Source organism: Ruditapes philippinarum, unplaced genomic scaffold (assembly GCF_026571515.1).
Source record: "Ruditapes philippinarum isolate M1 unplaced genomic scaffold, ASM2657151v2 ctg6624_1_1_1_1, whole genome shotgun sequence".
Classification (NCBI taxonomy): domain Eukaryota; kingdom Metazoa; phylum Mollusca; class Bivalvia; order Venerida; family Veneridae; genus Ruditapes; species Ruditapes philippinarum.
In genome coordinates, this window is record NW_026854778.1 from 1 (window position 1) to 71,624 (window position 71,624).

The window sequence follows — 71,624 nt, forward strand, 5'->3', positions numbered from 1 at the left end:
ATTTATAAAGGATTTTTTTACTTAACCCTTGTTTACTTTAAAAAACGAGCACTTTTTTAATCAACATACCCCTTACTGAAACCCCTAGCTTTACATGTACTTTTTGACTTTTATAACTTTTTTACAAAATTTAAGTCAATATTTAATTTTCATTGTTTTAGAAGCCCCTTTTTAGCGAGAAATTTTAAGAAGACAAAAAAATCAAATGGGGGCTTTATTGGGTTTTTATACCATATACAAATCACTGAGGAAAGTAGTAAGCATGTAAATATTGAAAGGGAAAATAAAAATTTGATGATTTATAGCGTAAAGAGACCTTTAAAAATTGTAAAAATGAATTCGAACTTGATACTTCAAAAGGATTTTATTAGATCTAAATTCACTCAAAAAATGAAAAATGAGGATTTATTTAAAACCCAAAAGTAATCTCAGTAGGAATTTTAAAACAAATATGGCGGATGAAATGGGGGGTAGCGGCAGGGGTCAAAAAAAAAGGGAAAAGTAAACGAATAAATCTGGTAGTTCAATTTTTAATCCTATGAAACATGACCCCTAGTAAACTGAATGTGTTTTTTAAAAATGATTAATTGAGAAGGACAAGATTCGTAAAATTTTGAAAATCAAATTTTAAAAAGGGGAAATAAAAATTAACGAAAATCGAACACAAACACCTTTTTGGGAAGCTTTTTTCATCAAGTTATCGTTTTAGAAACAAAATAGAAGAAAAAATGTGAAAAATTTTAGGGCCTGAGGAAAGATCCCGGGGGCAAGATAATATATATGATTAAAATATTTCTTTAACCGAAAATGTGTATTGCCCAATGTTTGTGTATTGACAGCTGAGCGTCTTGGGGATTAACCTTTACCGTAATAATAATACAACACGAAAAGCGTAAATCATATGGTAATATTCCCCGTTATCCCACAATGTCGAACTGTCGTAAGAAAATGACGAAATCTTGCCCCGGTACAAAATATGCTGTCGATAGAGATTAACCAAGTAAGAAACTGCTAGGAAAAACTTTGGCCTGCGACAAAGAGACCGGAAAAACCGTTTCGAATCGTGTGCAATTAAAATACCAGCACGTTATCTTGTAAATCGGACAGGGTGATTGTAGAACGGATTTCCGTGCTGGGACGAATCATGAGCACAAACACTAAAACGTTAGCCGGTTAAGGACCAATTTTTAACAACCCGGCCAACGAGTCAAGCCCCTTTTACATTTAAAGACAAAACATTAATAGGGCCAAAACATGCAAACGGATGTAGTCCTGTCAACGAACGCAGTCTACACACCCAGTGCCTTGAGTCACAATCAAAGCCTTAATAATAATATCCACAGTGCCGATTAAAAAAACCTCTTTCGCAACAAATTCAGAAGTGGAAAACAAAACCTTTAAACAGGTAAAAACCCACAGAAAAAGTAAACATAACATCACTGGTGGCAAAATCTAGGGCCGACATCATTAGCCAGCAGCGGGAAGAAGTTTCGGTCTGTCATATCGTCCATGAAACATTACGTAAAAATCAACCCAATGGAAAAAGGCATCAATCCACAAAGGCAAAGGGTGCTGGAGCGGATTTCAAGCGGTCTGTTTCATGTTAACATTCAAATGGATAATAATGTTTTGTGAGATTTCGCTTGTTTAAATGTCAGGTTTACTGGTTTCTAAACGTGTTAAAAAAAAAAAAGAATGTAGAAAAATTATTGAAATATTTTAAAAATGATATTTTTTTTACGGAAAACATGGGGGAAGTTTTGAACCATTGATTTTAATGTTAGAAAGGGCTTTCAATACTTTTTTCGTTAAATAGAGATGTAAAAAAAAAAGAAGTAACTAGGGAATTCGGGTGTCTCTGATCTATGTTAGAAACCCAAAATTGTGACACAAAATTATTTTTGTTTGAATACCGATTCACATTATGGTTAAGATTTCAATTCCATTTTAATTTTTGGGACAGAGCTTTTTCTTTGTTTATTTATGTTTTCATTAAAAATTTATCCCGGTCAAGCACCAGAAAGCGATTTTTAGGTTTTAAGAAATATCTGTACAAATACCACTAATATTACAGATTGAACACACTTTAGAATTATTGATAAATTAGGTTTTAAACGATTCTTTTGTACGGTTTGGAGGTATGGGGTTTCAACTAGAGCTCAACAAAATAGAAAGAATTTCCTCTATTTTGTAAATTCTATTTCTTTATGTTAAAACCTCTATCAGAATGATTTTATCTGTATGGGAATTTGGTATAGAACGGTCTTTATTCCAAGCGTATTTTTGAATAAATATTTAATATTGGTTAAAAATTACAAGTAGTTATCGAACGAAAAATATACAAATTGATTTACTTTGCCAAATGGTTAAGCTATTATAAGATAACAAAAAAACCAGGGTAATAAAACCGGGCATCTTCAAGTCAGAGACGGGTTTTAGGAAATTTTTAGAAATTTTTTCGAAATTTTGGTAGTCAGGGGGTGTTTAAACCCAGAAAATGTTTTTAATCAAAGCGAAACAAAGAATTTCAAATTGTTTTTATTTCAAGAATGGACAAGTCGTTTTAAAATTTATCATCAAGACAAAGTTTTATAAGAGTTGCAAAATTTTAATACAGCTCTTTTATTTTAAAAAATGTTGATATTTAAGTAAATATCTCTTGAAGGCTTTTTCAGATTTCTTAAGGATGCTGTCAGCTCATCATTTAAGTGTTATGAAAACTGGCAGATGGGGTAAACATTTCCTTAAGCGACGACAGCTAAATCACATCTTATGCCCGCGGTGTCAAAAAAAAAATTTACTGAGGACAAAATTTTTTTCCCAATTATTGTTTTGCATGTAAATTTTATTAATTTCTTTTAGGAAAGCGATATATCAACCAATTATAACGTAACAAACCCAAATTACTAGTATGTTATTTTAAAACTGCCGAACTGTTTAACTCTTCATTCAGTACAAATTGTAAGAAATTTAGCAAAATGTTTGGACTTTCTAAGTATTTCAGAATTAGAAAAGAGATATACAATGAGCATTGCCAATCTTAGAGAGGTAATAAAAATATTTAATTTATAGACTGCTTGTATGCTAAATCAACACCAGTTAAAGTTCATTTTTATTCCTGAAGCTTTCATATGGTTTCCTCTTTACATGTAAAAACATTTTCCTATTTTCACCAAACTTTATTTGAACTAACCTTTGTTAAGAGTGTTCGATATGTTACATCATGTTCGTTATTCTTTTTTTTTCTTGTTCATTTCATAGTATTTGTTAAACAATTTTTATTATAGCAAAAACTAAAGGTAAAAAAATCTTGATTATCGTTTTGTCAAATACTAAAATGCATATGTGTATGTGTGTCTAAATCTGACATATTCATATCTGACATAAAAACATGTCATGCTTTAGAGTTTTAGTAGTAAAAATAATGGTCTTGTAATTTCATTTTCGATACAAGGCATTATGTTACATATATGTTTATGTATACATTTATAAGAGGTTAGTAATACCAAACACTATAAATATTTATATATGAGCATATTATGATAAAACAAGTTAACATTTATAACCATTGATGTTTAGTAAAAAGAACACATACAGAACAAGGTAATAAACCAAATATTCAAAGAGATAAATATGTATGAAATTATAATTGATATGAATTAAAATGTAACTGACATCATATAATTTTGATAATAGATGAATGTAACAATATTTTGAAAGTGAGTAATATTATTATTCAATGTCCGCCATTGTATTGTAATGCATTGTGTAATGTATTGTATTGCTGAGAATGTTGTAATTTTATATTCTGTCAGGTCAAGGACTTATTAGCCTTAACCAGACTGTTGTTGTTTACATGTGGATTTTGAAATAAAATTCTTCTTCTTCTTCTATCATATTATTTACAATTACACAGTTACACATTTAATGCTTTAAAACCTTTGCCAATTAAGTGTTCCTGGTTAAGTGCAAAGTTGCCCGTATAATTGAAAATAGTACACAGGTAGATAAAATTATCAACTGTTTCTTATTGTTGCACATTGTAGTACCATTTTTCATTTGCACATACCCTACCTCTTCTCCTAAAAAATGCAACTTTAGTTTTTAACGTATTATATTCTAGTCCCTAACAGTTGCAGTAATTGTATAAATTATTTAGACTTGTCTAAAGATCTTCTGGTGTTTTGTTTTCTAGTATTGCCATATTGTGAGCAAATAACAATAACAATATAACTACATCATCCATTTGTAAACCTACATTATTATCATTTTCGTGATATATTTCAAGGTCATCAACAAATAATGTAAACATGAGAGGCAAACGTACCTCATCATTCCTTAGCCCCACTGCTTACGATAAGAAATCAGAATATGAACTGCAAGGACGTCACAATATTTCACCTTATCATACATATATTTAATAGTACACAATATTTTACCTTGATCATCACATTAAAATAATATTAACCATATACACTTTCTATTTATACTGTAAAAGCAAGATTTCAAGTCAATGAACCCAATAAATAATCGTTTATTATTGTTTATATAATATTGTTTAATTGCATGTAAAATGAATGACATCCTATACTATCTAATGTACGATATAATGGCCCATGTAGCATAGTACTTATTACATCATATTAAGGATCTTAATAAACAGATAATTGTCTGTTATGATATTTTCAAATGTAAGTAGTACTGTATACATGATTTGTTGAAACGCAAGAAGTAAAATAATGTTGGTTATCGTTTATATTTAACACAATCGTCACTTAATTTGTCAATAAAACAATTTTGAAATAGTTTAAATGAACTTATTAATAATCATGGAAATGCAATGCACGTTACTCATAATGAAAAAAAAAATAACCAAAAAAATAAATTATATTTCATATCGCAACAAGTGAAGATGGTGAACTGGTGAATGCAATCGGTAGTGTATAATTCTGAAAACATGCATCATTCCATGCACACCAAATTAAAGTTAAAGCCATTAATACACTTCTTTTTTTGTATGTTTATTTTATTTTTTTTTATTTAAAAAAATCCTATGCAGAAGTTACTTCTGATAATCAAAGTGAAACATATACACATTGCTTTTTTCGAAGCTATTTTGATTATGATGCAAACAAACCATGCCTTAAACGAATATTTTTTTGTACATTACTTATACACGTGACATTAAAAGTCAATTACTACGCACATTGGTACAGAAATCCTGCACCGATATAACTGACATTAATTTTTGTCGTTGCCCTATATAATAATCTCTAGTTTACGAGATAACTTGTAACACATATAACTTTAAAATAGTGTATAGCACAGAGATAAAGGCTGTTGTTGTAAAATGATTATTGCGAAAGAGTGGTTCCTAAACAAGTCCATTCGGATTTTAAACAAGAACACAAACACTTAGACTGACGATTGTATCTATGATATCTTAAACCCTCTCACACTAGTTCTCACGGCGTCCAATGAAAATTCAGAATGAAAATTCAGAACGCCGAGGTGAGCGCAGTAAAATCGCAAAGATCGCCGTAGCATCACCATAGCATCGTAGTGTCTTAGCATAGAACGCTGACCGACGTCGCGCATTTTGAGCATGTTAAAAAAAACAAACGCAGTCACTCGGCGTTGTAAAATAAGCGCAGTGGGATCGCAGCAAGGACGCCGTAGCAACTCAGTAGCATCTCCTACAACGCAACAGGAGAGCCGTGAAAGCGCAAAAGGAACGTCGAATGATCGCGGTGGTTATCCACTTGTCGGAGTTTGTGCGGCATCTGTACCGCGCTTATACTGCGTGTGCACGGCGCTTTTACGGAGCTTTACGATTTCAGCGCAATGTGAACGCCGCGAGAGCGCCGTATAAGCGCCGTAAATGCGCAGTGTAGGCGCAAAGAACGTCGTAGAAGCGCAATCCGAACGAAGACAATCACCAATTAAAACGCCATAGAAGCTCCGTACTGTCGCCAAAATCGCCGTGGGGACGCCGTGAAGACTCCATGAAGTCATCATGTCATCAAAAATATCACATTTCTATTGCGATCTCGCGGCGCTTTGTTAAATTTTACAACGATTTGATAAATTCATAATTTTCGTTTCATTAATTTCAATATGATAAGTCTTTCAATGAGTGATTCGCATGCATAAAAGAAAGAGGTCAAGTTTTGAAAAAAATGAAAAAAAAAAATCATGACAAGAAACCATATAAAAATCATTTGTTTCGAACGTACAAATAGTCATTTCGGAACTAAATGAAAGTCTTACAGCTTTTCGCCGAGGCAAGAAAGTCAAGTGTTATGCTTGTAATTCTAAGTTATACCGTTGTACATACAATACATTAAAATCGCTAAGGTTTACTTTGGAATCGGATAATTACAGACAAAGATCATTGTATATTTAATTCTTTCAGATCAATATTGCCATTACTTTGGCAAAACAAGGCAGTCTAAAGGACAGCTAAACCCCCTTCCGCATTGAATATTAGTGTGTACTTCTTGTCCTTTTACAAGCCACGGCCTTGATGTCATGACATGCATATCATAAGCACATAGTCTCATTATGGTGATTATTTGTGCCATGTTATTTGAAATCTTCCATAAAGAAAAAAACGTTATGGTGAACATATAACCTTGACCTTGGGATTAGCAACCTGGATGTTGAGCTCTGCATATTGTGTTATGGTGGTGATCATTTGTGCCAAGTAATTTAAAAACCTTTGAATTGTCAATAAGTTATAGAGCGGACAAGAAAAATATATTTTTATATAAGACCTTTGAGTGTGACCCTGACCTTCAGGGTTGTGACTTGATTATTGTGCTCTGCCAATGTTGTCATAATGGTGATCATTTCTGCCAAGTTATGTTAAAACATTGCAGCGGTTTGAATGTTATGGTCAGACACAAAGTGTGGAATTTCTAGCATTTGACCTGAAAGTGTGACATTGACCTTTGGTGAAGTTATTCAATTATTGCGCTCTGCGCATCGTCTCATAATGTTGATCACTCGTGCTAAGTAATTAATAAAACTGTTCAGCGGTTTTAAAGTTATGGAGTGGACACGAATTGTTAACCTTTAAACACTTGACCTTTAAATGTGACCTTGCCCTTGGGGATAGCAACCCAATTATTGCGCTCTGCACATTGTCTAATAATGGCGATCACTTGTGTCAAGCTACTAAAAAAAGAGTTTTAAAGTTATGGAGGGGACACGAAATGTAGACGACTTTTATACATATGACCTTTAAGTGTGACCTTGACCCTGGGGGTGGCAACCCAATTATTGCAAACTTCACATGTTCTTATTATGATGATCCATTGAGCCAAGTTATTTTAAACTTCAGCGGTTAAAAATTTATAAAGTGGACACTGTAGGCATTATACCTTAAAGTGTGACCTTGACCTTTTGGGTAGCAAGCCAATTATTGCGCTCTGCATGTCGTCTTATAATGGTGATCAGTTGTGAAAAGTTATTTAAAAAAAAATTCAGCGGTTAAAAAGTTATGAAGCGGTCACGAAATGTAGACTTTTAATATGAAATGAAGGCTTTTCAACATTTGACCTTTAAGTGTGACCTTGACCTTGGGGGTAGCAACCTAACTATTGCGCTCTGCACATCGTCTCATTATGGTGATCAATTTTGCCAAGTTATTGAAAAAAATTGTCAGCAGTTTAAAAGTTATTGAGCGGACACGAAATGTAGACTTTTTACTATGAAATTGAGACATTTTAACATTTGATGATTTTATTATGAAACGGAGACCTTAGAGTGTGACCTTGACCTTGGGATAGAAACCCATTTTTTTGCTCTGCACATCGTCTCATTAAGGTGATTACTTGTGTCAAGTTGTTTTAAGATTTTTTCCATTTTTAAGACACTTTGGCAAAAATGCCCCAACGTTAATATTTGTCATCAAAGTGTGAAATATATAGTCAATATTTAATTACATTGTATATAAAACGTTTTTGAAACGTTCATGCTTTGCAAACATATCATTCTCCTGTTAAATATAAAAAATGACAAAAAGTAAAATCTCAAAATTTAAAAGTTTCCAAGAATTTATATATGATCGTCAATAAATGTAATAGCGGACTTAATAGGATGTAATACCCATTTGATTTACTGTTGTTGTACATAACCCAATATAAGACCACCGGCTAAAATAACTCTCCGACATTCCTTGCCAATAATTATGCCTTTGCCGCTGAAAAAAAAACACATACTTTATTCATTTCTGAACGAACAGTTTAAAGATATCGTTTATGCCGAGAATCTTTGTTTAAAACTGCCTATAAAACAAGTTTCAATTTCATGTTTCACGTTTCCATGATAGAATTTACCGAGGCACTTAGTTTCAAACAAAAATAATTGCTATTCCAACAGAAAATAGAAGTTGAAGGCCGTTACATCATTTGCTCCATTTTTCCCGTAAAATAGATACAGGTATGTTAATTGCAGAGTTCAAAGTATTGTTTTATATTGTTGTTATTGGCACGAAATTTTGAATTTGCACGTATTGAAATTATATCTTTGTGTGTGCAGTTACAAAAAATATTGTTTTTACTTTATTCCTATTGCTTATTTGTGTGATATATTTTCTTCGAATCAGCGTTAGCTTATTATATGATACATTTCTTTGTTACATTAACTTGCAATGTATACAGAGTTTATAAGTTATATCTCCGCAGGCGTTACTGGTTAAGCCTTTACCGAACAACATCCACTTCCGGATAAAAACCGCTATAGAAACTAGTTCTTCATTCTGCAGTATTGTTACATTCCGCCTACACGTCATTTAAATATTGTTTGCAAAGTTGTTTTAATGCTTTGAAAGTTCCAAATCGTTCATTGCCTGTACATTCCTTTAAAGGAAACAAAAAATAACAGTCTATTGATAAAATCGTTGTGTATACATACCTACGCGTTAAACTTCGCATATACGCATGCGCTTGCTAGCATTAATGAAAACATCGTAAAGTCATCAGAATTATATAAATGGGACTAAACATCTAAGATACATATTTAATGAAATAAAATTCCCGATTTACATTCATGCAATAAAATTGCCCTAAAATGTTTTCTAAAATGAGTACGCAACTCCTTACAAAATTTACCTGCGTATATCGGAAAATGTTTTTTTAAACCTGGCAATTATCGTGGCTGCGAAAAATTAAATTTCGTCAGCTATTCTTTTGAATACCTTTTTTTTACACATGATTTTCCTTTCAATTTTGCATGCCTTAGATTTTGAAAAGAAATATGTTTCGAAATTCAGCGTATATTGCCTGATTCAGCACTCGTAAAAATAAAGATTCGAGCACTCGACCATTCGACCCATAACAATTCGTCAAACTTGGGATATTGACGATTTTGCAGGAGCAAATTTAATATAGGCATCTTTGGCCAGAGGCGACGATAATAAATAATCATTTAAACTAAATGTAAATCAGTGTAGGCATTAAGAAATAAAAACATTAAATTTATGTTCAGAAAATAGGAATTATTTTGATATGTTTATGTTTATAGGTGCATGGTATTGCCGAAAAACACCGTAAAACCGAAAAACACCGAAAAATACCGAAAAACACTTAAAATAAAAAAAAATATTAAGGCTGTTTTAAATCGATAATATATCATAAAGTACGCTGATGAAAGTGTTCGCTGAGCCTGTGTCGCACAAAGAAAAGCCGAAAAACACATGCCACAGGCAATAAGAAATGTTAATTTCCATTTTAATCACTAGAGTAATTGTTTTCACACTTCCGATCAATAAATTTATCAATTGTCAGCATTATATCGAAAAGAACGCACTATAGAAATGTTTTTGGAAACTCAACGCGTAAGCTTAAAAAAATATGGAAAAGTCGAAAAACACCTTTTACGGGCGATACAATTGGTAGAATTCCGACAAAATAATTTTTATCTACTTTTTTTCTATCCTTTAAAAGATTAAAATTTACTTTCTTTTTGCAACCAGTGTACATGTAAATAAGAGAATGATTCTATTCTGAATTTAATGTGATATGAAAGTGTTTTTCGGCAACGTAACAGTCTAGCGATAAAATAGTCGTAGTTAAAACAAGAGCCGCTATTAAATATTCTTTTCATCCTTTTAAATGAATAACTATTACATCATTTTTTGTTACCAATGGAAAATGTCAGTGATATTATTTTTGATAAATACAGTATGAAAGTGTTTTTCGGCTACGTAACGGTGTAGCGTCAAAAACATGGAAAAGCCAAACAACACATTTTACAGACGATGAAATAGACATATTTAAGAGCTATTAAATATTTTTTCAACCGTATAAATGAATGAATATAAAATAATATTTGTTAGCAATGTAAAATATCAGTAATATTTTGGAATAAACATTGTATGAAAGTGTTTTTCGGCTATGTTACTGCCTAGCGTCAAAAACGTAGAAAAGCCGAAAAACACATTTTACTTGCGATAAAATAGATATATTTAAAATAGTGCTGCTAAATACATTTTTCAACAGTTAAGATGAATAACTTTAACATAAATTTTATTTCCTTTGTAAAATGTCAGTTTTATTTTTGTAATAGATACAGTATGAAAAATTTGTGTTTTTTCGGCTATGTAACAGTCAGCGTTAAAAACATGGAAAGCCGAAAGCCACATTTGATGCGCGATAAGAAAGGTATATGAATAAAAATACCAATAAAATTAGACTTTTCAATCGTTTAAATAATCATCTTTTACTTTGTTTTGTTTATAGTAAAAAATAATCAAGCAGTCGTTTTATATTTATGCTATATGAACTTACGTAGTTTCAATAGAGTAAAGAACATATATAGAAAAGCAATAATATATTGCTGATATAAATCATTACGCAGTATTTATTTCTATTATCTTATTATTTATTCCAGTGGTGAAACTTATAGGCTGGCTCAGGGTGAGCTTTTGAAATTGTTGAATGTCGGTCATCCATCTTTTGTCAACTGTGGTCTGTCCACATTTTGCATCGTCGGATACCCACGGCCGAACCATTTACATTTATCAGGTATGTCATGTTAAATGTTAATCAACCATGTGTATCCGACGATGACATTTAGTTGTTAAAGGCCCTGTCACACTAGAATGCACTTTCACGGCGTTTGCCCGGCGTTGTTAAATTTAACAAAGCGCCGCGAGATCGCAATAATTAATGTGATATTGTTGATGTCCCTACGGCGATCATGGCGATGCCACGGAGCTTCGACGGCGTTTTACTTGGCGATTGTCTACGTCGGACTGCGCTTCTACGACGTTCATTGCGCTTTCACTGCGCATTTACGGCGCTCATACGACGCTCTCACGTTGCTCACACTGCTTTGAAAATCCCCAAACTCCGTAAAAGCGCCGTGAACATGAAGCGGCGCTTCTGTTGCGTTGTTGGAGATGCTACTGAGTTGCTTCGGCGTCCTTACTGCGATTTCACCGCGCTCATTTTAGAACGCAAGTTCAAAATGCGCGCCGTCGGTCGGCGTTCTACGCGATACTACTACGATGCTACGGCGATGCTGCTGCGATGTCTGCGATCTAACTGCGCTCACCTCGGCGTTCTGAATTTTCTTTGGACGCCGTGAGAACGCCGCCCTAGTGTGACAGGTGTTTAACATTCTACTGGTCATTTAGTTTGTTAACACTCTACTGGTCATTTAGTTTGTTAACACTCTACTGGTCACACTTTTGTCCCAATTGTCTCAAACCTTGGTAAGAATGTTTGTGACAGGTATTGTTCCGAGTTTGAACATGGGTCACGGTTGAAAAACAGAAATATGTCACAGTAGCCAAAAATAGAAAAATGTTTTAGCTCAATATTGTGAATGGTTCATCTTAAGTTAAGAAGTTGGTAACACAGCCTGATTATGGAAAAAACCTTGTAAACTTGTTGTCCAATATAAATTAATTTCTTGGAAAGGTTGTATATGAAGACTATATGTAACCATTATTGAATTATGAAAATATTACAGTACATCTGAATTGATTTGATTATAGATTTCATTTTTATTAATAAACGATAAAGTAATTCATTTGAAAATTAATGTGTACAGATGAATACAACACACCAGAATATATAATTAATGCATCAAAGTATAGTACATAGATCTGTAACATGGAAAGCTATACAAAAGGATGTACTATAATTTGGTAAATAAGTCTTGTAGGATGATTCAATTTATTGACTTTGTATATAGTTCAAGCCAGGCCATGCCTTTTATTAGATAGTATTGTTACGCTCCTGCGCTTGGTAGTGACCTGTAACTATCCCTCTCTTGTATAGCGTCGAGCTGCCCCAGGTGACTGTCAATGTCTGCTGGCCAGATCTTCTGTAGGCTGCCCTCTATTTCCCTCTACTTCCTGTCTTTGTGTTACAGCTCCTCTGTAGACTGCAACTCTAGTCAATAGATCACAGCTATCCCTTCTTACTGCCCTCTGTGACTGTGGTCCGTTCTTCTGTTGACAGCAACTACCCTTTATGACTGCTCTCCGTGACTGTGTGTTGTTCTCATGTAGACAGCAACTACGCTTTCTGACTGCCCTACGTGACTGTGTGTTGTAGCAACTATCTTTTGACTGCTCGCCGTGATTACCCTTCACGTCGTCTGCTACTGCAAGTTGACTGTCAGCTGAGCATTCACAAAGTTTGAACTTCAACGTTAAAAATAATTAAGGAGGGAAGAATTACAAATACGTTTTAAAGTTTCTAAAGTTTATTAAACAGCTTAAATATAAATTAACTGTAAGTCACAAAAAATCGTTGTGTTACATACACATACAGTTTAAAGTTACAATCTAAAATTCCCTCGCTAAAGTTTCTAATCAAAATAAGGAAAGTTTGAACTTCACAAAGATAATTGTCAGAGTCTTTAATAAAATTGTAAAACCTCAAAGAAAATTAATAAAATCGTTGTGCACCAGAATAATTTCGAATAAAAGCCAAAAGTATTGAGAATTTTAAAGAAAAAGCCAAAACGGTGCACAAAGTGAAATTTTGGATGTTGAAGCTCCTGACTGAAGGAAAGCTGGCTATTTATATGCCACAGTCCCCACACATTCCACAACTTTGTGGAAAGGACGCTCCACAGCCATTTTTGTGGGCTCCACAGTTTTTCTCGTGGAAAGACATCCCACAGATTTTCTTGTGGGAGGAACGCTCCACAGCTTTTTCTGTGGGCTCCACAATAATTTTGTGGGATATCTTCTGCACCAAAAATAGGCACCTATTCAACAAAATATATAGATCTACATCAAAACTTACAATAAGAATAATCACATTAAAATATTACATTTTCTAAGTAACAATATAAGTTAACAAATTATGGGATAAAAAACTATCCCTTGCATTCATAGTGCCTACGTAATAGCAGTAGACGTAATAGTCCAACATGTCCGACAAGGAAAAGTGCATTTCAAATAATCATAAATAAACAGTGTTAACAATTATATTCAGATGGATTTATAACGCAGATTTACATATTAAATGAGGCTGCATCATAAACAATCAAACTTTAACATCTTGAGTGTGAAATAAAGGAATTAACTTTTATGACAGAAGTCACGAAAACAGATTATAAACACAGGATTCTACCATGGATAACATTTAGGGAAAATCTTCCAGAATCAGGAAGGATTAAATGCTGGCACAATACGTAGATTTACGTTGATGTCCTGTATGTTTCATTAGGACACCACAGAATTTTACTGTGTTGTCGCCAGTAAAAGCTTCTCAAAATGAAAGTGAAAGTAGAAATAAACAAGACTGAAATCCAGTGAAATCACAAAAGGTAAAATTTCCAGGGCATTACATTACCCCCCGGTTTTCCATGGCAAAACTCCTGTTGCCATATATACATTTTTCACATATGACAATAAATATTTTTCTTAAGTTAATAAACTAATTACAATTAATGCAAACATTGATGAGTAGGTCTACCTTAAAATGTAAATTTAACAGATGCCTATGGCATAGAAATTTTACAGACTTCTTAAACAATAACAAATTAGTTTTGACTTAAGGTCTTAACAATTAAACATGCATTTAATATTTTAATAATAAATTTTGTAACCACATATGTTCGTCAACTGTCGTCTCATTCTGTTCATCGATAGTTTGCTCATCCTGCTCATAGATCGTCTGCTCATCCTGCTCATAGATCGTCTGCTCATCCTGCTCATTGATCGACTGCTCATCCTGCTCATTGATTGTCTGCTCATCCTGCTCATTGATCCTGCTCATAGATCGTCTGCTCATCCTCAGTGTTCGAAGCGCTTCGCCGCCAGGATCAAAGGTGATGTTTTCCCTCCCTACATCACAAAGCTTCCGTTTACAAGCCATGCCCAACAATTGAAAATTTGGAAGAGCATTCTTGCCACAGAAGCAATGCTTCCTGTGCATGTGTTTCAAATTCAAAATGCCCTGATTTGGGACTTTTCTAATTGGTGTAGCTTCCAAACAAGAACAATTTCTTCTAGACCTTGCTAGAAAACAAGTGTTTGATAGCTTTGCTTTGTCACTAGTAACAACAGTCTCAAGCATTAAAGTACCATTAGTGCGAGAAGATTGCTTACATCTACTTGACGTCTTCTTTGACCGTAAAACTTCGATCTCAATTGTTGGCTCTTTTTGTTTCACCTGAGCAACATTCACTTTTGAGTCTCTTCCCAGTTGAAGTTTCTGTGCCCCCTCAGTGTTGCTTAACATATTTATGTTTGAGGCAGGCGGATCAATTAAGTTAACGTTTAAATTTTCAGATGTGCTTATATCCTTTGAGAAATTGACATTTGCCTGAGTACGCAATTGATGATACTGTTCCACTGGCAATTTATCACTAGACTGTGTACCCATTTTGCAAAGACAATCAACTGTTAAATCTGCTGAATTTTCACAAATGCTTACAGTACCCTTAACTGAAAGTTTATATTTTCCACATGACCCCATAGTCTGGTCACAGGGTATTTCTGCACCACCAAGTACCATAATACCCTTACTAAGTAGCAGTTCGGCAGGACCTAACTCATCAGCAATGAGGATGTCTCGGCCAAGGATACCATCCTCTTTAATATCTGCAACGGCTATGTCCCTTACCATTTTCAGCTTCCCTAACTGAATAACAACCTTTTGCATTCTATTGTTTCCAACATTAGAGTCCCTGACTCTGCTTGGAAAACAATTTTTTTCCAAGTGAAGGCACTTATCATTACTCAATCTTTCCATCACCCTAGATGAAAGAATAGTTTTTGATATCCCAGTGCTCACTGTTAACATTAAAGGTTTTTCTTTGACATGGACATTCTTGCAGAAGCTACTATCTAGTGCTGATGGTTCCCCGCATATGCTCAAACATCTCCTTACATCTTGCATTCCCTGCAAAGATTTTCCAAAGGCCTGATTACAATCCTTTATTGGGACCCCTCTTTGGCCCCAAGAGTGGGTCCCGTGAAGTTTAAAGGCTCCCACATGTCACATTCTGTATTAATCACAGGAGTTCTTTCTTTATTCCGCCCTTTTGGACAGTCCCTTGCGTAATGTCCAGTTTCGTGACAGCAGAAGCATTGGACGTTCATATTGGTCTGTCTCTTTCGTGTTGCTGTCACATTTTGGGTGTCTTGAGCTTTCTCCAACCTTGATAACCTCTCTAAGATTTTGTCCAGTACCTTCTGCTCAAGATTTTTTTCATAGTTCCGATTGCCCTCAGTGTTTTCGCATTCAGGCACCCTCTTCACACTCTCGCATTGTAACAAATTAGGTTCTTCGCTCTGGGTTTGTCGAACGGCATGTAAGTTGTGTCTATCATGTCTGTCTAAACCTGCGGCGTCCCTCATCTGTATAAAATTAACCATGTGAAACACCGCTTCGTCAATGTTCGAAGGCTCTTTATGGTATTCTATTAAAAATTTCGCCTCTTCGTCTCTGAGCCCATCAAGGAATCTTCTTACCAGATCCTCATCTCTTGTCCTTATATCCCTGTAGCCATGCGCCTTGTCGTACAACCTCTTCAGGTCCGCCGCATACTCTTCAACTGTTTCTCCGCTCCCTTGAGTTCTGTTGCTGAATTTAGCCGCAAAGGATCGCGCAGTTTCTATCCTCCTGTATCGGCTGTTGAGCTCTGCAGTCAGGTCATCATAGCTCTGAACGACAGCTGGGGGCAGTTGAGTAAATACAAACTCGCTTGCTTGACCCTCTATTCTAGGCAGAAGCTGGTCTAGTTTCTCCTCACATTCCCATCCATACCTGAAGGCAATCGCTTCAAAGCGGGCTATCCATGTTGCCCAGTCTTCTTTGCCTGTAAAAGAAGGAATTTTTACATAAATTGCATGACTAGTATGACTATTGACATAAGGTCTTCTTACATATGCCTGATCACAGTGATCACCATACCCATAGTCTACAGGTGCTCTCCTTGGAACATCATACCTGCTTCCTACCCCATAAGACACCCCTGCTTCTTGTTCCGCACGGGATCCTCGTGCATCTTGTTGCTGTGAGCAGTCGTCGACACTTGTTTGCCTGTTAGGGGCCTGCTTCAGCTCTTGCAGTTCCTTGATCACATCTCGCAATACGCTTGTAACCCCACTCATCACAGCTGATATATCTATTGCCGCATTCACATTGGTGTTCTCTTGCTCACTTTTCTTCATCTGTATTGAAACATCACTCAACACTGAAGCCACATCAGACATTTCGTCGGCCGTCTCAAGTTCAAGCGTCCTGGCCTGCGCTCCTACTGTCTGCTGACCATCCTTGAAGCTTAGCACTCCCTCGCTGTCAACAGGTCTAGGGCTTTCCATGCTGTCGCTATCTAATAGTGATGAATGAAGCTCTCTGGTAGCACCAAGTACAGGTTCGAATCTCTGGATCTACTCTTGGAAATTAGTAGATCCCACCGCTGCCACCATAAAATGTTACGCTCCTGCGCTTGGTAGTGACCTGTAACTATCCCTCTCTTGTATAGCGTCGAGCTGCCCCAGGTGACTGTCAATGTCTGCTGGCCAGATCTTCTGTAGGCTGCCCTCTATTTCCCTCTACTTCCTGTCTTTGTGTTACAGCTCCTCTGTAGACTGCAACTCTAGTCAATAGATCACAGCTATCCCTTCTTACTGCCCTCTGTGACTGTGGTCCCGTTCTTCTGTTGACAGCAACTACCCTTTATGACTGCTCTCCGTGACTGTGTGTTGTTCTCATGTAGACAGTGAAACTACGCTTTCTGACTGCCCTACGTGACTGTGTGTTTGTAGCAACTATCTTTTGACTGCTCGCCGTGATTACCCTTCACGTCGTCTGCTACTGGCAAGTTGACTGTCAGCTGAGCATTCACAAAGTTTGAAACTTCAACGTTAAAAATAATTAAGGAGGGAAGAATTACAAATACGTTTTAAAGTTTCTAAAGTTTTATTAAACAGCTTAAATATAAATTAACTGTAAGTCACAAAAAATCGTTGTGTTACAAAATCGTTACACATACAGTTTAAAGTTACAATCTAAAATTCCCTCGCTAAAGTTTCTAATCAAAAATAAGGAAAGTTTGAACTTCACAAAGATAATTGTCAGAGTCTTTAATAAAATTGTAAAACCTCAAAGAAAATTAATAAAATCGTTGTGCACCAGAATAATTTCGAATAAAAGCCAAAAGTATTGAGAATTTTAAAGAAAAAGCCAAAACGGTGCACAAAGTGAAATTTTGGATGTTGAAGCTCCTGACTGAAGGAAAGCTGGCTATTTATATGCCACAGTCCCCACACATTCCACAACTTTGTGGAAAGGACGCTCCACAGCCATTTTTGTGGGCTCCACAGTTTTTCTCGTGGAAAGACATCCCACAGATTTTCTTGTGGGAGGAACGCTCCACAGCTTTTTCTGTGGGCTCCACAATAATTTTGTGGGATATCTTCTGCACCAAAAATAGGCACCTATTCAACAAAATATATAGATCTACATCAAAACTTACAATAAGAATAATCACATTAAAATATTACATTTTCTAAGTAACAATATAAGTTAACAAATTATGGGATAAAGAACTATCCCTTGCATTCATAGTGCCTACGTAATAGCAGTAGACGTAATAGTCCAACATGTCCGACAAGGAAAAGTGCATTTCAAATAATCATAAATAAACAGTGTTAACAATTATATTCAGATGGATTTATAACGCAGATTTACATATTAAATGAGGCTGCATCATAAACAATCAAACTTTAACATCTTTGAGTATGAAATAAAGGAATTAACTTTTATGACAGAAGTCACGAAAACAGATTTATAAACACAGGATTCTACCATGGATAACATTTAGGGAAAATCTTCCCCAGAATCAGGAAGGATTAAATGCTGGCACAATACGTAGATTTACGTTGATGTCCTGTATGTTTCATTAGGACACCACAGAATTTTACTGTGTTGTCGCCAGTAAAAGCTTCTCAAAATGAAAGTGAAAGTAGAAATAAACAAGACTGAAATCCAGTGAAATCACAAAAGGTAAAATTTCCAGGGCATTACAGTATCACTGAAGACTCAATATTACTGTTTGGTGTGAGTCACTTATTAGGGACATTGACCTTGGTCAGAAGAAGACCCCTACTATTTTTGAAGTTAGTAGGTTAAAATCAACATTGCCTTGATGACAAAAATGGATTATATTATCAAGCAATGTATACTTCAGCACTTGCAGTGCTTTGATTAGATTCTATTCGTAAAAAGGTCTACGTTTACGTGGTGAAACTATGCTTCTCCAAACTTATCATTGACATTATATTGAGATAATGTGATCAAATATAGAAACCTAAATACTCAATGTAACCTTGACCGTTTCCTATATTTAACGATGTACAATTGATAATGAAATATTATATATTACGTACAGTAATTTTAATAAACTGCTTATGATTTGATATTTCAATTATAAAATGATATCAAGAAACAAATGCTGCCATACCAGACATCAAGCAAAACTGTGCCTGATTTGAGTCGGTACTTATTTTCAGCGAGTCGCATTTTTAATGGTTATGTCACATGTCTAAATAAATGTATAGATCGTCAAAAAAAGATTTTATTGCATTTTTAAACAAACCAACTTTCGGTCTCTCTGTGTTAGTTAAATAGGAAAACTTTGTACATTTTGGTGATGACGATAGTTCTACTCAGATGCCAGATCGTGTCTTAAATAATGTACGGAGGGGCGCCTGGTGTTTTCCTCCACCAGTAAACCTGGAAAGTCGCCATATGAACTCCACCGTGTTGCCTCAACGTAAATCCTTACAGAAATATAAAGAAGACGTTGAATGATTTTTATTTCAATACTGAATTTATTGAACGAATAGAATAAAATTATATTATGCGAGCCTCTACGAGCATGTTTTTTTTTATTCAGCAACTTCAATACAGTCCGTTATGAACCTAAACAAATATGATATTCTATTTATCACATACCCAAAATAACAAGAGCGATCAGTAATCACATGTGCCGCCTCATGATGGCCAATTTTATGTTTGGACAAGTTTTGTGACAGACGGACAGACAGACGGACAGTGCACAACTAGACTTGGTACTGATCATTCCTGAAAAGTTTGGATAAAATTGCACCAGTAGTTTTTGAGGAGTAGTCCGGACAAGCTTTTGTGTATCTGGCAACACACAGAAAAAAACCCCTTTTTATCAAAAGGCCATAACTCGGCCAAAAATCATTCAACCGGAAAACCCGTGCAATATGCGCAAGGACTTGAGCTACAGATCAATCCTGTAAAGTTTCATTGAAATTGCATAAGTGGTATAAGAGAAGTAGTCCGGGCAAACTTTAAAAATAAAAATTATTAAAGGGCCATAACTCTGATAAAAATCATTGAACCGGAAAATGCTGACAATATGCACAACTAGACTTGGTACTGATCATTCCTGTAAAGTTTGGATGCAATTGCACCAGTAGTTTATGAGAAGTAGTCCGGACAAGTTTTGTGACGGACAGAGAGACAGACGGACAGACAGACAGACAGACAACGGAGAAGTGATCCCTATATGTCGCCACTTCTCCGTAGAGGCGACACAAAAATTGTTTAATGTGAGAAGGAATCTTTTTCTTTTGACGCGCCTATAGTGTAACGTTAACATTAAGTGCGTTTCACACTATGTTTTAATAACGCATCTGACTTCACGTCAAAGTATATGCATGGCCATGAATACCACTTTTATGTGGGATGTTTTTGAAAACCAATTGTCTCGGCCTAACGGCCTCGACATTATTGTTATCATATAGATCCCTCGATTGCGCCCCATTCAGTGTTATATCCTCGTACCCAACTCATTTCATATACTAAAACTGTTACATATTTGTTCACCTTGCCAAATGTCGATATCTTCAACACTTTATCTAAACTACTCCTACTGACATTGATAAGTTGGTTTTTATCAAACACTGGAACCTTGATACCTTGTCTCTGATGTGTACCGTCATAGTGTAGTCCTATATTCTAACATTGTTCAAGGTGATAGAAAAACATCCAATACTAAATCAGAGGCATTTTAAATTTAAAAATATGTTCATGTACAATTGCCAAATTTCGTGTCGCCTCTACGGAGAATCGAAATATAGGTATCAATTCTTCGTCGCCTGTCATTCCGTCTGTTAGTCCGACACAAAACTTGTCAAGACTTCTCTTCAAAACCTGCTAGTGCAAATGATCAGTACGAAATCTAGTTGTGCATATCGTCAGCATTTTCCGGTTCAATAATTTTATCAGAGATATGGCTCTTTAATGACTTTTTTTCCCAATTTTTCAAGTGTGTCCTGACTACTTCTGTAAAAGCACTGAAGCCATTTCAATGAAACTTTACGGGATTTATTTGTAGTTCGGGTACTTGCACATAACATGGGATTTATGGCTGAATAATTTTTTGCCGATATATGGTCCTTGAATAAAAAGGTGGTCTTTTGTGCGCTGTCACCTACACAGAAGATTGTCTGGACTACTCCTCAGAAACTGCTCGTGCAATTTTATTCAAACCTTACAAGAATGATTACTACCAAGTCTTGTTGCGCATAGAATTGGCTTTTTATTTCTCAGTAGTACTCTTTCAAAGTTATGGCCCTTTAATTATTTTCATTATTCAAGTTTTCTCCGGATAGCTCCCCGTATACCACTAAAGCAATTTCATTGAAACTTTACAGGATTGATTTGTTATCCAAGTACTTGCGCATATAACATCGGTTTTGTGCTTGAATGATTTTTGGCCGAGTCATCGTTGTTCAATGAAAAGTATGTTAATATGCAAAGTTTGTCCGGACTACTCCTTTTATACCACAAATGCAATTTCAATTAAACTTGTCAGGATGATTGGTAGCTCAAGTACAAATGTATTTGTATAATACATGAACGTACTTAGTTCCACTTGAATGATAAATGGTTGAGTTATGGCCATTGAAAAAAGGTGGTTTCTTGTGTTGCAAAATACACAGAAGCTTGTCTGGACTACTCCTCAGAAATTACTGGTGCAATTTAATTAAAACTGTAAAGGAATGATAAAAACCATGTCTATTTTTTGCATTTCATCGATCGACATTTCTGGCTTCATTGATATTGTTAGTGTAATGACTTTTTAATCATTTTAATGTTTTGACTCTGTCCGGACTACTCCTCTTATACCACTAGAAGAATTTGAATGTTACTTTACATAATTGATCGATAGCCAAAGATCTTGTGCATATTACACAGGTTTTTAGTTTGAATAACTTTTGGTTGAAATATGGCTATCATTAGATGACACATTTGATCACTAATCGTTCTTTTTTTTGCCAGTTAGACAGAGTCTTGCTCGGGCTACTCCTCAAAAACTATTGGTGCAATTTAATTCAAACTTTACAGGATTGATCAATACCATGTCTTGTTTTCATCTCATCAACATTTTTCGATTTCATGATTTTTGTCTTTAAATGAGTTTACTTTTATTTAAATTTGTCCGGACTAGACCTCTTATACCACTTTTGCAATTTCAATGAAATTTTATCTGATTGATAGGTAGGTCAATTACGTGATAATAATACACGGGTTTTCGGGTTGAAGTCACCGCTCTTGAATAAAAAACGCGTTTTGTCCTGTTAATGATTTTTTTGTGTTTCATACTACACATAAGCTGCAACATTGAATTGGATATCATGAGGCGACACATGTGATCGCTGATCGCCCTTGTATTAAACGAGTTCTAAGGAGTCATTGTGATTTGTGTTTTTTTAATTCTTCTTCATGTTTCTTTCTTCTTCAGATTGCTTACAAGTTTCTATAAAAGGGCATATTGTCTGAAGCCACCTAATAATCTTATTAAATCTAATCATATATCGTTTATATATGGTATCGTTTATTTAAAAGCTAAAACATTGACTTTATTCCGAGTCAATATAAAATATAAATGTTGTGCACGCTATGCAATATATGTTCAAATTAATCATTTAAAAAAAGGTAAATGTTGATGCTGTGCACCAAAGACGCCGCCAAATGATTTGAACTGTCACAGGTAATTCACACAATCAGCCTTGAAAATTGCTCTCTATTAGAGTTGAATATCATAAGCACTTATCATTTTTTGCTGGTATGTCGTATGGTTTTAGTAAGTGCCATATTTTTGTTAAAAACTAGAACCTGATGCATAAAATCAAGTAATGTCATGGCTGAAATTATTAATCAAGATGGCGATATTATTTTGTGTTTTGACTGAATGTAGAAAAAAACGGAAAATATGTTTCACGGTTGTGGAAAAAAAAATAAGCTAATTGTTTCCGTGAAGTGAAGTGCACAAAAAACATAATAACTTTTACCCTCAATATACATTTGCTAATTACACTTCGTAAGAGCATAAACATTCTAATTCATTGTTTAATGCTAAAAAAGTCTGCTTTTTCTCTGAACATTTTAATATTCTTGAATCGTGAGGTAATAATTGTAAAGTATACATTTTAAAAGATAAAACCTAGCTTATTCTTTATAAAATGTATATAATGCTGTAATCCAGTGCTTGTTCGTCTTTCACGGAAGACACGTAAAACATAAAAGCAATTTACAAATATCTTTTTTTAAATATGATAACAAGTTCAAAAATTCATAATAATATAAGTTTCGTACATAACATTCAATACAACGGGTAAACTTTAATAGTTTAAAGGGAGACCGCGATTGTTTTTATATCTTATGATATAACATACATGAGTTATCTACTGTGAAAATTTCAAAATAATAACCATCCTTATACGAATATAGCCGTATTTTACAAAAATGAAAAGGAACTCTACTAAAGTCCATGACATTTTATTTTTTTAACATAAATTACCTTAGACTGCTATGAGTGTGATCGTTATACGATGCTTAACAATTTTGGAACATTTTCTCAAATAGAGTTAATATTCTGAGAAAACGGCGAGAGCGATTAATCAGAAATTTTGCACACATTTTGCTATTTGGTGTAGATCGACATCAAATTAAACATTTCTCTCGATAAAAAATCCAGTCATGTTATGTAAAATTACCTCAGTTGAGTCCGTAAATTTGTCATTTTTTAATTTGTGTTTTACTTCATATAATAGTACATAAGATGTGGATGATGATATGGTACATATATTTGAAGTATGAAATAGATCCCTTAAGAAATAAAGTAGTAACAGTAAAAAATAATATTATTAAGGAATATTCTAAGATCAAGGGGAGGTAAATCTGAAAAAAAATTGGTGCTATTGTTATGAACCTTGTCACATAAGATGTGGATGATGATAAGGTATATATATTTGAAGTATGAAGTTGATCCCTTAAGAAATAAAGAGGTTACAGTAAAAAGTAGTCTTTTTTAGGTTTTTTTTCTAAGTTCAAGGGGAGATAAACCTGTAAATATTGGTGCTAGAGTTATGAACCTTATCTCATAAGATGTAGTTGGTGATAAGGGACATATATTTGAAGTTGATATCTTAAGAAATGACAAAGTTATAGTGAAAAATTCTTAACTGCACCAAAACTTTAATCTGAAATCTGGACGCGGACGCCGACGCCTGGGCGAGTAGGACAGCTCTCCATATACTTCGTAAAGTCGAGCTAAAAATTGAAAAAGTTCATACCGTCAAAAATCTTGACGATAGTGTTGTGATAGCAGAGATCTAATTCTGTGAGGGGAGATCACTGTGTTGGAGTCTAAGAAAATTTCAATGGATTTTCTGGGTTTTATTTATGTTTCGTTCGAAAACAAATATGAAAAAAAAAATGCATCGAATTTGCAAAAGGCGTTGTAAATATGGAAGAACATTTTCTCCATAAACTAAATCTAGATCCGTTTTATGCCCTTAACTGTTCACAATAGGAGAGAAGATGTGCAAGCGGCAGGAAGGCTCAGTCGGTTTCCCCCTTTTTACTTTGTCTTTTGTATGATCATTTGAGTATACATGTATTTGGTTCTTATAAATTTCTATTTCTATTTTATGTTTCTTTTTTATTTCATTTTTGTTCAACTCTTTAGAAACTAACTACATTTCAAGTGATTGTTTTAAATTTTGTTTAACATTTAAAATCAAACAATTTTAAACACACTACGATTACGATATATTAATAATTTGAATATATGGATCAATACATAACACACTTCATTTCATTATTTTTTTTACTTTCCTGATAAATTAATGCTTTTTCCGGATGTTTGACGTTTTCCCCAAACTTAACACAACTGCATAACTACCTATGTACAAAAATATTCTATCTCATGCATTTGTAACTATTTGAAACAAAACTTGTCAAATAAGAAAAAGATACAAAAACACTCAAATGTAATGGTACCTAACTATGATACGAGTATCTAAATGCATGAAACAACACTGACAGGAACGCTCTGCTACTGCGCTATCAAGCAACATAAAAAAACGTCATTTATAGGCTTCAGTCTGCTTTACCTATTATTTTTTTCGCATTGTTATTAATTTTTACGTAAACATAGGCTCAAGTTATCGTCCATGAACAGTTCTTCGTCAAAAATGCCCCCAGGTTAAAATGTGAAAACAACGTGTGAAAAATATCTCCAATATTTAACGTATATAAAACGTTTTTGAAACGTTCATGTTTTGCAAAATTAAAATAATTCTGTTATATACATAAAATGAGAAGAATAAACAACTTTAAATTCAAAATTTTCCAAAAAGTTATATATGATCTTTTTAAAATTTCATAGCGGACTTAAAAAGATATAAACTGATAACCCGCTTGGTTTGCGTAACTATTGTTGTATATGAACCAATTTATGACATATCTGTGAAAACTAGCCTCCTTATCAATAACGTAAGGCAAAGGCATTTTTTCAGTCTGCCCTTTAATAAAAGGGCGAACATCTCTTGTCACTATCTCGTAAGAGAAGGGGAATCCTGTGATGCGTGTATGTTGTCGCACGGTCACTTTCTTTCAAACATGCCCTCGATGCATGTATGTGGTCGCATGGTATATGATGACAACGGTAACAAAGGCGTTTTGGTACAGATTTCAAAATTATATTTAGGAGAAATAAAATATTTTAAGGAGTTGAGGTCACTCTAACCGACTCTTCTTTAGCGCAACAGTAGCCTCCCTTTTGAACCTTTACGCCATTTGCAATGTTATCAAGGGAGGCCACTCTAATCAACCTTTTTGAGCGCAACAGTTACCTTCCTTTGAACCCTTACGCCATTTGCAATATTTTCAGGGGAGGTAATTCTTACTGACTCTATTTTGATCGCAAAAGTTACCTCCCTTTAGAACCTTAAAGCCATTTGCAATTTTCAAGGTACGTCACTCTAACCGACTCTTTTTTAGCGCAACAGCTACCTCCCTTTTTAACCTTTACACCGTTTGCAATGTTATCAGGGGATGTAATTTAAATTGACTTTTTTAACGAACACAACTTTAACTTCCCTTTTGAACCCCACGCCATTTGCAATGAATACGGGAGAGGTCACTCTAACCTACTCTTTTTAAGCGCAACAGTCACGTCTCTTTTCAACCCTTACGCCATTTGCAATGTCAACAGGAGAGGTCACTCTTACTGACTCGATTTGTAGCGCCACAGTCACCTACCTGTGGAACTCTTACCAAATTGCAATGTTATCAGGGGATGTCACTCTAACCGACTCGATTTGTAACGCATCATTCACCTTCACGTGGAACCCTTACCCATTTGCAATAATATCATGGGAAGTCACTGTAACTGACTCTATTTTGAGCGCAACAGTAATCTCCCTTTTAAACCCTAACGAACCCTTACGCCATTTGCAGTGTTGTCAGGAGAGGTAACTCTAACTTCTCATTGTGTAACATAAAGATACACGCGTCTAATTTTTGATTGATCTTAAGGAGTCTGGAAACGAAATATCTACATTCATTAGTTCTTTTACTATCGATTTAAACATATATTATGCTCTAATTTATATTATTGGGAGATTCGAGGACGATTAGTTGTCGGACAACGCCAACCTGAATGAAAGCCGATATTCTAAATTCTAATCCACACCATAACATGTGCTGGGGCAAATAATAACCTTTTGACAAGTCCTGCTTTCATTCAAGCACTTCCGTTGCTCAACATCCCATCGACCTAAATATTACATAAAACTGTATGCAAGTTAACAACATTTATTCAACAAATATGCAAGCAATAGCAGATTTCCTATAATCTTCTGTCTGGATGTATTTGGGCATGGTTCCCGCGCTCATCATGTTAACCCTACTAGGTTAACCAGTCACCAAACAAATAGTCGTTAGGGGCGACGTTAAAGCAATCCGTTAACTGTCCAAAAAGCAATACACAACAATACTCCCGAATTGGGGCTTTAAACTACGCCTGAACTGAGGCTGAAAATACGCCCGAAATGGGGCTTTAAAGTGAATGTCATTAAAGGCTAATTGACTGCTCGAAAATGTTTAAATGAGTTAACTTTAGCACTGAATATATGTGCCCCAAGGGCTTTAAAACAAATCAATACTGAGCCCCAAAGGGCTTTAAACAAATCAATACAACTAAATGCACGGTTTTAAACTTTTTGCCGTAAACATTAGCGCCTGATCCTGGGAATCAGCGACCAAGTCATACGTCTATGGTAAAACCATCACTTTAAATTACTTCATTAAAAGACCTAAGTATAGTAAGTCATGTTCGGAGTTAGCTGTCTGCCAAATGGCAACGACGCTGCCAATTATAACTTTTGGACGTGACGCTTGCCACCGCCAAAAGAGAGACAATATTACACTTTTGGAAACAGCGACCATCCGAACATAAAACCCAAATTAAAAATAAAAACGGATTGCCTGATGAGAACGGGAACCAGCATTATCACACTTGTACTACTCAAAGCAATTACAACTACCAGACACAAATGCTTCTAACGCAGACGATATCTGTGCCAGAAACAAACAATTACCAAGGAAGGACAAATGCACTCCATCAGCTGTAAATATTGCTGGAGTAACTTGGCTAAGGTCAGGGTGTTTTAAGTAAAAACCACCGTTTTCAATTACTCTTTTGGCCGCATAACTATTTACCCTTTTTCGTACTAATTCCATTGCAGCATGATTATCGGAATATCGCCATGCATTGCGTGGAAGTATTTGGGACCAAATAATCTTACATTTAAAAGTAACAGAAATGAACTTGATAATGATATCAATTTGTGAACGAAATTCTTTTAGATCAATCCGTCCGAAATCATTACACCCACAGTGTAATAAAATTATGTCGGGAAGATCTCTGACTCTCTTTAAGGTCTTCAATTTACTGACAACATCCAGTATAGACATTCCGCTGTAGCCTTGCCACCAAAGATTAATACACTTCAAATCTAGGTTTGCTCCGCCAGGCCTTCGCCTTGCTACCGTAAATGCTTGCTTTATGATAGATGATCCAATCACCCAAACCTTTACCGCGCCTAAAATAACTTGGCTTGAATTAATTTCTAAGGAATGGCACATGCCGGTTAGCATAAAATTTATTGGCACATGCAGGTTAGAATAAATATTGATTGACCTTATATATTTATATATATACACTCATAAAAAATTGCTACGATGCCAAACAGGGCAATGTGTGAACATCCTCTTTTTTAAGATAAACTCGATAAGCCTCGGAACGCCAACGCCCAGCACGCTTAATTGTTTCAACATCGTAACCTAACATAGCTGCAGCCGTTGCCGCCCCTATTCTAAAAGAATGTGATGTAAACTTCCCATAATCAAGCCTTAAATTGTTCAAACATTTCTTCAAAACAGAAGTGAACTGGTATCGTGTTAAAGGTTTACCATTCAAGTGACAAAATAATGGCCCGTCTACTTGTGGGCGCCTTTTCAAGAACTCTAACATATTACTAACAACACAGATAGCAGAATTAGACCGCTTTATCTTTAAAACCGAACCTCTTCCATACTGATCTGTTTTAGAATACCGAATAGTAACTATGATATAACCTTCACTACTATCTACCAGTAAATCAGATATTGAAATTACGTTTGCAGCTGAGTCTTTGTTTGATACAGCCAATTCACTCACTCTAAGGAAGGCAAAAAATGCAAGACAATAAGCTGCTGCAATCAATGACTTTCATACAAATGAACACACCACAGGCAAAACTGACAAAATATGTTGCAATATATTTTGAGTTATTGGTAGTCTTGACTCTCTTACTCGGGCGGACCTCTTCAAACCCTCTAAAAGCTTGTCAATAATGTAATGCCTTGAAACATCACAAACATTGCTAACCTTGCAACGAAATCCAAGTGCATTAACATATAAACAGGCAGTTGAAAATGCCCTTTCTTAAAATGATAACCAAGAGATAAACATGACTATTTGCTCCAGTGTAGGTGGCCAAACTGACTGTATGCTGTAACTGTTCCTAAAACGTTCAAAACAAGTAGGCCCCGTGTTGTAAGCACTAACAGTGTTATCCGCAAACGAAGCGTTTAACAATCTTTCAGCTTCAGATTGAACATCATTGAACGAAAACGATCTGGTATCTGTACTGGTTCCTGGTTTGCCTCTGGTGCCAGCTTTCTCAATATTGAGGACCCTGCACTATCAGTAAATAACTGCAAATTACTACTATGTAACCATATGTCATCTGGGATATAACTGACACCATTGTTTGAATCCAAAAATGTGAGCCACACAGTTAAATCAAGTCTTACCGCTTCTGAAATTCGAAGCCTATAATAAGGCTGTTTAACATTTGCCATAACATCGTAGCATCTACGCAAAAATGCCCTACTTGAACGTATTACTTGACTGCAAAAAGACATTTTTCCTACTAATGACTGAAAATTTTTTAGAGTAACTTTCTTTCTCAGTAGAACCTGTTTAATAGCTTCTCGCAACTTATCCACTTTATGCAATGGAATTATGATCATATCACAGGAATCAAGCTCAAGTCCTAAAAATATCAACTTTGTGCAAGGACCCACTTATTTCTCTTCAGCAATAGGAACACCCAGCAAATAACATACCGATGAAAATGAACTAATGATATTATTACAATTGTTTGTTTTATCCGCTCCAGCCAAAATAAAGTCATCCAAATAATGGTTTAATGTATCTTTTTTGTGAAACACATTCGACAAGCCATTGCAAGAATATAGAAAATTTCTCAAATAATGCCAAGAAATTCTGCACCCCATTGGCAAAAATTTATCTATATAAATATTCCCATCATTGTCCTTTAAACCTAATAAACAGAAATCTTCTGGACAAATAATAATGAAATCAAAACATTTTTTGTGCCTTTTGCACACTAACCCCATACATACTAGCAGACGCACCTATACATAATAACCAAATCTCATAGTCAATATTGCTGAAAGATATACCAGTTGGATCAGAGGCCAGGCGCAATCTAAACTGTTGGTCATAATGTTTCCAACCTAAACCAAAATGCCTTTTCGATGCCGTCCTAATGGTGCTTATGTATTTAAACAGTTCTTGCGTTCTTTGAGGATGTGCCTCCAGAAAAATTGAGGCGTAAACCAAAAATGCATCGGACCATACTTCAACACTGCCTATTGCCTTAGAAGGTAGTGTAGACTTAACAAACAATTGGCCAGATTAACCAAACTCTAGGCTTTTAACTTCATTCTCACTCGGCTGAGCCTCGAGCAGCAAGGCTAAATCGACATACTGGCCTGAAATATTTTTCAATGCATTACTCATGATTACTGACATGAAACCCCAACTGATTGTGTACACTTGAAAATTGATAAAAGTGTTGCAATTTTCCATACTTGTGGCTACATTAGGCAATGTTGTTTGAATGCTACTGCTATCTCCAACTAAATTAAAATTACCATTTTCCATTGATGTTTCTTCTGCAGATGCAAACGTTGAATTCTGCTGCCTAGTTTCAGTCTGCGTCCCTGTCGTAATTGCAACAGATTCATTCAAGACCCTAGCGCTACCCGCTCTTTTCGTCGCCAAAGCCTACGGTAAACTTAAAGGGGTGCATGTAGACCGCCTTGCTGTTCGCTTTGTCTTTCCCATGCTCCGTGTGAAATTAAAAAAATAATTGAATTACAAACTCACGCGATTACAAATTAAATATTAATCTTATTTCTTTCTAATTGTGCCGTTAAATATTATGGATGTAAGGATGTAAATGCCTTGTCTAAAAAATTCTACTGAAATATGATAAAAAAAGATCAAGTCAATGAAGCCCTATAATAAAAATAAGAATATCACCTAAATAGCAAACTCATCTGATTTAAATAATCAAACTCGTTTCACATAAATACTTTATCTTATAAAATCAAGTTTAATTACGATGTAAATATGCACTGTTTCAATTATTTTTAACAAAATTCCCGTATCTGTTTAACACTGACCTGATCTCATTCAATTGAAACATAAAAAGGGAAGGAGTAAGGCGGTGCACCGGATACTGTATATTGTAGGCAAGGCAAAATAATCCCGGTGAAAATTATCGAATTCCAATAACGCACAGCTATCGATTAACGATAACAGTTATTATTATTTTTTAATTGCTACAAAGGTTCTGTGTATATATAAAATAAGCACGTTTTGACTTGATACAAAGTAAATATGTCATGTTTAAAGTTATGTCCATTATAGGTGGTCACAATATTAATAGTGTCATTTAAAAACTGACAGTTGTTTAAAGAAAGGACCAACATTACTTGTCCCGTAATAAGGAACGCAGCTTCTCATATATAGTTTATCAATTTTTTATTTAAATTAAACGTATTGGTTTCATTTAATTTCTGGGATTAAAATATTTTACTCAAGGATAACCTTAGTACAACTTAAGATTTCACACCCTAAAGTTCTGTTTAACCATGCCTTCTCCTACACATTATAAGTTCTATATTTCCATGTATCAAACAGATTATTTTACGTTGTTTTCGCAATCGAGTTATAGATTTTGTCACACATTAGTGAAAACCACCACTTTCAACTTCGTCCACTTTCCCGTTTACTCATTTGCATGAAAATAGCACACAAGAAAACGAATTTATCAGACATTATCAGATATATACAAAGTTTATAATTTTCATGTATTTAACATATAAAATTATTTATGAAGTATTCATTTAACCGCTAACGATTGAATGGTTTGCTTACATTAAATGTTTGACAAAGTATTTTAGATCTGAAGGCTCTCTTTCGTTCTTTTTCTCGGATTTTCTCGGATTTAAGGCTTCTTTCGTTATTTCCAAAGGTGTTGCAAACTTGTTATTTCGGGTATTTCGTATCAACAAAACGTTGTAATTTATAAACTTTCAATTAAAATTTCGATTGGAACAAACTTCAATAACTTAAACGTTTTTCTTTGAGCTAAAACGACATTCACAATAATATAAATAAAAGAATCACATGACGGTAAAAATGAACTGAGACTAAAATTTTGAGTACGAAATGAATTGTTTTGTTTTGTTTATTTGTTGTTCTTATTTACTTCTTCATTCCTTTTTAAGGATTTATTTCAGACTTAAGATTTTGATTAAAACTTTGTATTTGCCAACATATGGATATGATTTTAATATTTCAAAACATTAAACGTATAAATCAATACTAGGCTCAACCTCATAATTCTTAAGATTCTGTGTATATATAAAATAAGCACGTTTTGACTTGATACAAAGTAAATATGTCATGTTTAAAGTTATGTCCATTATAGGTGGTCACAATATTAATAGTGTCATTTAAAAACTGACAGTTGTTTAAAGAAAGGACCAACATTACTTGTCCCGTAATAAGGAACGCAGCTTCTCATATATAGTTTATCAATTTTTTATTTAAATTAAACGTATTGGTTTCATTTAATTTCTGGGATTAAAATATTTTACTCAAGGATAACCTTAGTAACAACTTAAGATTTCACACCCTAAAGTTCTGTTTAACCATGCCTTCTCCTACACATTATAAGTTCTATATTTCCATGTATCAAACAGATTATTTTACGTTGTTTTCGCAATCGAGTTATAGATTTTTGTCACACATTAGTGAAACCACCACTTTCAACTTCGTCCACTTTCCCGTTTACTCATTTGCATGAAAATAGCACACAAGAAAACGAATTTATCAGACATTATCAGATATATACAAAGTTTATAATTTTCATGTATTTAACATATAAAATTATTTATGAAGTATTCATTTAACGCTAACGATTGAATGGTTTGCTTACATTAAATGTTTGACAAAGTATTTTAGAATCTGAAGGCTCTCTTTCGTTCTTTTTCTCGGATTTTCTCGGATTTAAGGCTTCTTTCGTTATTTCCAAAGGTGTTGCAAACTTGTTATTTCGGGTATTTCGTATCAAAAAAACGTTGTAATTTATAAACTTTCAATTAAAATTTCGATTGGAACAAACTTCAATAACTTAAACGTTTTTCTTTGAGCTAAAACGACATTCACAATAATATAAATAAAAGAATCACATGACGGTAAAAATGAACTGAGACTAAAATTTTGAGTACGAAATGAATTGTTTTGTTTTGTTTATTTGTTGTTCTTATTTACTTCTTCATTCCTTTTTAAGGATTTATTTCAGACTTAAGATTTTGATTAAAACTTTGTATTTGCCAACATATGGATATGATTTTAATATTTCAAAACATTAAACGTATAAATCAATACTAGGCTCAACCTCATAATTCTTAAGATTCTTTTTCCATGTTTCCTAAGATACGATATGCAAATAAACCAGTTTTAGTTCGGCCGAGTATCTTTTTTAAAGATGCTTCTTGTTTAATTTATTTTTAAATTTTTATAAATGTTTTATTCTCTTTAGGTGAATGAAATTGAACAAAACGCAGGGCACAATCGGGTGCAATTAGCTGATACATTTGAAATTCGTTACATACTTAACATCTTTGAAAATCCCCTACTCGGAACTAGTTAGCTTAGAAATGGTAACAATCGGAATAATCAGGGTTACACAGTTGGTACACTTTTGTTACAGTACTTATATTTGTTTAAAACATTTTTTACTTTAAAACACTTTTTATATGTTTGAAATTTCAAAATATAGGCCAAAAGTAAGAGATAGTGACATCAGAGTTTACAGTTGTTATATGCCTTACATAGATTTTATATTAATTTTACTAGACATTATAGTTCTACCGAAAAATAATTATTTCAATAAAATTCCATTCAGTTTTGTTATGTACAAAATTGAAATAAAAAAAAACCTGAAAAGATATACAATACCAAACAATAGCATACGAAGCATCAAATTGTGCATTAGTTCAAACATTTACATAGATAAATAAAAAGATATATTTACTATATTGATTGTAAAATTACGCTTTTTGACGTCAAAGTAACAAGACAATATCCCATTCTTCTGGATGTATCTTTATTGTGTTACCTGCATGCATATAAAGTTCTCTATAACATATACGTAGGTAAGTAATATAAATGTCATTTTCTGATCACTGAATATAAATTATGTGCATGTAAACTATTATGTACATGTATATACTCTTACAAATTTGAAAAGGAGAAATAAGTTACTCAATCACAAACAATGGTAAGAACACAAAGGTAACTATAAACATCTGTGACATAATATTTGTGATAATAAAACACCACCACCAACAACAATAATAATAATAACAACAACAACAACAAAAACAACAACAGAAAAAACAAACAAAATCAAATCTAACTGGACATTATATGGATAAGCAATACATTTATATAATATTATGTACAAATACACAGATCAATCTATGATTGATAAAAATATCTGTACATAACTAATAATGATTTGTATTTTTCTTGCACGTAATGACACATAAGTATACTATGAAGACATGTTATAGATATACAGTCTAATAACTCTCATAATACTGCAATGTTGATTTTTTATATTTATTTAGCTTTATACTATTTAACTACACATTTGCTGAAAATTTAAGATACATTTTTTTAAAAAGAAGGTCAGACAAATTATTTTGTTGACGATTGAGTACATATTTGCAATTTATCATTATGTAATGGTTTGATTTAAAATATCAGCGGTTGTAAAAGTTATATTCACGAGCGAATAAAACATTTTTATAAAGAAAACGCAAAATGTAGAAAACAAGAGATGATTTAGATAAAGTGGAATAACGCTACGTATTAAAATCAGCATTAAGCTGTTAAGGTTCATGACGCGGAAGAAAAATAAAATCGCTATTTCTGATAAAAAAGACCTATTGATGTCTTTGTTTTATCATAGTCAGGCATGTTTTAGGTACAGGGTTGTTTGATAGTATGTAAAGTATGTTATATATCGCTGACACATTATTTAACGGACGATAGATATCCATATTTGATAACTATCGTGATTTAGGTACATATAATTAAACACAGTCATGGTGTATGGTATACATGTAGGTAATATTTCGTAATGTTTCATGTTGTATAGCATTAGGTTATTAAACATAAAGATTAAGTACTATGCATGGCAGTCTAAACACTATTTTGATTACGTTATTCATGTTTTGCTCTTTTTACTACAGATAATCTCACAATGAGCGCTACTTCAAAAGGTAAAAAGCATTAAAGCTGCACGCCTCCAGATGAGCCAAATATCTCAAGAAAATCAATATTGAGCAAAATGTACTAACATTTTAAGAAAGGTGAAAAAATTCAAGATCCAAGTTAGATTTTTCATGTTATGTGCGGTTTAAGACTAATTTCGAATTATTTTGTCGCCATAATTCTACTGCGTTACTAACGCAGTAAGGGCTTTTTTTTACATATTTTGACCACATTTTGGTAATTTTCTTGGATTGTATGTGCCGGATTGCAATATGTAAATTACTTTATTTGTTCACCTCACCATATTTCACTTTTAAATACATTTTTAAAGTTTTCATGAAAATGGACATTAAGTTGGAGGCTCGTGCTTTAAATTAAACATGTTATAGAAAGAGCATCGACACACGATCGCGAATGGCCGTGAAGTACGCGGGGTAACGGGCTAGCAGTCCAACGAGCTAACAGTGTGAACTGAGCGGGCTAGCAGTCTAGCGGGCTAACAGTGTGTACTGGGCGGGCTAGCAGTCTAGCGGTCTAGCAGTGTGAACTGGGCGGGCTGGCCGGCCAGCGGGATAAACTCTAAAACTTAGCTGATTCAACATGAAAACGTTATGATACATATAAGCAGTTTGAAGTGGGCGGGCTGACAGTGCAGCGCGCTAGCAGTGTGAACGGGCTGGCGGGCCAGCCGGCTAAACTTTAATACTTAATTGAATTAACATGAAAACGTTATGATACATTTCCTAGCAGTGTGAAGTGGGCGGGCTAAAAGTGTAGCGGGCTAGCAGTGTGAACTGAGCGGGCTGGCGGGCCAGCCGGCTAAACTTTAATACTTAATTGAATCAACATGAAAACGTTATTATACCTTTCCTAGCGGGTTGAAGTGGGCGGGCTACCAGTGTAGCGGCATAGCAGTATGAACTGAGCGGGCTGGCGGGCCAGCGGACTAAACTTTAATACTTAATTGAATCAACATAAAACGTTATGAAACATTTCCTAGCAGTGTGAAGTGGGCGGGCTGGCGGACCAGCGGACTAAACTTTAATACTAGTACTTAATTGAATCACATAAAACGTTATAAACATTTCCTAGCAGACTAATTAACAATTGTGAAGTGGGGGGCTAACAGTGTAGCGGGCTAGCAGTGTGAAATGGCGGACTGGGCGGGACAGCGGGCTAACTTTAAAAACTTAATTGAATCCACATTTAAACCTCATGATACATTTCCAAGCAGTGTGAAGTGGGCGGGCTGACAGTGTAGCGGGCTAGCAGTTTGAACAGAGCGGGGGGCTGGCGGGCCAGCGGGGCTTAACTTTAATACTTTTTTGAATCAACATTGAAAAACGTTATGAAATATTCCTAGCGTGTGAAGTTGGGCGGGCCTAACAGTGTAAGCGGGCAAGCAGTGTGAACTGCAGCGGGCTTGCGTGCCAGCGGGAAAAACTTTAATACTTAATTGAATCCATATTAAAACCTCATGATACATTTCCAAGCATTGTGAAGTGGGCGGGCTGACAGTGTAGCGGGCTAGCATTGTGAATTGGGCGGGCTGGCGGGCCAGCCGGCTTAACTGTAAAACTTAACTGATTCAACATGAAAACGTTATGAAACATTTCCTAGCAGTGTGAAGTGGGCGGGCTAACAGTGTTACGGGCTAGCAGTGTGAACTGAGCGGGCTGGCGGACCAGCGGGATAAACTTAAATACTTAATTGAATCCCTATTAAAACCTCATGATACATTTCCAAGCAGTGTGAAGTGGGCGGGCTAACAGTGTAGCGGGCTAGCATTGTGAACTGGACGGGCTGGCGGGCCAGCGGGCTAAACGCTACTACTTAATTGAATAAAGCAGTGTAACAGTGTAGCTTGTTAGCGGTACAAATTCAGCGTGCTAGCAGTCTAGTGGTCTAAATTCCATAATAAATTATTTTAACACTAAAACGTTATGATGCATTTGCTAGCAGTGTGAACTCGGCGGGCTAATATCACAGCAATTGCTCCATGAAGTACTGAAACCAAAACTGTTATACTTTAAGCCCAGCCAATTCCACGTAAAATCCCCATATAGTGAGGAAACTCTGATGGTACATCTGTCGGTATCGGTATGCCGTCGCTTTGTGGTTTTTTCACAATTTGACATTCGTAATTAGATTTGTGAAGATAGTGCAGGAAGTACAGAAGATGGCCCATTTCAGAAGCATACCTGGATCTTTTATGTGCCCGGTGTAAAGCACCGATACACGGGACCTCGGTTTAAAGTCCGATCCGAAAGACTGTTGGTAATATAAGGGAGGAGCGGGGGGTCGAGCTCAAGACCCCCGGATTATATATATGTATTAACCACCAGACCACAGATCCGCTCCTAAATAAATCGCTAGATTCCTAGATGTCCTTACATTTATGGACAAGCTTTTGTTCTGCTTCACTACATGAGGTTCCACATTTGATTGCCCTACTACTAAAATCTTATGTTGCAGTGTGTTTTTCTGTTTCAGTTAAGATTGTCGTTTTTTCTGTATATAATACATCATTTGAATATCAATACTGATTTTAAAACATTTAGTGTACATATTTGTGACAATTCTCAAGGACCGTGTATACCATATGAATCAAACAGTGTTAGCCCGCCGAGTTCACACTGCTAGCAAATGCATCATAACGGTTTAGTGTTAAAATAATTAATTATGGAATTTAGACCACTAGACTGCTAGCACGCTGAATTTGTACCGCTAGACCGCTTCACTGTTAGCTCGCCGAGCTTACACTGCTGGGGAATGTATCATAAGGTTTTAATGTTTTATTCAATTTAGTATTAGCGTTTAGCCCGCTGGCCCACCAGCCCGTCCAGTTCACAATGCTAGCCGATACACTGTTAGCCCTCCCACTTCACACTGCTTGGAAATGTATCATAACGTTTTCATGTTGAATCAGTTAAGTTTTACAGTTAAGCCGGCTGGCCCGCCAGCCCGCCCAGTTCACAATGCTTGCCCGCTACACTGTTAGCCCGCCCTCTTCACACTGCCAGGTAATGTATCATAACGTTTTCATGTTGAATCACTTAAGTTTTAGAGTTAAACCCGCTGACCCGCCAGCCCGCCCAGTTCACACTGCTAGACCGCTAAACTGTCAGCCCGCCCACTTCACACTGCTAGAAAATGTGTCAACTGGAGTGCAGGTATTAGAAAATGTTTAAATGTGGATTCAATTAAGTATTAAAGTTTATACCGCTACCCCGCTGGCCCGCCAGCCCGCTCAGTTCACACTGCTAGCCAGCTACACTGTTAAGCCGCCCACTTCACACTACTTGCTAGTTTTTTTTATGCGTTTATTTAAGGTCGCCGCCGGAAAGCCCATATGGGCGACCGTACACTCAAGTCGGGTCATCCTAGAGCGTGCCGCCGAGATTTTTCGTCGATTTTTTTTCCAGCTTTATTGGTGGAGGAAGACCCCAGGTGCCCCTCCGGGCATTATTTCAGGCACGAGCGGGCACCTGGATAGAACCACCGACCTTCCGTAAGCCAGCTGGATGGCTTCCTCACATGAAAGATTTCGACCCGAGTGAGGATCGAACCTACAGAGGTGAGGGACCTGTGATCACAAGTCAGCGACTTTAACCACTCGGCCACGGAGGCCCCTACTAACTGCTAGGATATGTATCATACCGTTTTATGTTGAATCAGTTAAGTTTTAGAGTTAAACCCGCTGGCCTGCCAGCCCGCCCAGTTCATACTGCTAACCCGCTACACTGTTAGCCCGCCAACTTCACACCGCTAGGAAATGTATCATAACGTTTTCATGTTCATTCAATTAAGTATTAAAGTTTGGCCCGCTGGCCCGCCAGCCCGCTCAGTTCACACTCCTAGCCCGCTACCCTGTTAGCCCGCCCACTTCACACTGCTAGGATATGTATCATAACGTTTTCATGTTGAATCAGTTAAGTCTTATGGCGCGCCAGCCCGCCCAGTTCACACTGCTATACCTCTAGACTGCTAGCCTGCCCAGTTCACAGTGTTTAGACCGCAGGACTGCTAGCCCGCCCAGTTCACACTGTCAGCCCGCTAGACTGCTAGTCCGCCCAGTTCACACTGTTAGCCCGCTAGACTGTTAGCCCGCTCAGTTCACACTGTTAGCCCGCTTGACTGCTAGCCCGTTACCCCGCGTACTTCACGGCCATCGATCGCCAGATAATCTGAATTGTACGATAGAGCGTACCCCCCCCCCCCCCCCGAGTGTAAATCAGAGTGCCAAATGTTTTGATGTTCTTTCTCGTTTGTATCATTGGAACATTAAAACACATTCCCTGATGTCACAAAAAGTAAACCCCAGAAAAAAAAATGAGCCAATCAATTGGCATGCTCTGGAGTGCGGTTACTAATGCGACAGTGCGATAGTGCGATGACGACAGTACGAAAGTGCGATGACGACATTGCGATAGTGCGATGGCGGTAGTGCGATAACGCAATGACGACAGTACGATAATGCGACAATGCGATAGTGCGATGGCGACAATGTAATAATGCGAAAGCGACAGTGCGAAAATAGGATGGTGACAACACGATAGTGCGAGATAGTACTATCGCGTTGTCACCATTGCGGTATCGCACTGTAGTATTGTCGTCATCGCAATATCGCACTGTCGCATTGTCGTCATCGCATTGTCGTATTGGCGTCATGGCAATATCGCACGGTCGCATTGTCGCCCTCTGTTTTGTAAAGTGTTTAACATGATAGTAACGTCTAAATAAAATTGTAAATTAATAAAAAGTAACATTTTATATCAAAAGAAAAAATACTTAACGAGTTATATAAAACATACACGGAATATGTAATAAATTGTGTAAAACTTTAAAAGAAAGTCGAAAGATTGCAGATGAAAATAATGTAAGCCATAGTTAATTACATTTTCTCTTTAAATGTTTGTTATTCGTGTTACCAGTATTTTTTTCAAATGTTCCTAAAGAGACTCCACTAAGGTTTAAAAGCCTAAAAACATAACATTTGAATTTCTTACATAAATGAGCTTGGGCACTTTTAACAGAAATATATGCAAAGATAGTTCAGAAATATACTTTGAAATGAATTGAAAATCGTATGGTTACGCTTATCTTTGCCCTATTTGAGTGAAAAACGTTTAAACGCTTTTCATTTTAGGTCATTTTTTTACAATTTGAATAATTATTCTGGAAAAACAAAGTGCGCGAATGATCTGAAATTGTCTACAAAGATCATTGGTCTAAACCTACATCAAATGGTACATTTATCTGGAAAAAATATTTTCAGTCCCATCATGTCAAAAATCCTCAGTGAAGTCCCTTTAAACAAATTTCTAAATAGAGGAGTATTAGTATTGTCCATTGATTTAATCATTTTAAAATTACACAGACTTTCCAGCGTCACTGCTGGCGGGAGACCGACCACCGACAAACTTGATAGGCTCCGAGCACAGAAAACAAACCAGCGTCCCTGTCGGGATTTGAACTTATAACGGTCAGTTACAAATGTTTTTAAGTCAGCGACCATAGCCACTCGAACACGGATGTACCGGCATTATAACCATCCGTCAACTATGAACTTCTGGTACGACCATCGGGATTATATTGACTTTTAATGAACATGTGCAACTCAAAAATACAAAAAATCGCAAAAATACAAAAATCGCGAAAAGTAAGATAACAAAAATGCGAAAGTACTATGAAAAAAAAAAAAAATAAATAAAATGGTAAATAATAAAAAACAACGTCGTGATGAAATGCCATGACATTTCACGTCTCCGTCATAGTATATTCCTTGTCTGTCGTGTTATTTCTTATTTTTCTTTATTTCTTCTTTTTTTTAATTAATTTATTTATTTTCATTGTTTATTGTGTTCTGTTTTTCGTCATAATACTTTTGCGAGTTCGTGTTTTCGCATATTCGAGATCGTAAATTCGAGATATCCAATTTGGTATTATTTCATTTATAAGTGATGACTCTAGCGATTATTCCGTAGTCAACTGATATAAGCAATCAGTATATAACTCAGAAACTAAATTATGTCCTTTAAAAACAGTTTGAACTTTGGGTAAAAATATCTAATTGAGTGATCAAAGAAGGAATGTTGATAGTATTTCAATTTATTCGTTCATCAATGAATAATTGTTACATATTTTCTTTCAAATTTATGATTTTTAAGTCGAATAGTGTACTGTCTAATAACGCAAATTCACACATACAATGTAATGGAAAGGTTAAAAATGTTCACGAATGAATAAACAGATTTTGCATGAAGAACAGTTAACCCCGTCTATAATGACCATCTCTGGACTTGCCACCGAGAGGTTTGTGTTTACTGTATTTTTTATATATAGCAGGACTATAAAATTGATGAAATTGAAACAAAGATGCTGGTTGTTTAGTAAAAGTGGTCCCTATGTACTAAGCCGGTTAGAGTGCATATTGGGTGTTCTTCGTAAATAAGAAAGCTAAAAAGGAGCGGAGCTTGCAAAGCGACTGTAGCTTTCTTATTTACGAAGAACATCCAATATGCACTCTAACCGGCTTAGTGCTCCGCCCACTTGCGTTTTATAATATAAAACGTCCAGTTTATATAAAATCTGTTCTATTAAGATTTGTAACCTGAAAATTTGAAAAATCCTCGTCGGTGATTGGCTTAAAACAATTGGCGAGCACTAAGAACCAATGGTGTGTAACAAAAACTTGACATGATCGAAAACACTGCTTGAAGTGAAAATCTTAAGAGTTGTCAACAGGGATAGCGTGCCAAACTCCTTTGTGCATAGCCAATCAAATCACTGCCTTCACAAATTTCACGTGACCATAGGAATCGGCACTTGACTTCATTCATAATGAACGGTAAATAAAAATATTTCAGTAGAAAGTGGTGTTGTTTTTTTTTTGTGTAACGAAAGCAAACGTTATTACGACTTTAATGGAAAAAATGGAACCAAACTTATTCATAATCTGGATACATTTTTAACATTGAACATTTTTATAGATTGCAAACAACCAACCTTTACTTGAATAAGAGTAACAACATGTTATGTAAATGACCGAAAATATCCGTATAATGATACATATGTATAATCTTTTTATTCTCTTTATTCAATTTAAGCAATATATTAGCGAATGGTTATTATTCAATTACATTTACAAGAAAGCAGATAACAATCATGTGTCCTTTTCTGTTTTAAATTCTATCAAATTTTGATATAAAAACTGACTTATTATGGCAGTGTTGTGTGTAGCGAAGGAAAGGAGGACAACTGCGTCGGAGTTGGACGGCATACTCGACTATTCACAATGTGTTTGTGAAATCATGCCTAAATTTTCTATGGAATTATGTACGTTATTACACAGTCCTTTTGATAAAGGCATATATATACATGTTCCGTTTTTTCAGCCATATCTCAATACAACAACGTGATGGTATTTTAGACATTTTACTGTAATTTTAAAGGCACATTATGCCTCAGAAACAAATTTATTGGCAAACTTGTATTTAATAAAGTTAAAAATAATGGTTTTACACCATGTTCGATTCTAGTCATCTGAAGAAATTAGCGATAAATGTGAAATAATTTGTCATAAAAGTAGCAAAATGTAAACAAAGTAGTATTTTCTCTTCCATACAAAATACTTATTCTCTATAACTGTGCTTATCTAATTGACAAAAAGCAACAGATGAAAAAAGTGTTTCAGGTAATTGGCAATGAGTCACTTTTTGGATACTATAAATGCAGCAATATTAAAAAGGTTTTGACAAATAAAATTTAAAGCATTTCTGAGGCAAAATGGGCATTTAGGTCAAATAACAAGAAACGAGAATGCATGACAGAGCTATGTACAATTTGAGGGCAAGTGGTCGTTATTTAAATACTATACCTAAATTGCTTTTAAGGCTGCACGCCTCCAGATGATCCAAAATATTTCAAGAAAATCAATATTGAGAAAAAAGTACTTAACTTTTAAGAAAGGTAAAAAACTTTCAAGGTCCAGGTTATATTTTACATGTTATGTGCGGTTTAACACTCATTTTGCAGTATTTTATCACCATATTTCTCCTGCGTTACTCACGCAGTAAGGACTGTTTTTCCACTTTTTGGTAATTTTCGTGGATTGAAAGTGCCGATTGCAATATGTAAATGACTTTATTTGTTAACCTCACATTATTTTACTTTTAAATAAATTAAACAAAAATATTAATCTTAACATGAATCTGGAGGCGACTTCTTTTAAATGAAAACATGGAGAGGTACAAAAGTGACCTATATGGGACATTGAAGTTTACATGCTGAAGTCGACAGAAAAATCCAATTCTTCTAATAGCATAGTTAAAATACAATAGATTAATAGATTAATCTAAAAAATTAACAAGGAAACGTAACAGAAAAAATAATGAATGTGGCAATTTAAAAAGTGCAATGTCAGTCCGTAAAATCCAGTTTGCCATTAATGAAATTGCCGAGCGCACTAGGGTCATCCGAGCGATAATATTCTGTACAAAGTTCTTTGAAGTATTCTAGATCTACTTTCTTTTCATTGTTCTGAAATATATAAAGATATACATTTTAAATTAATAAAGCTAATGACATATTGTCAGTAATTAAAACAAGAGCTGTCGGTAGGACAGCATGCTCGACTATTCTTAGTGCTTGATAGTAAAAAAAAAATGCCTGATACAGTTACCTCCTCCTGTTTACAGGTTGGGGTCATGATGGTGAACAAGTGTGCAAAGTTTCAAAGCCATATGTCAATGGACTTTGAAAATATTTGAACTATTACAAAAACTTTAACGTAAATTCTAAGTCGAAAAGGGGGCATAATTCTGTCAAAATGCTTGATAGAGTTACCTCCTCCTGTTTACAGGTTGGGGTCATGATGTTGAACAAGTGTGCAAAGTTTCAAAGCCATATGTCAATGGACTTTGAAAATATTTGAACTATTACAAAAACTTTAACGTAAATTCTAAGTCGAAAAAGGGGCATAATTCTGTCAAAATGCTTAATAGAGTTACCTCCTGCTGTCTACAGGTTGGGGTCATGATGTTGAACAAGTGTGCAAAGTTTCAAAGCCATATGTCTATGGACTTTGAAAATATTTGAACTATTACAAAAACTTTAACGTAAATTCTAAGTCGAAAAAGGGGCATAATTCTGTCAAAATGCTTGATAGAGTTACCTCCTCGTGTCTACAGGTTGGGGTCATGATGGTGAACAAGTGTGCAAAGTTTCAAAGCCATATGTCAATGGACTTTGAAAATATTTGAACTATTACAAAAACTTTAACATAAGTGGTTACGCCGACGCCGACGCCGACGCCGACGCTCGGGTGACTGCAATAGCTCTACTTATTCTTATCGAATAGTCGAGCTAAAAATGAAAAGTGTACTTTTAAAATACATGCATAAAGGAAATATGTTCGTAGAAAATAGTGCATGCTCGGAAAGATTGCTAAACCGCTAAAAACCCCGCTTAAAATTGCAACGTAATACAGTAAAACTTTTTCGCTCGCTCGAACTCGGAGTGCCTGTGAAAATTCGTTCGAGACATCGGTAGTTCGAGCCAACCGAGGTTGAACTATTATCACGTAGGAAATTGGCTTTCCAGCTTACATTGGCAGAATGATGCGTATTAATAAACGTCAACATAATTGTTTGTTAGTGCATAAGTTCGTCGAATACGTCATTTCTTGTAAATGTTAAAAATATACATGTATTTTAAACCTTTCGTTTCAAGGACTCACCTGAGAAAACATTAAGAAGGCGTTCTTTGCATCTTTTGGTGGCACTCCAAACTCTGACATCACATATTCATACTCCTCTACGTCAACAAAACCATTACCTATAGACAAAATATCAACCATTGTTAAATGTAATATGCCTTTTATAAATGACACAATATTTTCGTTCATTTAAAAGTTTAAATTTGAAACAAAAATCTTATAGCGTTTATTAAACACTTTGGTCATTTTAACTTCGAGTTTTTTGGCAAGACGCACTGTCCTCCGAAAACAAGGACAACGATGAAACACTTATTACAATACTTTGCTGTCATTTGCTCTTTCTCCTTCAAATATACAAATTGCTTTCAAAAAGCACAACTGCACACAAAGTCCTAAATCTTTTAATTAATCACAAAGTTATGAAAGCAATACTTTCTGAAATTTTTAAAATTTGACCTGCACGTTCAAGGTCGTTTATGGGTCAAAGGTCATATTTATATACAATGGGCACGTAGATGGTATCTCCAAAGATAATTTGTCTACAGCAAGACAGACAGACAAACATACAGATTGGTGAACTATTAGATTACCAACGATTAAAAGATGATAACAACAGAACAGAACACAAACAATTATCACGCTCATGCGCACGCTCAATCGTGAATTCTTGCGCACGAGCGTATGCACAGGCACACAATAATAAACTGCTGTCGACTTACCTGTACGGTCTAATAGGTTAAACTTATATTCCATATATTTATTCAGCCAACCTGGTAATTCTATCGTTATATTTTGATCCTTGCTCTTAGACATTTCCTGAATATATTGCTTGTTGAACGCCTCCCACATTTTGATCTGAAATTTATATCAAAGGGAGGTATTTTCATGTTAAAAATAGAACAATATCGTTAGAGTTGTTCCCCTTGTATTAGATACTATACAAGTACTGCATGAATCCGCTGTCACTCACTACATTTGCGCAATCCTTTGACAATAATTTAAGCATTGAAGACCAACCGATTAAAATTTGTTAATCTTTATTCGCCTTTTTGATATTACTGGTATTTAAGCAATTAAAAAGTGTACTTTTCCATGAAATCTTAAAAAAAACCTCCGTAATTCCGATTTTATACAAAGTTTCATAATGGAAATATGATAAAAATGTATATAAAGAATTTAACAGTAAATGGCGGGTCTTAAGTACATTGTTTATCTATTGTTTTTTATTATTAGTACATGTAGATAATTTAGCACCAAAGCTCACAACCCCTATCTTCTAACACATAACATATTTTTGGGGAAACAATAATAAAATTATTAAATAGTTTTATTACTCAAGGTTCATTTATAACAAATTTTGTATGATTAAAATATTGCAACGAGTAAATAACATTAAGCATGCAGTTAATATCATACATACAGGGTCACGTGCCAATTTGTACAATGTATATGTTTCTGATAAAATAACCGTCATTTACTACTTCTAATTAAACAAGGATATTTTGAAATCAATAATTGTGCATTCAAACGTATGTATGAATCCTATTCTTATTTTCAATGAGGTAATCTGAAGACCTTTATAAGCTTTATAGCTTTCGGCTCAAATACTTTTTCATTCGTATATCTACTTATTGTAAATGTATTAACAACATGTTGTATCATTGTTTGAAATAAACTATGTTTAAACTAATTTGATTATAAAGTCGTGAAAAACGTGCCAATTTTGTTTCTCAAACATACCCATTCCTCCTCAGAGATTTTACCGTCATAATCTACATCACCGTCATCCTGAAGTTTTCTCCAGATCTCTTTAAATAACTCGTGCACTTGTAAATATCTCTGAGCCCCGGGCTTCCAGCCGCTCATGTCACATATTTTCTGCAAATTATTATGGTAAGGGTTGTCATTAGCAGCATGCTTATATTAATGAAAATTTTGAGAATTTATCAAAAAGTAAAATTTTATAAAGCGCGAACAAAGAACGTAATTTATACATTGCAAACGACACTTACAATCTTCGTATACACGTATTACTAAAAAGAAGTCAAAATATGCTAAAAATAGCCCTACCTGCGTTAGTCACGCAGTAGAAATATGTTGATAAATAAGGCAAAATCAGTTTAATTAGTCGCAAATGACATGTAAATTATTACTTGCATATTGAGTTTTTCAACTTTTCTTTAAGCCTTAGTACATTTTTCTTAAGTTGATTGTCCTGAAAATAGTTTGTCTCACCTGGAGCCAAGCGGGTTTAATATCACATGATATGCGTGCTAGGAACTTCGATTAAAGTTTCTGTAAACATTTTGTTACCACCTCTTACCTTAGTAAAGCGTTTTAATTGTGACGATCATAGGCGCGGACAATGTGTGATGACATAGGTTAGATATTTTTTTATATTTCACTCTGTTCAATAATACATATTAAGTCAGTATTAATATATGCTAGGAAAGTAACCGGAAGTGTTAATATAATAAATGATATATCCACCTGTCTGGCCATGTCGAAGTCTTTCCATTCTAATGTACCATCTCTACTCAAATCTATATATAAAAGACGAAAAGACATATTTATTATAAAAAAAGAGAAAAAAAACAAAGAAGAAGAAGAAGAAGAAGAAGAAGAAGAAGAAGAAGAAAAAGGAACATGGATAAATGACCTTGAAAGAATATGGGTAAAATCATCGTCGGATACTCTGTGCCGAACCATAAACATTTATTTTACATTTTAATCCACCGTGGGTATCCAGCAATGGGGTAAAATGATCCCGGCTATAAATCGCTATTATTTTTATGAAATTATCAAAGTACTGAAAGTACTACAAAGACTGACAATACTGCATTTATTACATGCACACGTGTGACCAGGGCCGAGAGATGATTGGATGTCATTGAGAATATAAATAGCGATAACGATTATGAAATAATTCTGATAAGAAAACTGAGATTTAGTATGAAAATTTGAAAATTATCAAGAAATGTTGGCGGATATTTTTCTGGAGCAGACGTATCGATCCAGTTGTAAAGAGGCGGTCAGAATTAAAAAAGTATTTTGTTCCATTTATGTTACGTTTTAAGAGATCATTTCCATTTTGTATGATTTATTTTGCACACCAGACTGACAAAGGTGAAAGTTCATTGATACTTAAGGTAATTTTAAGGACAAAGTTGCAAATAAATCTAATGGGCAGTATTTCCGTTCATAGTAAGTTATTGACAGAGTAATGTCCCTTGAATGTTTACTAGACAGACACCGACTGCGTAAAGTGGTCAGTCAGTGAACAGACATACTTTGCGTTTCTTGATACTTTGTACCATTTTAGCTGAAGATTACGGTAATGCTGCAATGATAGAATAATGTTAAATACGAAAGACCTGTAGGGACATTTCAACTTCATTAATTTTAGATTTTATCTTCATGAATTCCCGATTTCATCCACATGAATTCCCGATTTCAACTGCACGAATTAAAAAGTTCAAATTCATAAATTCACTATTTCAACTTTATGAATTCACGATTTCAACTTCACGAATTCACGATTTCGGCTTCGAGAATTCACGATTTCAACTTCACTATTTCAACTTCATGAATTCACAATTTCAACTTCATGGATTCGAGATTTCAACTTCATGAATTCCCGATTTCATCTTCATGAATTCACTATTTCAACTTCATGAATTCACTAGCTCAACATCACGAATTCATGATTTCAACTTCACGAATTCACGATTTCAACTTCACGATTTCAACTTCGTGAATTCACGATTTAAAATTCATGAATTCATGTTTCAACTTCACGAATTCACGATTTCAACTTCACGAATTCGAAATCGTGAATTCGTGAAGTTCAAATCTTGAATTCGTGAAGTTGTCCCCATCGGTCTTTCATACGTTTATGCTTATATTAACTTACTTATACATAACGAGCATCTTTAAACAGCATGCCCCATTTATGTCAAATTTTCATGAAAGTTTTAAAAAAGTATTTAAAAGTAAATATCGTAAGGTGATCAAAAAACGTAATTTAACATTCCATACAGCACTTTTTAATCAACGTACGAAATAAATGTCAAATAATGCAAAAAGTCTCACAATAGTTAAAGTATGGCGACAAATACTACACAATCAGTCATTACATAAATCTTGTAAATCATTACTTCATTAATGAATATGTTTTTTTTTCTTAAAATCTTTGTATATTTTTCTCAAAGTTGATTTTCTTGACTTTTTGCTCATCTGGAAGAACACAGCTTCAAATAGACAGAAACCAATGTAGTTAAAATAAACACAAGAATCCGATCCGTTGACAAATAACCTTTAAAGGTCTTACATGTACTAAAGGCTTTGACTACTTATGCCGTGCGGTGGAAGTATTTAAGAGAATTAAGAAGAAATTACATGTTTACTTACCGAAAAATGTGTGGAACTCGTACAAAAGTTTTTTGCGCTGAAATTCGGATAACTCCGGCTGAAAGAGACCTAACACTAGTCCCATGTTTCGACCTTTACGACGAAATGCGTCAGCAACTGAAAAAGAAACAATGTATTATAATCATTGTAGTTTCTCTAATTTTGATTAATCTTTGAATATGAAAAATATAAGTGAATTTCCTCTCAATCGTAGATATTCGGCTCTTTCCGCAATACCCCGTAAACATACGGCGCGGAAAAACGTCAAGAAGTAACGACACAGATGCAAATACAAGTCATTAAGAAGCAGAAATGAGGAAACACTAGTTTGGCAACACATTTTTTGAGATTTGTGTATATTTTGTGTTTGGTCATTCGCTTACGCCATCATTATTTTAGTCAAATAAAATAACCCATTTAACAAAAGCGTCTTTTAAAGGAATTACAGCCTTATACTATGATTATTTTTCAAACAATTTATCAACAGTACTTCATAAAATTTAGCACCAGCCCTGCCACAACAACAACGACGATGAAAACAACAATTACAAAGTTGTAGCCCGGAGATTTATAGAATGATTGATGGACTACTTTGACACCTATGAGTCCCTGCAGACATCATTTTTTTCTGGCTATTTAAGGCGTTTGTTACAGTTGTCATAGAGATATTTTTTATGAGTAAGACAGAATAAAAAATTGTTTCACATGATTTGTATGATTTTTTCCTATGATTTTAGAATATGAAAAAAAAAAAAAGAAAATGGAACCTACCACGTTGTTTTTGAATTTTCTGTCCTTAAATTTGAATGTTTAACAAACTAATTAATAGACAACACAATAAATTTACATCAATCGGATTGATATTAATGAATAAAAATTGTAAAACAATCGTCCAAGTTTAAGCCTAAGAAACGCATGTGATGCAATGCCATCATCAACATAACCCCATCGCTCGACTTAAGTTAATAAGGTTTATTCAATATCTTTTTTTGCTCTGATTTCAAGATATCAGAAATTAAATGATAAACCAGATGTTGCCGTATGTTTTTTTTCTAGTCTATAAGAATGTTAATTAGACGCTGAAAGGTATTGTATGACATAATGTCAATCCGGCGACAAGATAACGGTGTGAAATCAATATAACCACTTCATACTTCTTCTAAATAGGACTCATCACTGACATTTCGTTTGAAATAATTGAGAAATTGCCTAATATACTGTATTCTTTAAACAATTTTATAGAACTTTAATATGAATATACATGTATATCATTTATCTATGTCCCATTTAATTTAGAAGATACCTTACAGCAGCACGCCTCCAGATTCTTGCTAATGTTCATATTTTCTTTTAAAATGAATTAAAAATATTGTGAAGTGAACAAAGAAAATGATATACACATTGCAAACTGCATTTACAACCCATGTCCATTACAGAAAGTGGTAAAAATATGCAAAAATACCCATTTCTGCTTTAGTAACGCAATAGAAATATGATGAAAAATATTGTAAAATCGGCCATTTATCGCAAAAAAAAAACCCATTGAATTTATTAATTGTCTATTTAATCTATTTTTTTTTTTAAATTCTCACTAATTACATTTTTCTTAAATATTATTTTCGTGAAATATAATTTGGCTTTTCTGGAGGCATGCAGCTAAAAAAGAGAGTCTAAGTATCACACAAAGTGTAAAGCTATAAATAGATTAAAAGAGCTTCATTTCCGGTATAGACATCTACTGATGAAAAGTAAATATTTATTATGACTTATGGAAATAAATAAATGAAAAGGTGTTAAGAATAACAAGAGTTTCGTATTATCACAGAGGAAACACTAAACGCCACTTAAGTATCTCTTTGTTTAATATTTACTTCAGACGACAACGTCTTTTACAGGCCTTTTTATTAGTCATTGATTTACCTGTCTACTTCCGGTTACTGTATTTCATCGATTTCCGGTTTGAATGTTAGCCATTAAAATCCACTCATTTATATATGTATGCAAGCGACGATTATTCTAAACATATAGCACAGGATAGTTTTCCAATAAAGAATGACTTAGTTATTAATACATTTAGATGACATTTATATTTCCGCCAATATATAGTTCTGTACAACAGAGTTCATTGACTATCACATATGTGCCCCGAAGTAGTAACCGTTCAATTCTAGGTAACTATACAGGACATATATGCTCACGAGTATCGTATCTTTTTTGCAGCAGTGATTGAATAGCAGGCAAAGATCAAACAACAATATTTAGTATTGTAAAACGTACATGGTTTGAGAGCACTTTATTTACATTTTAATAAAATCTTGATTTACAATTTACATATTTTACATTATTTTGACCCCCTTTGACAAAATTCAAACTTAATTCTCAAAAGAGGCACATGAAAATTTCTGTCGAAAGCTAAGACTGCGTTTAAGACTGTTGATTTTAAAAGAATGACGGAAAGTGTATACAAATAAAAAGGTCAAAACTTATATTGATCAAATCTCTAAGAATATTGTTAACCCCGAGAAAACACGCGATTTAGTTTCAGGTTATACTAGCGTTATAAACTGGTGAGAATTCGGATACTCTCGTCAATTTTCTGCATCACATTAACGTCATGTAAGCATCGAAATAACACGGAGCAAAATAATTCTTGTCATTTAAAAGCTCTATAATGATAAACATCAGATACGGAAAGTGTCGAAGTTAGTCGGATTATTACGAGTTCTATAAATAAACGTACCGCGATAGAAACAGACTGTACAGTAACTCGTATATATCCTCGTTTTGAGTGACAAACAAACAGCTGTTGTCATTAAAGTAAAATAATATTGATGTTTGTTGTAACTATCAGGAATATAAATTGTACCCACAAGCTGTTACATCGGTAATGATCGACAATTTTCGCAAAACTCCGAGCTGTTACATCGATAATGATCGGCAATTTCCGTAAAACTCCGGGATCGTTTGGTCTAAACACAATTATTACCATTCCAACTTTAGACTATAATATTTTTTTTTAATTTTAATTTTCGAATGTTAAAAAATTGACATTCTTTGCAAGTTATTATGTCATTTAAACGCAGGGTGGGAGTAGGACGGCTGACACATTCCTAAAGGCTATACCATACTATTTATGTATTATTTATTCATTTTTTTATTACTCATGTGAATATAATTTATATCAAGTCTCCCGCTGGAATATAAAATTTAAATGATCAGTTGCCTTTCACTTGAACAAACTTATATTTTTTTTCCATCACATAAGCTATATATATTTTTTCAACCACATAAGTATTATTCGTTGTACGCTAGAAAAGTCTCGAGGTTTCGGATATTACAAAAGTCTGAAGCGTTATTGACAATGTTGAATAGTAAGTTCGAGACAGAAAACACACGTAATGCACACAATGCTATAGATCTAAATAAGGCGATTCAATCAAGCGTTTCGCGGAAGTATAAACGCTAAGGACATCCGATTATACGAAATTTGAGAACTTCTAATTTGAGAAAGCCTTATACAATCATGTCTGAAACGTAACTCTTGACATATTTTAACCATATCGGAACATCCTCGGCTATAATCAATTATAGTCCGTATCCGAAGACTGACGGAAAGGGCCGAAAAGTTGCGTTTGATTTTAACCATGATGATTCAGATACAAAATATAGACTCATTATTCAAGTGTTTTACGTAAATTTAGAAGATTGGTATACGCAACACGTTTCACAAGTTTGTATTACAAATGGATAGCTTTATTTTTGCAATGAAATATGTAAACAAGTATTGAAGTTATTGAAACATGTCACCCATCCACCGTCATAGAAAAAATTATCCGAAATATAATCTATCCGAAATAATATGCATTCAAAGTAAAATCCATCCGAAATAAAATCTATCCGGGATAAAATTATCAGAAACTATGTACTCACATCTTCCAAAAAATCCTTTCTCTTCCATAATGTTTTCTTTTTTCTTCACTTTGTATCGCTCTGTTGTGTATAACCACTCGAAACACATGGTTTTGTTTTGATTAAAGGACGTTACACTGATATATTAAAGCTCGAGAACGCTGTCCATTTATCAAAGGCCCATTGAAATATTTCACTGAAAAAAACATATAAATAGATAAGTTAAAGTCGATACATCTGAAATGAATATGTGATATCTATGGACTTTTTCACTATGTTTTTTCGTCGACGATATTTTCACCTATATTTTTATGTATAAAGCGGTAACTTTTTTACTTGTCCACAAAATAAAGTCTTAGTTTCTATTGATCCTTTGTGATAAAGGCCTTCTCTAAATAAAGGCCATCTCTGAATAAAGAATAGATGTAGAGAGACCATGTCAATAAACACAACCTCTTTCCTATTTAACAACAAAACACTTTACAGACAATCTTAAGTAAAGCTATGGTGTCCTGGCAGTGCCACAGGCATCGTAGTCATTTGTGCCAGAAAATCTACACGCGAAAAAGCAAAGTTTCATAATTGCAATGCAAAGAGATTTTTGACACTGAAAAAAGACGCTCGGCATGCGACAATGCGACAAGATTATAAATTGCGACATCATATCATATTACCGAGCATAAGTAGCATCAACTATCGATTTCAAAACATGACTGTCGATGTTGTCAATGACACAGTTAGGATTCCGTAGCTGAATTCTTGGTTTTCTTTAATGTCCCTTACTAAAACTATCAACAATATGTATTAACATCGGTTAGATGTTAGATGAATTGCTCGATTCACACTCCAATGCTGTACCTATTGAGCTAACCAGACGGCTTTTTCTATGTAATATACCTAACTATGTCAGCACAACTTCCATCTTTAAATACCACTTTTAATTTAACTGTTACTGTCATCAATAAGATATAAACCATATTTCACTTATAAAATGAAAAATATCCTCTAAACTAGAATTAACATAACTACACCTTTGAAAACCATGTTTAATGTAACTAATACTAACAACAATGAAATATAAGCCATATTTCTCTTATAAAACGGGACAAAATTAAATATTCACCAAAAAAATAAATAAATAAGCAAAAAGAAATCGGTACATCTAATATGAATTAATGATATGTGATATCTATGGTTTTTTTTACTTTATTTTCATCGACGATATCTCAGCGCGGTAAACTTATATCATTTGTGTATTTGAGCCACCGGTTGCCCATATGGGCGAGTCCTCCAGAAGAGTATTAGTCATTTTATTTTTTTTGAAGGATATTGCAAGATACAGATACAGAAAGATTCCCCAATTCCAGAAGCTGTCCCGGGTTCTTTAACGTGCCAAGTTTTTTTAGCACTCATACACGGGATCTCGATTTAAAGTCTCATCCGAAAGACTGATTAGTAATTTTAGTTGGCCAGCCCGGGAATCGAACCCACAATGTCGAGATTACAAGTCTCGCGCTCTAACTGAGCGGGTTAGTAAAAAACTAATATCAGCGCAACTTCCACCTTTAAATACGATGTTTAATTTAACCATTATTGTCATGTTACTGCCCCCTGGCGGCGACGAGTCATTGTCTGCTAATGTTGTTGTCGACGAAAACTCTATGAAATTTCCTCATTTTTTACGTCGTGATTTACTCTTCATATGCTGTCCCCGCCTAAAGATCTTTTATAAAATACGGACAACATATTATGGAAATCAAATTGAAGAACCGTGTCAGTGTATTATATGAGAAAATACATTGCTGGTTTATCGCAGACTGGATATGACAGAGTATTAACATTTTATATTTTAAAGGCACATTATGCCTCAGAAGTCCAAGTTTTTTTTTATTCTTTGAAAATGTCAAACATGTGTTTAATAATGTTTAAATAATGGATTAAATATTAGCAATTTATATTTTAAAGGAGCTGCACTGAGGTCTAAAAACGTAAAACCATATTATTCTTAGTCCGATTCGGGCGAAAAAGCGTTGCAACGCTTTTCAATTTTGGGCATTTTATACAATAAGAAAACTTATTCTGATGATAGAAACGGAGTGAGTGAATGATCTTATATTTTGCACACAGGTTATTAGTCTAGACCTACATCAAATGAAACATTAACATCCAAAAGTCCTGTCATGTCAAAAACCTCAGTGGAGTCCCTTTAAATTCTAAAATGTGTTGAACATATTTTTACCGCCATTATTTACTGTATAATATAATTTCGTTGGTTTGTTACACAGTGATTTATAGAAATATAAAAATATTTTTTGTTGCATGTATAATATTTGTACAATATGAACAGAAAAAGCGTACATATAGGTTGCCGGCGAATTTAAAGGAAATTGGCAAATTTTAACGAACATCACCGAAATATTGTCGTAACTGATTTGAAAGAAATAATTTTAACGAACATTCTCGAAAATTGTCGAACCTGAGTTAAACGAAATCATTTTTTGTTTTGTAACACATTATCATTTTAAAAATAGCTTAATAATTAAAATAATTTCAAAATAAATGCATAATTAAACACGGCTTTAATTACAGTCGTAAATTAAATAATAGCTGAAATATTGTGCGGAATGCATGTGGGTAATTAGTTATCTATAAACATACATGTTTCCATAAATAACATATAAATCCATATATACTATACCATTACTATTAAAAAGAGGTAGTCCAGCTGTCGCAGGTTAAAAACATACGACTGAAAAATGAACTCATTTGATCAAAGTGATAGATTAAAGGCCCATTATGTTTCAAAGATGTTATTTTTCTATTTTTCCAAAATCTTTTTATTATTGCTGTTCTGTTTCAGAGAAGTTACTAACTGGCCTATGACTCAACAAGTAAGTGCATCATGTAGGTTCCGAAAATAGTATGAAATATATTTACAAGGATAGACGCTTCATAACAATATTTTGATTTTTGAATACATATAGAAATACTTCAGACAGTTAATGCAAGGTGTCACCCTTTTGCTAAATTTTAATTTAAGGTTCCTAAGAAAAAACCACTGCAGATGACTACATCAACCGACAATCGAGACACCTCGGCTATTATTCATAATCGGAAGTATGACGAAAATGGCCGAGAAGATGCGAGTGAATCAATAGGCGCGTCCTTAAACCATTATGTAATTTACATGTTTTTACATCAGTCCGGCGATATTAATTTTTGAAATGCGGGATTATGAATGGTGTATGTACAGTTTCATGTTGTATGGGTTGTACATTATGTTACATTACGTTTACATTAACGTCATGCTTACGTTACGTTGTAATTTTGCTTGTTTAATTGGGTTTTACGTCACACCGACACAGTATAGGTCATATGGCGACGTTCTAGTTTTACTGGTGGAGGAAGACCTCTGATGGCCTTCCGTGCATTATTTCAAGCACGAACAGGCACCTGAGTATAACCACCGACGTTCCGTAAGCTAGCTGGATAGCTTCCTCACATGAAGGAATCCAAAGTTCCTGTCGGGATTCGAACCAACAGCGGTGAGGGGCAAATTGTTTGAAGTCAACGACCTTAACCACTCGGCCACTGACGCCCTTTACGTTGTTATGTATGATAATTGTGAACTTTTTTATTATAGATAGTATGTGTATAATTAATTTTCATGTTGAATAAGATAATAGGCTTTTTTACGTTACGTTTACATAAACGTCACGTCTACGTTAAGTTGTTATGTATGTTTATTAATTAACATAAATATGTCAGCATTTTAGCTATATTCAGTTTTGACTTAAGTCAGAATCAGTTGTATAACCGTCGGCGGCGGGCTCCAAAATTGAGGCACAGCCTAGGAATCGAACACGAAATGTCCAGAACGGAAACCCTCTGTACTATCAAACGCGCTAACGTGATTATATGTTACGTTACGTTACGTACGTTACGTAAAGAATTTATGTTTACAGTCATTATACTCTCTTCCTCGTCCTCCCTTTCTCTTGTACACAAAACATTTACTCTTAATCCGTTTGCTCAATAACCATTTCATGATTTCAATAAATTCTTTACACATAATAAAACAGCATATTTATTTACACAACTTATATTGTTTACGGTTACACACATCAAATAATAGATTATTTAGATATACCCCCTATGTCTGTATATAAATAAGTATTATTTATCAAATAGAAAAGCCTAAAATTATACAATTTTCAAATGTTTTTCACAATCTAAAATTGACATTTAAAATAGGTTCTCTTACCTGGTTTGTGCTGATACTCCGGTGTGGATTGATATCATTTAATTTTCCAGCATATATCAAACCATCCCGATGTTCACAATAAATTATTTACAAATAATATTTTCTAAAAATAGTACATACATGTATATACACATACACGATATAATTTCAATTTGTCAACGATTGTTCATTAAAATCCTTCACCCGTAACGGAGCAAATTGATTTGTTAATGGTACAAAAAAATCAAACTAAGTTTTCCTCTCGTTTGATTTAATTATGCCCTTTTTTAGGGCATTGTCTGTTAAGTCCAGCTGGTTTTTGTGGCGACAGTTTTTATCCTGAGTGTCCGATAATAACGGCAGTTAATGTCCATCTGGTTAAATATGCAAAAAAAAATAATAGCTATTTTCCTTCCTTATTCCGTTCTTTTATGATACTGTATTTTACCCAGTGAAAAAAGTTATCAACCGGTTAATTATTGTACATAAATGTGTAATGACTGGAATGCCAATATAATACATCCTTGAGCCATTTAGGTAAAATTTTGTTTGTTTACCGTGTATTAGTACATAATATATTATTCAATTACTTATACGCTGACAAAGTAATTTAACAAAACACATCCGTAAACTTCAATAAGATTGCACAAGTCGTGTATATAATGTTATGTTTGTTATATATATCAGATTGTTAAAATAATTTCTACTGTATATGTATATTTGTACACCACGCATGACCGAGCGTTAAATAATTTTCCCGTTTTTAATTCAGATAAACAGGACATTTGAATGGGATTTTGGTTTTTGTTGATCTTACACATTTGTTAATCGCAAGTTTCAATTGATTTATTTTTACCATTGTATGGAACGCCGTGACTGTCTTATGCTATCAACGTTTTTACTAACTTGTGAAATGATGATATTTTTTTGTCATTTTAGCATACTAACATGTGCAATTTACATCATATCTTGTCTAAAGACAACAATGACTTGTACAAACAGCATGTTACCTTGTCAAATAATCATTATGACATGTGCAGACAACATGTTAAATTGTCAAATTATTATGATGACATGTGCAGACAACATGTTAACTTGTCAAAATATCATGATGACTTGTGCAAACGACATGTCGTTCGCACAAGTTATCATTACATTTTGACAAGTTACCATGCCATTTGCATGTCATCATTATTCTTTGGCAAGTTAACATGTTGTTCGCACAAGTCATCACGATACTTTGACAAGTTAACATGTTGTCTGCACATGTCATCATAATAATTTGACAAGTTAACATGCTGTTTGTACAAGTCAGCATGTTCCTTTGGCAAGACATGATGTAAATTGCACATGTTAACATGCTCAAACGACAAAATAATGTAATCGTTTCACAAAATAAAAAAAAACATTGATGACATAAGACAGTCGCGGCGTTCCATACCATTGGGTATACCTCATAATCTACTATAGGGACAACCTTACTATGGTGGTTGATTTGTGACATGATTTGTGCCATCCGTGTTTCTGCCCCGTGACCCCGAGACGAGAATTAAAAAGTTAAAATTACGGGGGCACGAAGCGAAAACATGCTTATTATCAGGGACGTGGTGCAAAGTTTAAGAAATAAAACTTTCAATTCGCGCCCTGACATTTTTTTTCAGCTCCGCGCCCCGTTGGGCGAAGTTTTATTGATTTAACTTCGCCTCGCGTCGTGCTCATTAGCATGTTTTCACTCCCCCCCCCCCCCCCCCGCTATTTCAAGTTGTTAGCTCTCGACTTTTCGCTTCGCCGGGTCGCGGGGCGAAAACACGAATGGCACAAAATAGTCACAATACTTTATGCCTCTCATCGATTGAAAAATGTTTTGTTTTAGATAGAATATCAAGTTTGAGAAATCTGGGCAGACAGTAAAGTCTTCACTGGAGAATATGTAAACATTCAAACTCAATATAATGCCATTCACTGGGCAAATAATATGATGATTTACCATCATATTGCTATCAATGTATATAAATAGACCTGCAGAGTAAGGAATACAAAAAAAAATATTATCTCTAAACATTCATGCGGGTTGTGAAATTATATATCACTTTCTTGAAACTTTTATTAAAAGAATAACTAAAAATGTGGGGGAAATACGAACAGAGTCGCTCTAAAATAAATACATTTGTGTTTTTTTAGCTTGAGTATACGAAGCATATGTGGAGCTGTAAAACCCCGATTTCAGACTTAAGTTTTTGTGTAAATAAATATTTCTTTTACTTTAACTTTATTTTTTATGAATGAATTATTTTTTTCCATTAAAGCTGTGTTGCTTCTATCGTTAATAGTTACAGGTCACGTATCACCTTTCACAATGCACGAACTATTTACAGACCCGCCTACCAGTAATCATAAAGAAGTTGTTGGGACCAAATCTATACCATAAAAGGGACCCCACTGAGGTTTTTCGACATGATGGGGCTGAAAATATTTTACCAGATAAACGTACCATTTGATGTAGGTTTAGAACACTAATCTTTGTGCAAAATTTCAGATCATTCGCGCACTTCGTTTTTCCAGAAATTTTATTCAAATTGTAAAAAACTGACCCAAACTGAAAAAAAACAAAACATTTAAACGCTTTTCACTCAAATTAGGCTAAGAAAAGCATAAAAAATCAATTTTCAAATTATTTCAAAGTATGTTTATTTTTGTAAGAAATTTAAATGTTATGTTTTTAGACTTTTAAACCTCAGCAGAGTCCCTTTAAGAGCATTGTTTTTGCTGAATCATGAATTAAAGTAACGGATGCATGTATATGACAAGATAGATGAGTTTTCTGTAAACAGTGGTTTATTATGTCATTAGCAATGAACACTTATTTAAGTAGATGCTACGGAATGAGTCTATGAAAAAAAATTGAAATATATGTAGTGGTAATAAAATATATAATGTACATGTATCTTAACATTTACCTAAAACAATTTGTATCCAATATAATTATTATAATATTATATATTGGTCACAGCTGTTTGTGATGTTATGTAATGATATGTTTTAGTGTATTAATATAAGCAACTGGATACATAGTTGAATTAAACCGTTTATTGAAGCAATATCAGGTCTAGAGGCATTGATTTAAAGGGCCAATTCGGGGCCGAAATTCGGCCACATTCCTCTCCACAGAAAGTATACAACTACATGTATATATTTTCCCCATATTTCTGAGAAAAAAAAAAACAATAAAAAAAACAAACATAAAATATATATGTATCTATATGTTTATGTGACTACAATATTGTTTGTCACATTTTGAGAACTGGGGACGCTATGTTTTGAACGAAGTCGTGTTTTCCGTAATTCGAATAATTATTTCACGGGGGAGAATCACGCCGTTCGTTACCAAAACAAACAAGATGGCAGATGCGGTCGAAAAGTAGGTTTTTCCTTTTTTTTCTCTGAAATTTGTGTTGTTATAGTATAAAAGTACATATAATAACCTTCTCCACAATTTTCCGGGCAGCACAGGATTTTATTTCATGATTTTTTGTCCCGTACTTCATCTGAAATGCGCGTCACCAGATTCGAAGCGAGATAATTTCCCACCAGTTTGATCGTGGTAACGTACGGCTTCTTCTATAAAATGCACTGTTTCTTTTACATATATGTATTTTAATTGAAACTACTGACTATAAAAAGTTCTAATATGTCTTCATCTTAGAATTTATGTGCATTCTGGCTAGAACAACCGCTGTAATATTAATATCGGGGCATTTTACAAAAAATGATAACGTATGGCGCAAAAAATATCAGTGATAACGTACGGCGCATTTTCTACTTGGTTGATTTCCATTTGTCCGGTCAGCTCATAATGAATTAATTGTATGTAGGAAATGATAGAAACCTGAATAAAATGTTTGTCAGTTCAGAAATAAATTTCAATGCTTCACAATTGGGTATAAATATCAGTCTAGCTTGGGGCGTTATAGATATTCGTTGTTAATAAACACCAATTAAAACACACATGTACAGTTTGAAAATATGTTTGTATAAAATGCAGAATGGAAAGAAAAGTCTACACTTTCAGGAAACATTGTGTATGGTTGTCTTCAATTTAATTTTCGCAATTATGGTCTCATCCCTTTATTAGAATGAAGAAACGCATTCAGCAGAGCAGAAATGTTAAAAAGGTACGGACACCTAGACATATTTTCTTTTCAAAAGAAAAAGTCTAGTAAAATAATTTCTTACAAATTTAAGGTAATCTTAATATTTGAATTGCATCAAACATGAACAAAACAAAAAGTGATTGCGGCCAGCTTACATTTAAATGAGGTGACCCTGTATTTATTTAATATGGTCGCTCATTGAATGAAAAATACATAACAGAGAATAACGAATGAGTGTATGTTCTATATTAAATTCATTGAATGAGTTAGAAAATAATGTTAAGCGAAAAAGCGCATTAACTTCAGTAAATAAGAAATTTCCTGTTTATTTGACGGGCGGTTAATATTAAACGCTTTCATTTAGCGTGACGTTGCGCCACTATGACGTCAGATATATTTGCACGACAAAGCCATACAGTTTTTTTTGTTGTTATTATAAATGGAAGGAACGTCATAATTTGATCAAAACAATAACATGCAATTCTTTCATATCGTATTCTGGCGGGTTTTTTTGTACAAAAACGCCAGAACAAAAACAATCAATTTCTTATAAAAAAAACTTTATTTGTCATCCAATGAAAACGCTGTATTTCTTAGAAATACGTTGTGTTAATTTTCATAGATTAACATTCGATGCTATATCAAAGTACGTTTATAGTAGCCTTCTATTTGTCATAGTGCTTGTCGTAAAAAAAGTTATAGTGGCGTAATAAGTGAATATTAATGAAGTCAAAAAGTTTGACACTTAGTATGTGAGTATTCATCCATAGCTTTCTACAGAAATTAGAAACATTCTCCTGTCGATATCGCTCCGTCAAAGTTTTTTTTTTATTTCTGTAGAATAACACGGAATGTGGCGCCGTTATATGTCGCAACGCCGCTAAATGTCTCACTTGCCGCTTTATGTCGCACCATTGCCGCTAAATGCGCAACCGCCGCTAAATGTCGCAAAATCATTTGCCGTTAAATGTCGCAATGTTAAAGTTAAATGTCGCACGGATTTCTCCTACCGTTAAATGTCGCAATACTGTCGTTAAATGTCGCAAGATGTTGAACTCGAGTTTTACTATTGTATTATATCAATTAAATTTGCCTACTCAAGACGAATTATGTCTGTTTGAAAACAAGTGGTTTTATCATTTATGGAAATGCACTGCAAATTATACAATGATAATACTCATATTATAAATAAATGTATATTGTTTTGCGTTCGATATTTACCTTATCTTATACAAGTACATATTGATAAAATAATCATACAATTGTCTACCATTTGTATGAAACTGCAAAATTTACATTGTCATGTAAATAGTTTTGTACAAACATGTCTGTAAAATTAGCAAAAGAGACAGCCTAATGGCCTGGCTGTCTGAGTTTGCAGAATGATGGCCTAGTAGGCTGAGTACGCAAGTCATCTCGAAGTCGGAAGAGGTAGCCTAAATTGCTGACGACATGGGCCTAAGGAGTTTGCCTAACGCCCTAGAAGCCTAAAGTCGGCAGTCTAGCATCCTTAGAGACAACCTGGTATGTGTTAGATATAATTCATTGCTTACGCTACAAGTAAACATCAGATTTGAACTTTTATCATGTTGAAATTAACAGTACATTGTAGTCTATTAAATTTAAATGCAATTCCTGCGGTTGTATTAACAAACATATTAGCGAAACAAGGTAACCACAGTTAAATGATATCATATTTGCCATTCAAGTATAAACTTCATAAGCATCAGCTAAATTGTTAGGTCACTGGTTAACCGTATGAAAATTGTTTGGTCTTTTGGCCCCGGATCAGCGGATTTGAGTGCTATATTTTCCTTGAATACTTTAGTTGTTCAGATGTGTGTTGAGGAACATCAGTCATTGATAAAATTGAGAAAAAAGAACCCCTAAAGAAAGTCCAAAGCGGCAAAATAGAAAATATTGCAGGTTCCGTTTGATAAAGCCCAAATTAACACTGTCCCAGTACTGACCGGCCACGGTATCGCGTACTGTGTCTTAAGCCGGTGAACTGGGGTGTTCCTTGGACTTTTTCTGAGAAATCTAATTGCGTTTACACCCACCCCCGACAGAGCCCAGTTCAGAGCCCGATATAGCACCGGATATATACGATAAGCGCCAATGCTTAATCGCTGTATTCCCGCTTGATTCCGGTGAAGACCCGATTTGACACGGTTTCATCCAGGTCAATCCCGACCATCGCCGATTTTGCCACGGTAACGCTGCTTTATATAGACAAAGGAGTGCTGTCCTCCACTACTGTTTAATATGTTTGCATTTCATTTCCTGCCAATTTCTCAAGTTCGTTATTCGTTAAATATGTTTGCATTGCGAAAATCTCCAGTTCGCTATTCATTGTACATATCGCGACCTTTCATTTTTGATAATCAAACACCCTCTTACCAAATGGAATAATAAGAGGTTAATACACGGCAGGAGAGGGCCGGAAGGTGATAATCGGCCCGCAAAATGAATAATGGACACGAGGGCTTTAGCCGATTATCACCTTCCGGCCCTACTCTGACGTGTATTAATGTCTTTAATACACTTGGTAGATCTAATAGTAGCATTTTTTTTAAAAAGAAAAAAACAACAAATACTGTGAAGTTCTTTCGTTGAAATTCTTGTCTACAGTAGATCTACTCTTCTACTGCTCTGTACAGAGATGTTTAGAGTCTACTGTTTGTGTGTTCAAAGCAGTAGAATCTAGTTCTAGTTTTATTTTCATTTTTTTTCGGAATGAATTTGTCGTATTATTTCTTCAAATTTCAATAGTAACAAAAGTGTGTTTGTACTAAATACGCTTAAGCTCTCATAATTAAAATAAAGCGATTCGTGCTGACAACCTACTTTCACTTTTACAGTTAACTGTTTGATGACGTAAAATATGACGTCATTGTTTCAGTTTGTGAACGTGCACATGTTCTGCGGGCTGATAACTAGTTCTCGGCCCCGGGCCGCAAACTCCTAATAGGTCACGTGACACTCATAATCAGTTGAAATCATAGGCAATTTTGTTACTATATATAGTAACAAGTGTATTAATCGGCTATTATGACTGACGAAAAGGCCCGAGAAGTTGCACTTGCCCTTTCACAAAATCTGATTTCGTTGCATAAGGGGAGTCGCGCTTCGGCGTGGACGCCAACAATCTGAAATTTGGTTAAAAAAGAAACATATTATGAGAAATAAGAAAACAACAGTCTTTAAGTTTCCAGGTTTAACTCAGACTGTGCAGTACATGATCGCTTAGGGTTCAGTACTGAATTATTGAACACGTTTGATAAAATATTTCTTTTATTTAATTAACCAACAACTTATTAAATGAATTAAGTAATAGAAAATCTCATATCCAAAATACAGTCAAATTACAGTCAAAACTAAAAGGAAATAACTGTAGGACCTATTTGGAGTCAGAATTAAAAATGTTCTAAACTTTGCATTAGAGAAAACCATTCACCGTTCTCGTTTTCAAGTTTATCACATGAAAAGTATTTTTATTTTTATTAGCTAACTTTCTCTGTATTTGTAACTGGTAAAGAACAGAATATTGAGTATTTCTTCTTTTGCTTAAATTGTGGCATTCATCGAAGAAAATGGTATGTGATTTCATGTAATTTACTTTTTTGTCCACATTTGTTGCAATGTCACAGATGTGTTTCCTATTCTAATTAAAATCCGGGACCAGAAATATATTATTGTTCCAGATAAAATAAACAAACCAAAGTATGCATTTTTTTTTCAAAACTAACGCAGAGATATAGATAAATCTACATCTCTAATAAACGCTATTGCTATGACGAAACTGGAAATATGTTTTTCTAAATTTATATACTATTGGATGCACGTTAACTTTTGTGCAAGATTACAGATTATTTGCTCACTCCATTATTCCAGTATAAGTGCAAAATGACCCAAAAAATGAAAAGTGGTTAAACGCTTTTAACCCAAATCGGACCAGAATTACACATAATCGTGGATTTATATATTGCATTGTAATTAAGATCCTTGACAATATAGAATTTATATCGAAATCAAATCAGAGTACATATATTTATTATATACCTATAAATGAAAATTGATAAATTGATAAAATAAAACGCTTATTTTCATTTTCGTACTTCACTGTAAAAAAGTATTATAGTGAAACATATTTTCTCCATTTTCACTGGTGCCTTGCCGGGCTTCTTTCTTTTTTTAAATTCTGCCAGTACACAAAATTTAAGGACTAGTCTTCTAAATTGTAATTTTAAAATAGAGACAAATGTTTATAAAAACAGAAAATTCAAAGTTTTTTCTATAAATACATGATTTATTTTCATCTTGTGGCATGAAAATTAAATCACATTTCACTCGTGGCTACCGCCACTTCATGAAATATTTATTCTGATAACACTTTATGAAAATAAATCGTGTATTTTACAGAAAAATCTAAATACCCCCTATATATTTTTAACATTCTTTTTGTATATTTGTCCTGCAGTTTATCTAATTGTAAGAATGTATTTTTTTTAATGTGTTTAGGTTATTGGACTACAATGGAGCTCCTTTAATTAAATACCTTAACAATCTTAAATATTATAAACCGTTTTTTTAACTTTAAGGTCCAGCTTCTTTCAATATTTCATTTTGATACAACTTCCAATTGTTCTTGCGTCTTAATGCTCGAATGACGAATAAAAACTGTTTCGCGCATGTCAGGTGATGGTGTGCCAACCACGTTAACTTTTTGGTCCTTCCGAATTATCCAGGCGGGGAACAATAGTTTCATATAAATACATAGCAAATTAAATCGTGTGACTGAAAAGAGATCGGAAAATGCTTTGCTGGAGTCTTTAACGGATTATTTAGTAAAGTCTTTTTGGTGAGAATCAATCAGTGGTTAAACATCAAGATTGTCCCCGAGCGCTCAAGATTCATGGTCGAGTGATTTTCCATGCACTTTACTGTTAGCTACATTAGCGTGAAGGTTATGAGAGGGACGTGACGGAAGGTTTGGAATTGTTTCTTTTATTTTAGGACGTCGAAGAACTTAGTATCAATCAACAATGTAAGTTATTTTATATTTTGTATTTGATTAATAAAAACTATATAGCCGAAACGTAATATTATTACATATGAAAATCGGGAAAGCGTTCCTATTTTTTTTTCAGGAAAAAATGTAAATATTTCACAGAAAATCCGGGAAATGTCAATGTATCACATAAAATTTGTTAATTATCAAATATTTTTCGTAGGTACAATTTGTTTGACACAAAGTTAAATTTTCCATGAATAAGGACTTTAATTATAAATTAGCATTAATCATAGGGATTATACGAGAACATGCTACACTTTGATTTTTCATGTGACTTTCAATCATAGTTATTTTTGATCATTATGATAATTGGCTTATGATATAAAACAAAATACAGATATGAATAATTGATAGTTGGCATATGAGGTCTAACAAAGTATTGACACGGATGATTGACGTGTGCTATGTAAAAATGATGGCCATGTTGATGACAATGTTGTTTTGATGAGGACGTCCATGGGTGTTACAATGATGATGAAATGACGTTGTTCAAGTGAGCATCAGGTAAATTTAATTATTTATAGAAACGAGCTTTTTATTAGAAACTAGTTATTTTTAGACAACAAGTTTTAACTATTTCTAGTAAGTTTTATCAGTTTCAGAAGATGAAATTTCAAAAGGAACCAATGAGCTTGCAAGTAATCATATTATATCGGGCCATGCTTGTGGAACAAGGACAGCACACATTATGCAACATTAAAATAGCATACTTTTTTAATTCAATTTACATTTGGAAAATTTGACATTATAAGAAATTTGATATACATATATACATGCAAATGGTATTATGTCAGTAACTGAAATTGCGTAAAATTACAAAATTTTATTTTAGAAATGAAGATTCTTTGTCAAAATTAAAAACTATGTTTTATGTTTATGTTTATTGACGATATTTTGTGTGCAATGTTTATATCGATTTTGGTTGTTTTGGTTTCTTTCTCAATTTTTGGAGTTTGTGTGTGATTTGGGTTATTCGATTTTGGTTCAGTAATTTAGTTTGTCTCTTTGTCGGAGTTGTTTATGTGATATGGTAGTTTCTCTTTGTCTTTGTTGGTGTTGTTAATGTCATTTTTGTGTTATGGTTGTTTTTCTTTGTCTTTGTTGGAGTTGTTGTCATTTGTGTGTTATGGTTGTTTTTCTTTGTCTTTGTTGGAGTTGTTGTCATTTGTGTGTTATGGTTGTTTTTCTTTGTCTTTGTTGAATTTGTTAATGTCATTTGTGTGTTATGGTTGTTTTTCTTTGTCTTTGTTAGAGTTGCTAATGTCATTTGTGTGTTATGGTAGTTTTTCTTTGTCTTTGTTGGAGTTGTTAATGTCATTTGTGTGTTATGGTTGTTTTTCTTTGTCTTTGTTGGAGTTGTTAATGTCATTTGTGTGTTGTGGTTGTTTTCTTTGTCGAATTCTGGCCTTAATTCTGAATAGTTTGGGAATTGGTCGTCGATAAGACAGTTGATTTGCTGATGCATTGTGATCGATTTGAAAATTTTTGGATTTTTGATTTTGTTAAACAAGTACATGTTTGTCGAATTATTATTATTAATCATTTTAAATAGTTATATCAATTTCATTAGAAATGGGACACACATTTAGTTAGATTGAATTTTTAGCTGTACAATACCCAATTTTGTATAATTATATTGATGTTTAATATTAATTTGATATTTTTTATAATTATATAAATACATAGGTGGAGAATGCGAAAATATATTAAAGGTAACATTGATTCTTTTAGATTTAGAACGTGACATTTCTTATAGTAATATTCGTGTGGTGAATGCGACATTTTTAACAATTATATATACTGATTATTTTAGATGCAGAATGCGAAATTTTTGACTAGTATAATATTATTGTTCTTTGTTTTTCGACTTTAGAAAACATCAATGGATTACTTTGAAAGACAAAGCTAGATAAAAATGTATATTTCTAAATATTACCACTATATAATTCATGCTATTGAAAAAAATGTTTATTGATCATTTAGCAGACGTAAAGCAGGAAATGGTGGGAAGAATCCATGCAGTCGACAGTTGTCGCGCAGATGCAATCATGCACCATATCGAGATTGGGCCCCAAAATTCAGGCTGGCCCAAACCCATTAAACCCCTTTTAGCATGTTTTGGGGTTTTAAAAAAAAAAATATAATTTGTAAAGTTGTCCCTTTTCCCACTTTTAGAAAAAATAAAAAATTTTGGGGTCAAGTAAAAATTAGTTGACTTTTATTATTGTCTAAATGTTTCATAATGAACCCAATTTTTTTGCCCCAAATGTTTTAAAAAAGAGGTAAGGGCTATTTTTTTGTACTTGGTCGTCTTTCTTGGGGAAAACCTTTCGTTTTTTCAAATGTTTTTTTTTGTGTAATTCCAACCTCAGAATTTTTTATGATTGGGGTTTAAAGGGGAACATAATTAAAAACCCTTTAACTTTAAAATAAAATTTTGGGTTTATATAAATTAAAAATTTTAAAGCTTTTGTCAACTTGAAATTTTAAACAGTCATATTTAAATAATAATTTAAGTTTTACAATATACATGTATATATTCTTATCAAATAAGCGTAATTATGCTGAGTTATGGGTCATTAAGAACATTTCAGTAATTTAAACAAGTAACTTACATATATTTTCAAAATGCTAAAAAGATGTAACATTTGTTCGACCATGTTTCAACAGGTTGCAGAAGACAACAAATTTTAAAATGTAAATTTGCGACTTCCGGTGTGTCGGCTACTCGATGTTGTGACCCTGACGTTTAGTATAAGAAATGAGGGACGAGGGTAAGTAAAGATATTTTGAAGAAATACAAATTTAGCTAAACATAGGACAATACATTTTACAGATAAGGGTTTGTGAGTCGCTGATTACACCTTTAACTCTGCAAAATATTTTAAATGGACTTGCCCATCTTCAAATCTGGACAAAACCATTACTCATTTTAAGGGAAAATTTCAAAATATGTACTGAACTTAATATCGAATAGTGCCAGATCATGAGCAGATGTCAAGGATATGCCGACTGATTTTGGGTCTGCACTTTGTCGCATTGGTACATGTATATTATGTTGGCACTAGAAGGATGAGAGTTAATAAACATATAGTACAAAACAAAATAATCAGAAAGTAGCTGATTACATTCATTATCAATAACAACTTTTAATTTAGTACAATGTTTGGTATTTTTGAAAGAATGTTTATTTCAGATCGGACCATGACTTTTTAGCTCGACTATTCGATAAGAATAAGTAGAGCTAATTGTTGTCACACGGAGCGTCGGCGTTCGGGGCGTTAACCGCTAATGTTAAAGTTTTTGTAAATACCTAACACATTTTCAAAGTCCTTTGACATATGGCTTTGAAACTTTGCACAGTTGTTCACCATCATGACCCCAACATGTAGACAGGAGGAGATAACTGTATCATACTTTTTGACAGAATTATGCCCCTTTTTCGTCTTAGAATTTATGTTAAAGTTTTTGTAATACCTCAAAAATTTTCAAAGTCCATTGACATATGGCTTTGAAACTTTGCACGCTTGTTCACCATCATCACCCCAAACTGTAGACAGAAGGAGGTACCTGTATCAAGCATTTTGACGGAATTATGCCCCCTTTTCGACATAGAATTTATGTTAAAGTTTTTGTAATACCTCAAATATTTTCAAAGTTCATTGACATATGGCTTTCAAACTTTGCACACTTATTCACCATCATGACCCCAACATGTAAACAGGAGGAGGTACCTGTATTAAGCATTTTTGTTACTATCAAGCACTAAGAATAGTCGAGCGTTGCTGTCCTACCGACAGTTCTTGTTGGAATTATTGTTGCTTTTCTAGAACAAAAATAAACTGAGCATAATATAAAGAACTATTCTTTCCGAGATCACTCGCTTCTTTAAAGTATAACAATCTAAATACAAAAAATATATATATTCAATAACTAAATTCACGAATAGGTAAGGATATCGGCACTACATTAGTGATTGTGCCGAAGGAAGGGAGATAATCATGAATGTATTACAAATAAGGGAGATAAAAATATCTCCTATTATAAAAATATTATACTATAAAATGTCATAATTATTTCAAATGCATATTGTTTATTTTGAAATGATCTGGTGCCTTTGATTGTGACACTCCGATTACATCTTCATTTTCAATCTATAACAAGAAAAAAAAAATTAACCTATATTTCATTTTTCAGGATTTGAAATTAAGAAAGAAAGAAAGATATGAAATGAGCACCGGCAAACTGATCTTGGCATGTTACATCCTTATCACAGATCTGGAACCTACTGATTTTGATGAGGTAAAAGTATATTTTATGAATATATGTATAGATTTGTTTCTTAGCCTGCTGAAAGCGAAAGTCATTAGTATTTGCCTCAAGAATAGAGCCCGGCCAGCCTGCACATTTGTGCAGTTTGACCAGCCTCTGAACTGTTTGCTAACTTCCAATTTTCATTTTCATGTGATAATTAGTTATAATAATTTATAATGGACTGTTCCTTAAACAAAATGTTGAAAAGTCCATTTAATAATTCCCGCAGGTTAAAGTAGCATGCCTCCAGATTCATGCCCATTCTTCATGTAAATTTTGAAAATTTATCGAAAAAAGAAAAATATAATGTAGTGAACAAGGAAACTACTTACATTACCAAAAAGGCCAAAATATACAATAATAGCCATTGCGTTAGTCACGCAGTAGAAATATGGTAATAAGTACTGCGACTTCGGTCCTTAAAGGCATTTAGCACATAAATAATTACTTGAATCTTTAATCTTTTTACTTCTCTTAAAATCTGAGTACATTTTTCTTAAGTTTGTTTTTCTCGAAATAGTTTGGTTCATCTGGAGGCGTGCAGCTTAAAGGCTTGTTTATAGCTCTTGAATGAGACGTGTATTCATTTGGTTCTGAAACAGTACGGCATTGTGGAAATTTTTTCATGTTCGGGTTTAATAAAAAAAAATGTCTTTGCTTAACACAAAAGCAGTTACTGTTGTTGTTGTTATTCAGTCATGAATTGCTTTGGCTAAGTAAATACATACACACCTACACTGGTATCGAACATTTTTCTTCATTATTCAAATTTGATAAAACTTT

The 71,624-nt window shown here is 34.1% G+C and overlaps 2 protein-coding genes across 3 annotated transcripts; both read right to left on the reverse strand.

The window, feature by feature from the left end:
• Positions 1-28,047: 28,047 nt before the first annotated feature.
• On the reverse strand, positions 28,048-30,183 carry LOC132741045 (uncharacterized). Its single transcript, XM_060729126.1, has 4 exons — positions 30,114-30,183; positions 29,773-29,795; positions 28,921-29,055; positions 28,048-28,578 (listed from the first exon to the last, which is right to left on the reverse strand). Exons 1-4 carry the CDS (start codon positions 30,181-30,183, stop codon positions 28,048-28,050), a joined length of 759 nt encoding a protein of 252 aa, XP_060585109.1.
• Positions 30,184-41,541: 11,358 nt separating this feature from the next.
• LOC132741046 (calexcitin-2-like) lies at positions 41,542-57,607 on the reverse strand. Of its 2 annotated transcripts, XM_060729127.1 has the most exons (8): positions 57,324-57,607; positions 53,081-53,255; positions 49,151-49,267; positions 47,231-47,283; positions 46,481-46,618; positions 45,460-45,595; positions 44,762-44,859; positions 41,542-43,563 (listed from the first exon to the last, which is right to left on the reverse strand). In XM_060729127.1, the coding sequence occupies exons 2-8, from the start codon at positions 53,166-53,168 to the stop codon at positions 43,444-43,446; spliced, it is 750 nt and encodes a 249-aa protein (XP_060585110.1). In that variant the 5' UTR covers positions 53,169-53,255; positions 57,324-57,607; the 3' UTR covers positions 41,542-43,443. The 2 variants fall into 2 exon arrangements, with proteins under 2 accessions (XP_060585110.1, XP_060585111.1); XM_060729128.1 differs by lacking the exons at positions 53,081-53,255; positions 57,324-57,607 and adding an exon at positions 51,071-51,343.
• Positions 57,608-71,624: the final 14,017 nt, after the last annotated feature.

Excerpts from the sequence above, each read along its gene's own strand:
- LOC132741045 (XM_060729126.1), bottom strand. The coding sequence starts at position 30,183 with ATGAGTAATGCATTGAAAAATATTTCAGGCCAGTATGTCGATTTAGCC. Across the intron at positions 29,056-29,772 it reads CGTCTGCTAGTATGTATGGG|TGCAGGGTCCTCAATATTGA; the intron begins GTTAGTGTGCAA and ends ATTTACTGATAG. Across the intron at positions 28,579-28,920 it reads CTTCGTTTGCGGATAACACT|TCATTGATTGCAGCAGCTTA; the intron begins GTTAGTGCTTAC and ends TTTGTATGAAAG.
- LOC132741046 (XM_060729127.1), bottom strand. The coding sequence starts at position 53,168 with ATGTGTTTCGAGTGGTTATACACAACAGAGCGATACAAAGTGAAGAAA. Across the intron at positions 47,284-49,150 it reads CGAGTTCCACACATTTTTCG|ATTTGAGTAGAGATGGTACA; the intron begins GTAAGTAAACAT and ends TTTTATATATAG. Across the intron at positions 44,860-45,459 it reads TAACCTATTAGACCGTACAG|GTAATGGTTTTGTTGACGTA; the intron begins GTAAGTCGACAG and ends TTTTGTCTATAG.